This window comes from Perca fluviatilis, chromosome 7, assembly GCF_010015445.1.
Source record: "Perca fluviatilis chromosome 7, GENO_Pfluv_1.0, whole genome shotgun sequence".
Classification (NCBI taxonomy): domain Eukaryota; kingdom Metazoa; phylum Chordata; class Actinopteri; order Perciformes; family Percidae; genus Perca; species Perca fluviatilis.
In genome coordinates this window covers 33201788-33273876 of record NC_053118.1, presented here as the reverse complement: position 1 = coordinate 33273876, position 72089 = coordinate 33201788, and the positions used below count along the sequence as shown (strand labels likewise).

The following is a 72089-nucleotide window of genomic DNA, read 5'->3' as shown; positions in this document are numbered from 1 at the left end:
CTAGCAACATTAGGGGTGTCCCCGACTAAGGATTTACACATTCGAATCAGAATTGTCGAATCTTTCTATAGTCGACTGATAGTCGAATCATCTATGTGTGTGTGTGAATGGGTTGGGAGGGGCACGACACTAGTCAGCAGGAGGGTATTACACGTATTTTGCATCCACCGCATGCATAACCGTCTCTCTTTTGGGAACTGTGTATCCTGGCTCAAGTGTGCGCATTAATTCTTTAAAACCTTCACCGTCCACAACATTCACTGGCCTCATGTCGAAACAATAAACTCTGCAATTTTGTCCGTGATTTCTCTTTTCTTTTTCTCAGACAATGGCGGTCTCAAATCTAGCTTTCTTTGAGTTAGTTTTGGCGCAGCTCCGGTACTACTACTAGATGAACTGCCGTCGTCAGTCTGAAGTCCCAACATATGATATTGCTATTCGTAAATTAAAAGCGCCATTATATATGAAAGATTGAACCGTCTTTATTGGTAGTAAACTTAGGCTACCCGTTTTAAGTGGAAAGCCATGTTTGTTGTTGACGAGTGGTAGGACATGAGCTGTTGGCAGAACTTGCATATAACTTTTTTTGGATCATATTTTACCTTTTCAAAGTGCATCCACACTTTAGATTTTCTTTTTCCAGACATTGTTAAGTAACGTTAATCCCTGCCGCCAAGATGCTCCTCGTCTGTCACGGATCAGGGAAAGTGAAACTTAAATCTGTCACAAGGGTGGTTGGATTTACACACACACACACGTAAAAAAAAAATATTTATTGAACGCTTTTTTCTTTTCACCTTTTTTTTTTACAGCATTATCATAATTAAAGGCTGTATATAACTTAATATAACCGTACAAAACCAGTAGTTCTGTGTGAAATTAGACATTGAGCACCCCCATATTGCCAAAATGGTATGATCCTTGTTTCATAATAACACCCGCGAAGATTCGACTGTGTAATTGGTGGTCGAATCAGGCTCCGCATATCGATGCATCGAATCTTCGACTATTCGGGGTCACCCCTAAGCAACATATGACATAATGACAAGCATGAGTAAAGTTTCCCACCAAATCTATTGATGTTCACATTGGCACATGGTGCCCCAAAATCAGTGTTGGAAAGCAACGAAGTAAATTTACCCAAGTACTGTACTTAAGTACAAATTTGAGGTACTTGTACTTTACTTGTGTCTTTTCTTTTCATGCCACATTCTACTTCTACTCCGCTACATTTCAGAGAGAAATATGGTACTATGGTATTTTACTCCACTACATTAATTTGACAGCTTTAGTTACTAGTTACTTTACAAATTAAGATGTTTGCACACAAAACAAAAAATACAGTCTAGTACTCAGCAATATTACAGCCTACAAGTCCAGCTGCTTTTTGATGCTTTTTTGATGCTGTTTGTAAAGCTTTGTTTTGGCACTTAAAATGCTTTTTTTGTTTCCAGTTTCTAAAATGTGAAGATATTTCTGCATTGAGTACTTTTACTTTTAATACTTTAAGTACTGATGATATTTACATACTTTTACTTAAGTAACATTTTCAATGCAGGACTTTTACTTGTAACAGAGTATTTTTACAGTGTGGTATTAGTACTTTTACTTAAGTAAAAGGATCTGAATACTTCTTCCACCACTGCCCAAAATGAGAAGATACTCACCAAAGATCCAACTTATCCAGTACCAGGTGTGTGATGCTGGAACTTGCTCCGCTATCAATAAATGTGGGTGAACGGGCAAAGTCGATGTACTGAAGTCTCAAACTTTTGATATGGGTGACTTGTAAGTTCACTAAAGCCATCCTGAGGACATTCTCATTGAATTTACCCCTGTGAAAGATGAGCTGATTGACTGTGATGAATTTTAAACCCTGGAAAATGTCTTCCTCTCTCATGTAGTACATGAACTCAAAGAGGTTGCGGAACTGGATGACGCTGAAGGTCTTGTTGGCAAGGTCACGTAGCATGTGGGGGAGAGCACTTGGCAGTTGATCTATGGCCATGTCAAAGCCCATCTGCTTTGTCTGGATGAATTCTAAACTTCCAGGCTCGTAGGAACTTAGATTGGAGGAACATTTGATAGCAAAAACTTGTAAGCCAATGTTCTTCAGGGGCTGAAAGTCTGTTTTCTTTAGTCCCATCACCATAGGGCCTCCCATAGACAGAACTTGCAGTTTGACAAATTTGGAGAAGCTATCAGCCAAAGTGGCATTTCTGTAAAGGTTATTAGACATGTAGAGCTGTTTGAGATTCAAAAGAGGTTTCAGGGCTGTGGCAGGAATTTCCTGTAGGGAGTTATTGAAGATGTCAAGATGTTCCAGGAGCAGGTTGTTTTTAAAGGCATCATTGTCAATGTGTGAAATGTTATTGTACAGCAGCTTTAGGATGCGAAGCTGAGGGAGGCGGAGGAAGTCGTCAGCACGAACAGCTTGAAGTTCATTGTAGGAGAGATCTATGTCTTCCAGTGTGGATGGAAAATGTCTCCAAGGGACACTGTCGAGCTGTTTTCCCACACAGTGTGCAGAGCGGCCAGAGTTGTAAATGCGACAGGGTCCTCCGTCAGTGTTGGCGGTGGTGGGCAAAGATGGAGTCGGGGATGTGAGTGCTCCAAGAAGAAGAGCACTGAAATTAATCCATTTCCAAATCATTGTGACCGTCTTGTAGAGAAACAAGAAAAGGAGAGATTAAACATTGGTATTTTATTCATTGATCTAATGAACACAGAACATTGACCCCAATGTTTTTTTGTAGCCGTGGTTTACTTTTTGTTTTTCACATAAACCTACATTATGCCTCTCTCCAGAGATGCAGGAGGTCCATTTGCTCAAGTACAAGTTTGAAATACTGATACTTTGTCTCCACACTTTTGTTTTGTGATAGTCTCCACTTTTCTTCCAGTACATTTAGTTTTCTTTCTTTCTCCCTTCTTTCTTTTTTGTTCTCTTTTCTTTTTCTTCCTTACCTTATCTTAAGTATCTTAGTAAATAAACTGGCATCTAATCCCTGGCATTCTTTTTTTTCCTGCAAAAACTAATTAATTAATATTCTTCATGTTCATTCTTTCAAAGAAACCCCAAAACGCAAAGAGAATTCAAAATGATAGAGGCATGATGTCATATCTTAATCTGTACCTCTACAAGATCTTTGATACATTTTCCATCATATCACATTAAATCATAATCGTGCATCTGCAGAAAGAAAAAACATTTAGTTTTTTCTGCAGGTTAAGTGAACCTTGCAAGACACACAACAGGCAACAGGCTGCACACATCGCTCTACCTACAGCTACATCATATCGCGGTCCCAGGCAGCAATTCTGCAGTGAAAAAGAGAGACTAGTCCATATTGAATAGACATTTTCATTGGTCCCTATTGTCCTCTTTTTATACAGCAGCACTCACATTATACACTGCACAGTACTTACCTTCCTAAGACTCCTTTCCTGCCACGCAGACTCTTTCAAATTCCCTTTCCTAAAGCTTTATTTATACTGTTCCGGCCCTGACATGGAGGAGCAATCAAGCTTTATAACCCCCTTTAACAAACACTGTTGGTTTTATGTAGTCCAGAAGTGACGTGACTTGAATAAACATTTATGTATGTGCGGATACGGGTGGTGTAGAAATAAATTGTGTCCCTATTTATTTTAAGTACTCTGTGACTCTTGGACAACCATCAGAATAAACCAGAGTTCAGTACATTTAATTTTGGTTTGCTTCAGAACGGGAACTAAATTAAAATCCCTTTACAGAGGCTGCAGAAACAACGACATTGAGGTAAACGTGGTGAATGTTGTTTTTAGCTTTTCCAGAGTTGATGAATCACAAAAGATTGATTGTACTGTATTATTTCGTAACATTTATCATATGATAAACCCCACATTAGATATATATCTGTTTCAGGAATTTTCCGCCATGTGAGCAATACGGAATGAGATTATTTTTATCATGTTAAATTCCAGGTGTATTCTTCCCCCAACAGGTGTTTTTGATATTCAGCAGTTCACTCCTCGTTCCTCTCAGATCAACGCTTATCTGAATGACTCATTGTAAACACAAGACAGCAAATGAAAGATTTTATTATTTGAATGAATTTACCACGTGTTTACTGTGATGAGGAAACACTCCGGTTATCTAATCTGGTCAACAGCGGACGGCCGTTCCAGGAAATTGGCGGCAGATTATATGAACATCAATAATATAGATTATTATAGAACAAAAGGCACTGTTTTAAAATGATGTTGTAATATCACTTTGCAATAACAAAGCTTTGGGAATCGATACAATTTGGTCACAGACTATTTCAAATGCATTCACGTTTGAGTCTTTTGCACATAACAAAAACATTTACATGTTTTTAGCATGTCAGTGGCAGTTTTTAAATGCTAAAGGACATTTCCAAGAGGCTCGTGAGTTTTGCAGCAATTTCCACCTATGCCAAATTAACTGAAAAAACATGATTTCTCAGAAACAAAGAACTTGTGGCTGTAACCAGGGGCGTTGGACTTGGGGGAAAAAGAGGACTGAGTACTCAGGGTGAGGAGGGCCCAAAAATATAGAATGAATAGCTGTGGATGTGGGGAGGGGCCCATAGAAAATGCCTTTCTTCAGGGCCCAAAACTTTTTGCTACACCCCTGGCTGTAACAATCCTATAGGATGGTGACATGTTCAAGGAGAGTTCCGTGTTTCCAACACATTGAGTAACATTGAGGATATCACAAGTCTTTTCCGCTAGACATGGGTCATAGTAGTCACAGTCTATGTCTTTGTGATCTAGTACCAAACTGGGGACTATATATTTCTTGCAAGTCTGTTTGACTATTATATCTCCCATTAGCCACCCTTCAACCATGGGTCAGTGCTTCAAGCTCTGAAAACATTAAACTCAGGCAAACACCATCCATTCTTTCTTTTCTCTGTTTACAAAGCATCTGATCTCTACTCAAGTGAACAAAATAAAGGCTGCCTTAGGTGAATTCCTCGGTTTTACAAGGCAAAGGAGGTCAACCAAAGCTGTGGGTTCCTAACCTACGATGTCAAGAGTTTTAAACTCATGATTCCAGTTGGTTTAACTTGCCTGGCAGGAGTTTCTGTATGGTGTAAATGTAGATGTTTATGCAGTTTCCTATTCTTTGCCGAATATGCCAGGCCATTCTTTATTTAATTCTCAGATTCACTGTAGCTTCAGAGGTGAGGTGTATTTCAATCACTTCACCGTTGTAACACATTGAAGTTTGCAGGTTTTAAGATATCTAGGTCATGCAATCCAAAACATCTACACCACTCATTGGGAATACACACAAGACATATGGCCCCTTTCATGGTCAATATTTTGCTAATGCAGGTTGGCCCATTGCCAGGTTCATATAGTACGAGCTGAATGGACAGCTGGAAAATCTCCCAAGAGCACGACAGGAGGGAAAATATTTGTTTTCTCTGCACCATAGAGATAGCTTTCACAAATCCAGTCATGTTTAAGATCTACAGACTGACACTGCCTGGAAACAATGGCATTGTTCATCTGTGGACCCAGTTGAATAGGTGTTGCAACACAAGGATGCAAATGAATACTTAATCTTCCTGAGTCAGTGTTGTGGTAAGAAAGAATAACTAACACAACTGGAAATGTTTCAGTGCGATGGCAAATCTCATTGTTTAAAAGGTACAGTGCTTGTCCTCTATAATAAACTCAATGACAGACGAACCATGAAAAGTGACAACTTGTAAAGATGTTGTGAAAGAACAATCTTCAATCTCTCAAAAAAAATCATTAATGTGGCAAGCCATTCCCTAGAGAAAACAGCAAGCTGTATTTGGACTCAAGTTAGATAGTCTTATTAAAAATAAAGGATCAAAATGAATGCAGAAGAACCAGAGATAAGCCTTTTTATTCAATTCATTCTGATTCCTTGTCAAAACCTGGCAGCCATCTTACCCACAATGTACTCTGAACAAAATTCAGGATCCAGTATCTGGTGTTAGGGTTTGGGGTTAATCTCTCGCTCTCTCTCTCTCTCTCTCTCTCTCTCTCTCTCTCTCTCTCTCTCTCTCTCTCCTGAGCAAATGCTTACATTCCATGGCTTCTGGCACTTTTGTTAAGTAAAGATATTGCACCAGGCTTTTAAGAAAATTTAAAATAGCAGCCAAACAGTGGAATTGCAACTCCCAACCCTTCACGTGATGCCGCCTGGCCCAAAAATGACTTTTTCCCATAGACATGGCAAAAGAGATGTCTGTAAGTCAGTGGCTACATTTTTTTGAGTGTCCACAACCCCCTGCAAAATGATTCGTTTCACTATCAGAGGTGGATCCATTGGGGACGATGACATTTGGAAAGTCTAGAAGAGCTGCACAATTAAATTATTTTGTCTAGTGCTAAACTGGAAGAAACCGGCTCGGCCCCCGGAGGTCTCAACTGCGCCTGCTGTTTGGGCCACACATTACGGAAGCACCGCGGAAATCTAGGACATTTTTGGCTCCATGATGGCTTAAAGCAACTCTAATAGAAAGGAAAAAGGCTCTGCCTCAAACGCTGTATCAGTTCTTATTCTACATCCATGAGTTGGGTGGGTTACAATAGTAGTCGTTATTGTAGCCTTGAGCCGCTAGTCTCAAGCAGAGATGAGGAGGTCTGGTGAGCTAGCTCCTTTATGACATCAGACCTCCAGATTTTTATTTTTAAACTTGTAGTATTCAGCCCCAACCAATGCTGAATCAAGTGACATCACTATAGACAATTGAACAGACTTCACGCAGCCATGTAAAATTGGAGTACAACTTTAAGTGAATTTAAAGTTCAAAACTTTTACATTCATCTTGAAGTGTAATTGTGATGTCTGACTTAAATTAACTGTAAAAAACTCTAAAATAAATAATAATTATCCTGTCTAATTAAACTTGTGTTCTAATAAAGCAAAGTTGTACTCTAGTAATGTATTGTGGTACTGTGCGGTCCATAGCAACCCAATGCAACGTACATGCTGCACTTAGTAGTCCTGTACTAAAATAGCAACAAGGCTATGAAAGAAACACTAAATGGCTCACTCATTGATCAAACTACGATATCTCTTTATTATGCCATGAACGGCGTCATCCAATGTGCTCAATATCTCTATTACTGTGTGATATTTACCCAACAGTCAATAGTCGGTGGCAAACAGCTCTTTCATTGACATGTGCTGGCAGCACTGTGCCCACTGCCTCTTTACGACTATACATTCATCTGGCAGCAGACTGGTTTCACTGATAAGTCTTTACTCTGTTTAATGACGATAATGATTTTTGATGACGCTCCATGTTTATGTGCTAGGCACAAACACACTTGTACTTGAACATTTTGCTCCCAGGTCGTCATCCTCATCGTCCACAGCGACAGACACTCAACATGTTTATGTGCTGGGGTTGTTTATGTCATACATGAAGTGATCGTTTTATTTCCAAAACCATTTTCCCACTAGCACCTGGTTGTATTTAACCACACAGGATACACAGGATATGGCCATCTCTGAGATTTATGCTGCCACCCCCTTAGGATGCAATGAGTTTACATTCTGCTGCTCAAAGCATTTATGTTACTCAATTTACAAAAAAAAAAACAGCAGCTGCTTTTTCTTCCCCCATTACTCTGGATAAACAGCAGGGCATTCTGTCAACTATTATTTAGTAGATTCAATTAAAAATGTCCACAGCAACAGAGACAGGTGTCTAAAAACTGGACAAATGAAACCAAGACTATCTGCATGTAGATGCTACAATGGAAATGTGAAAAACAAATGAAGGAAGTGACATTTTAAACCTGCACCATGCATTGTTTTAATTCAAAATGTGTCAGCAATGTCCATGCATCATTTAACTGTAGGTGATGGGAACAGAGAGGGCAGTAAGTGACAAGTCGAAACCCAAAGGTGAAATATAATCATTTCTTGAGCATGCTGTCAAAAACATTGTCCCATCGTTGGAGCTACCAAAAGAAACAATTGATGTCACAGCACCAGTCTTTGATACATTATAGATCTTTGTTACAGCCGATACTTTGATTCGTCATAGCACAAAAAAAACGCAGGTATGAATAATAACATATTTGCTATTAGTCACAATAGACATTACTTCCTTTTCACTTCAGTTACTACTGACATTGTAGTCTCGCTTTGCCAGACCTTCCTCTACAGCGCTGCGGAGGAAGGTCTGGCTAGTCCACACAGCATTCTGGGATGGAAGAAAAATGTTCTCTGGTTTATTGGCATTTCTTTACACCAATCACAATCATCTTGGGCGGCACTAAGCGCTGTACGGAGCAACGGCGCCTCTGCAAAATAGCCTCGGGAAGGAACGTGTTTTGGTGGAACGTGTAGGTTGAAAAGTACGGTTAAACTAAACTAAGTACTAAGTAAAAACTTAGATAGGAAAGATACTCCGGGCATAGATCTGAGAAAAGGGATTCACTGGACTTCTGCTCTTTCTAAAATAACCTCTAAAATGGTTTTATCCTACCAAAAGACCTGGGTATTTACATTTATCGTGGCAGCGCCGTCTAGTGGCTGTAGTAATTATGACGGTAGCAAAGGAGGTAGGAAGGTGACGGAGTATAAGAGTTCCAAGGTGGATGGAGAAAGGTTGGGGTGGTGCATGTGTGCAAAATTAGCTTATTTGCCTTTGGAGCTTCACAGATGCCAACAATTAAACAGGCTGATTGCCTGAGGAGACGGGTGTCTTAAAAGATAAGACTATGTTAGTTTACCTCTTTATTATTATCAACAAATCTCATTATAAGACCAAAACCAACAATTTATACAAAATCCCCAGTGGGGAAATTACAATTTACACTCGTTGTTATTACACACTACACAGGCCCGAAATACACACACACATTCTCAGGTCTTTTTACATGCACAAATGGAGAGATGTCAGAGTGAGTGAGTGGGCTGCAACTGCTGGACAGAGCAGCTGGGGGGGTTTCGGTGCCTTGCTCAAGAGCACCTTGGTGAACTGGCATCTCTTCAGCTACCAGTCCACACTCCATACTTCAGTCCGTACGGGCACTTGAACCAGCGACCTTCCGGTTCTCACCTCAACTCCCTACAGACAGGTGATAAGAGTGTCCGTTTTTTATGACATTTGGTCATCAAATAAAAGATAGAAAATGTGACCTCGGAGGGATTACTAATTATTGCGATGTATTCTGCTGGGAACAAGAATGTCTGTGCCACATTTCCTGGCAATCTATCCATTATTTGTCAAGATATTTGACATACAGAGGAAAGTCGTCAACCGTTACTGACCAGGAACACCCAACATTTCTGCTATGTGATTGATTGGCATTTTTACAGGATTGCAGGAACTACAGAAACCGGATCTTTTTCGTTTCCTTTTTCAGCGTCCATGAATTATTTATTGCTGTCGGGTAGTAAAGACCATTTCACACAATATATAAAAAAGTGTATATTGGAAATAGTTACTAATCCTTCCTTTAAGTCTGTGTGTGTGTGTGTGGGGGGGGGGACTAAATAACTAAATAACTAGCTGAAAATGTGTGAAATCAGGAATCAACACATCCTCTCAAAACCTCTACACTTCCATTATTCCATTTCCTCTTCTTGTCAGACATGTGGACTGGTCTGGGAAGTGAAACTGTCCTCGGGTTATTTTGGCTGGAGCATCACAGCCTAAGTAATAACCAGAGTCATCAGCCAAGAGGCGAGGCCCGTAACTCACAGTCCAAAATACAAACACTAAAATCCCAGTGTGTTGTTAATCTCAAAACACTTAGAAACGATACTATAAAAATGCCGGGATAAAAAAACATTTATCTCTATAAGACTGACTCTGTTTGCACAGTGCCAGTGCTTTACCGTCGCTCAATATAAAAACCTTCATAGCCTTTAGTCATGTCATCATGAACACAGGCATGGCCTAAAATTGATGGTCATACAAGTTATGAATACAGCAGATTTAAACTGTGACAAACATGACTTGAATCATTTGTATATTAAGGGTGAAAAAAATCTTGAACTCACCTTGAAATACCGAGCGGTCAGATTGGACTTCTTCGCCAGTTTGACTTTTTCACAGCACATTTTAACCTGTGCTGCCGTGTGTTAGATGCTCAGTGAGAAGTGAGTCAACGCTGGACGAGTTAGCCTGTGGCAACTCTGTCTGGGCTGGAATTTCTCTCGCTCTGCCTCTCTCCCTCTCCTTCTCTCTTTAATCTGTGTGTGGGTGTGTGTGTGTGTGTGTGTCTGTGTGTGTGTGTGTGTGTGCGTGTGTGTGTGCGTGAGTGCGTTCATACACACATGCGTGCATGCACATGTATATGTGCTATATATTGCTCAGGAATGCGCCAGGGGAGTATTTCTTCTAGCTCAGAAGCTCAAAAAAAAAAAAATACTTCTACACTACTACTACTTATGAGCTGTTGTTGACACTGTTGTATGGACTGGATGTTCTGCCTTCAACCCAATAAAATGCAATGAATGGAATTTAATTTGTGCTGCTCAAAATATGAACAATTAATGTTACTAAGATCAACAGTGACATGTCTGACAAGTAGGGGAAACATGGATAATAGATGGAAAACAGTTGTGGATGGAGAAAGGAAAGGAAAAGAACAGAAATAAATAATTGACAATGATATCCAGTGTTGCCGCCTGTTTATGTTCATTTCTTTCATTTTTAAACCTTCAATCCTAACTGTCCTCTTAACATTTGGGGTTTGAGGATTTCCCTACATATAAAAGTCTGCAGCTATTCTTCAAAAGATATCACTGTAACTAGGAATCTTTTGGAACGACTTACAAAGAAGGTCTGTTGTTTAAATCCTGTGTTGCAATAGCTGAAAGAATACGCGTTGTTTTGGAAACATGGCAGTGACTCAAGTGAACATAACCTGTTTGCTTAACCTGTACCTAAACTTACCTTAACCCAGAACATTCTTTGAGCAGTTTCCATGATGTTGGCATTTCTCTGGCAGAGAGCATTTCCAATAAAAATGCACTCATTTGGTATGGTGTGATTTACTTTTTCTTTATCTTCATCTGTGTTTCTGCCAGTACAATCGCTGAGCAGATTGACTTGTGAACTTCCTTGTTTATCAGTGTGTTAAGCCCCCAATGTCTCCTTCCAGGCAGCGCTGCCTGGAAGGCACTCGGATTAGGCAATGGTTATGGTTAGTATTAGGGTTAGGGTTAAGGTTAGGGTTAGGTGCCTTGAAGTCAACAGTCGCAGCACTGCCTGGAAGGAGAAGTTGGGGGCTTAAAACACCATCGAGCAACTTCTTCGCTGGAAGTGTGTGTGTGTGTGTGTGTGTGTGTGTGGGGCGGGTGGGTGTGTGTGTGTGTCTGATCCGGATGATTGATATTCAATGGCTGCTTCTGCGAATTTTAATATATGTATGAATAGAGTTGATTGGCAGAAATGTGTTGGGATACAGCGAGCTTGCAGAGTGAGATAGAGACTCATACTCAGGGTCTTTGCTAAGATCCCCTCTTTGTTCTTGTGTAGAAAGCTCAGGAATTGATTGACTTGTGCAACAGGCTGCTTTTTCCTTCCTCAAGTTTGTTTTCATCTCACTCTTGGAAAGTAAAAAATAAGCATATTTCACAAAATGTTAAACTACCTAGAAAAATTGGTTATTTCAGCACTAGACATGTTTCCATCCAATTGTCAATTGAATTTTAAGCGAACTTTTAAAATGTCACAAAAAAAGAAAAGAAAATGTGAATTAGAAGCATTTCCATCCATGGTTTAGGTTAGAAACAACAGTTGTAGCATAACAATTGGTGCTTCTTGTTCATTTCAAAAATAGAATTAAGAGGTATAGCATCAGTCCCACTAAATACTCTTCACAAAGCTATAAATTGATTTCTCAGCTATAAAACATACATCATTCTGAGAGTGCTGGTTTTGACATTTTCCCGTCCTATAATGGCTGGTTAGTGTTACATCATCTCTTACTATTGGAGGAGGTTGACACAATGTGCTGATTGGTGGTGTTGATTGCCGGTTCTGGACACTAAATAAAATTCACGGAGGAGGAGGCTACAGAAACAACATGGCTGCAACAACATGGAAGCAGCCAAAAACACTGGAGTCAGCCTAAGATTTAAAGAATAACCAGTGGAGACTAGATTTATGACTCATGTAAGAGGATTTTAAATACCGAAGAGGTTGTGTTGTGTAAAATTTTACATATTCGTGTCAATACACCGAATATTGGCCAGCAGATGGTGATGCAACCTGCTTGTCTTTGACAGAAACCTCCAACTGAATGTCAACCATTTTGTGATCCGTGTGCAGATTTCCACAATATTCTGCTTGTGTGAAGTCTACATGCACCTTCTTATCACATCTTTAATTTGAATATGACATAACTATAATATGAAACTAAACGCCTTAGAAACCATTAAATGTCAAAAGCCCTTAATTAACCAAATTAATGTACACATTAATTTGAAACATTTGACAAATCCATTAATTGTTAATTTAAGGTGTACTGTAATTAGGCTTGGGATTTGGTTAACATCCAAAATACTTTCATGATATGTTAATGGTTGATTCAGTATTTAAGTATCTAATTGGTTTTAGGGGCTGTATGTGGGTATTAGCGGGATGGATTAATGGATCAAATTATCGATTGTGATGTAATAAAGGTTGTTGGAAGGGTTTTCTGCATGCATTAATTGGTTTCTAAAATATAGAATGCCCTTGAATACATAACATTAAAAGTACCTTTTTATTTTGTAGAAATCAATGAAGCCCTTTAATGGGTTGATCCCCCTTTTAAAAGCCCCTAACCTGTATCATGATACCTCAATATACTTCAAAACTGTAATTATCCTCTTAAAATCCCAAGAAATACCTTGATAACAATATTAAAAATGGGTAAATATTGAAATTTAAAGGTAAATTAAGGGATTAAGTTCCATAATGCTTTTAAATGATCACAGTAAATCCTTTTTTTATACTTGTATTTTATTAATATTCAACGCACATGTTCAGGGAAACACATGTCAATATGGGTTTGTTACATGAATATCTATAGATATCTGTTGTTTTAAAAATACATGTTATGAGATGGCATTAGACCGGCATGGCACCAATATAAATCTCTTTAATAATAATAGAGTTTGGCATGTTACTTCGAAAATTAGATATATCAAGACACAGAATCGTGGGCACACGTCATCATGTACAGTACTTGAACTAAAAAAAAACCCAGAGCAAACAAGACAGCAACCCCGCTACACTCAACGTCAGTTCGTTTACAGCAGATAGCGTGATACATTAAATTGGTTTCCTGAAGGCAAATCAAGAGCTTGCTTTGAAGGAGATTAGCCTTTCACGGACTCGCTGACGATGACGGATGTGAGTGAGTGATAACTGAATTTTGATAAAGCGGCTGTGTGAATATCCATATCAAAGCAAGGACTTGAACATAACGGAGATTTGAAGACGGCAATTATTGGTAAATGCTATAAATGCTATAAATCTTAATTCCACGCGTTGGCTGGAAAAGTGTTGATATTGAAGCAAAGCCTTGTGGAGTTGAGGATGACGACTGCGTACTGTGGAGAACGATGAAAGCCTGATTCCACCTATTCTATGTGTCCCAAATCCAAACTATAACATAGACATGCTCCTTTGTACAACATGCATCTGCCAAATGAATACATATACATGTGAATGTATTTGGAAAAGAGTCACCTCTATCCTGAAAGTTTGGTTAAGTTTAGGCAACTAAAACTATTTGGTTAAGGTTGAGGAAAGATCACAGCCTTAGTGTGGTTAGGGTTAGGGTTAGGGGGGACCCGTGTCAGTGCATTTAAAAAAAAACCACACTGATGGTAGACGATGGGATGTGAAGCATGGTCTCCCATCTTAAAGTCCCACGCTTTGTACACCATCCACCAACTACCAAATACAACCATTTTATCTTATCTATATTGCAGGAGTTCCATTATCATGCTACTTCTACCTTTGGTAATATAAATATAAAGTAGGTTGTTTTTAGCGTTTGAACAAATGCTGTCATATTTCTGTTCTCTACAGGTATATAGTATGTACTAGGGACATAGTATGGACTTGGGACACGGTGAATAACCTTATGATACCAGCTTGTTGCATAATTACCATTATTGGTTAGCATAGGCCTCTCCTAAGCCGTGTTTCCATTCAATTCTCAACCGAATTTTAAGCAAATCTTTGAAACGTCGCAAAAAAGACATGCAAATTAGGTATGTTTCTATCAACTGGTTTGGAGTAAATAAACCTTGCTGCAGCTTAGTTTGGTCAGAAGTTGGCGCTTTAAGCTAGTAGAGTAGAAGAAGTAGAGGTTGCTAACCGGAAATAAAACAAGTCGCCTTGGCCATCTTACCCATCACCGAGAGAAAAATGGAGGTCTCTGGGAATTTGGTTCAATTGGGCAAGTTTTAATTGTTCTTTCATTTCAGCTAGTATTGGTATTGTTAATGCTGTCCAGAGACAAAGACTAATTAATTCAATGATTCTAATGCACGCAGCATTACGCGGATACCAGAAACAGGTCAGAACGTATTCGGCAAAGGCATTTCCATATCCAATTAAGAGCTTCAACTCTTTTTCCACCTCAAGCAAGCAATAGCTTTTTTTGTATATAATATTCCGCAATTGAAAAAGTTCTATCGAATTTTGCAGTTTCCATACAGCTTTTCAAAATGCAGATAAAAATACATGAATGGAAATTGTGGCTTGTGATAACAGTTTTGGGAGATATATCACAACGACACATACACAGCAGTCATAGTGACAGTATAAAGAAGGTTATACAGGAAACTGCCTTGAGCACATCTGTGAATGTTGAGTACGCTTCCTGCCAGAGGTCTCTGGCATCATCACAACAGCCTCTACTAAATGTTTACCAGCACTTGGCCAGTGGGTGGTGTTCATTTCCCACACTGGTGGCAATACAAAGACAATAAATATGCATGTTAGACCTGCAGTTGGTTTGTGTTTGTGAGTTTGGTTGAACGGATGGCCAGTTTTGTACATGTGCACAGTTTGTCTGGGACAAAATATTATGCCAGGTAAGGAGCGAGGGAATTTGCAAATGAACATAAGAAGACGCGTCAAGGGGGGGGATGCGTTGGCTCAACATAGCTTTGTTTTTTTTCATTTTTTTCTTTTCTTGGCACAGTCAGTATCCAGAGTCAGTGCAATGCAGAAAGCAAGCAGCTCGAAGAGCAGCAACACACAACCAAGCAGAATGAGAAGCACAACACTACCTCAAGATTTTTCACAGCTGGGGACATGCTCGATGCTCGTATCCCTGACGGTGTGAAATAAATTCTTTAATACTTTGCATGACGAGCCGGCTCCATTGTCAAATTAGCTATTAATGACATCTCTGCCACTGTGAAATCCTCAGCACGGCCTATGTAACACTACTGAATGATAATTCTCAAAGCTCTGGAGAACATGCTAATCCGCTGAATAATTCATCACCGCACAAAGCATACTTCTTCTGGCATTTTAGAGCTATTGAACTCCAGCAAAATTCACAACACTTGTTTCTCTTTACATTCAGCTTTAATCTGCCTTTTTGGTCTTAATAAAGTGTAGTATTTAAAGAGAGGTTAAAGGACGATCCTGCAGATATAGCGTGATGTTAACGCCACTGCTGGTTGTGGTTGCTGATGACTGCTCTCGCCGCTGGTTGTGGTTGCTGCTGACCATCAGTGAAGCATACAGTATTACTGGAATCTGTCAAGCCTTTTGTTTCACAGCATAGAGATACAAGTATGACAAACACAAACCATTTTCTTGTCTATTTGCACCGATGTCCCTGGGAAGAGAGGCAAAGCCGTCAATGGTTATATATCACGTTCTAACTATGGTATAATTACCCAAACAATCAGGAAAAAGTGTAACATACATAGGCAGCAATGGTAGAAATCAGCATCTGCAGAGCAATAAAATACAGAACACACTTCACGGATCTAAGTACAAGCCTTTTTTTCTCCAAGCAAACTATAAAATGCAAGCCTAATATGCAGTTCCATTTAGCTTCATCTGCCCTTATGATAATGTAAGTGTGTGTTTATTGAAATTGCTATAGCGCAACACCTTGTTCACATCTTTACGCATTGTTGGGTTAACAGAAATTGGATGTCATTTGCAGAAAATTAGCTCCTCTTTGTCACTTTGTGTTTCCGAAAAGCTTATGGACACTTGGGATTTTGGACCAAGAACATGCCGACAACATACTCGGTATTAGCAAAAAGTCAGTGCTGTTTCACATAACTTTTACCCACCGTCTCTGCACAATAAAAGACCAAACTGAAACCCAGATTTTAAAGCAACACTGTGTAACTTTTCCCGCTTTGGTCCCCCTACAGGTTGGATGCAAGTTTGCCAGATCGGGTAGTGGATCCGTAGTTCGAATGAACTGGACAATGTAATGTAATGGACAATTCTGCTTCCAACCTGTAGGGGGACCGAAGCGGGAAAAGTTATATAGTGTTGCTTTAAACCTTCACGTTGATTGTTAGAGATGGGTTTAATTATTTTATGGTTTATGTTTGAGGCTCCTTTGTTGAAAGATTCTGAGGGGTTTGCTCCTTAGTGTTTAACCTTCTGAGGTCAATGAATGCATGGCGAGTCCATGGAAATGTTTATTCAATGTCTCATTTAATATTTAAGCAATAATACAGCGCAGAAATGTGGTTTACATATTTCCAGAATCAGCAGAATCTTTCCTTTTGCGTTCTTTTATTGGGTATTTAATGGAGGACTTAAGTTTCCGTCGGCTTTGGTAAGCTCAATTCAAGCAACAAAAGAATTGTTCATTTAAAGTACAAAAAAAAGGGAACTTCAACTTTTCAGCTTTAGGGCCAAATGATCTCTTTATACATTGCACTAGGACAACTTGAGGCTCAACTATCCAGAAAGCTGAATTTGTTCTGAACATTTTGATGTGAAACACATGGGCATCAAGTCATATGCAAATACCCTTAAAAGGTGAATTTAAGGAGATATGTCAAAATTGAGAAAATGCCCTTAGACCTCAGAGGGTTAAGTGTTTTGTTTCTGATGCTCTGGAGAGGAAAGACGATGGCATTTAAAGAGAAAAACACGGACAAAGCTGTGAACAAGGCGTAATGACGATGTCTGATACCATCTGATAAAAAGTTGCAAGAAACTGCCTCGTCTGAGGAGGAGGTGCTGAGACACAGTGATGTTCGAGAATGAGCTCTTGCCCATCCGCCTACTTCCTGTCAAAAAGCTGACACTTCCTCCCAGCGATGTTGTTAGACTCAGCGGCACTAATTATAGCGCCAAGTCCAACCGAGTATTCTGCCTCGACTGCAAAATTGTGCTTAGGAGTTTGTCCCAGAAGTGTTAAGGCTTTTTAAATCTCAATACCAGACATTTCTAAGTACTGATGAGTACTAATGAGCTATAGCAATAAGGTTTAACAACATGAATGATTCAATGTAAGAGCGGTATTAAAGGTTTATATATTCACAAATAAGCACAGTCAAGTCAATTTGAAAATAAGTAGAGAAATGGTAAAAAGAATTGGCCTGGTATTGGTGTTTTTTTTGCCCAACTCATACGATATGTTTTGAGTCAGAGAGGATAGTTTCGCAAAGCACCTAATTACGGTTGATCGAACTCGCAAGTCAATTCATGGACAGTAATTAGTCTTAATGTTAATGAAAGCATGTTTTGAGTTCTGATCTCTTTAAGACAGCTGCAGATATGTTGCAAAAAATACAGAATTAATCCCTCGTTCACATTTTTTTGGGATTCTTTCTCTAAAAAAGCTGAATTTCCACTGTCCAACCCAACCATTTACTTTAATGCTCTGCGAACCTAACCTCCTAACAGAGGCTCCTTGTCTTTCCTGTCATTGGGAGCCAGTAAGGATGAGGGGTTAGCATTAGCGGTAGCTGCAGTTAATGGAGCCACAGGGTAGCCATGGCGAGCAGGATCGACGGCCCCAAGGTGGAGGCCAGGGAGGCGGCCAGGAGCCTGCCGTCGTTCACCAGCCTGAAGGAGATTACCTCCACTTTAAATCCGTCCTCGGTGGCTATGCAGCGGAAGACGCCTTCCTTCAGGGGCGTGTCAATAGCCGGCCCCAGGACGCAGAAGTCTCCGGAGAAGAGGCAGGGATAGTTCTTGACACAGTTGTCTTTCACCCAGCGGTAGGAGGCGTGGAAGGAGCGCACGGGGCAAGGGAGAAAAATGGAGGTGTTGGACTGCACCAGCACTTCTCTGGGGGAAGTGCTACGCTGCTTTAAAGCTGAGGGACAAAGAAATAAAGATTTTTCACACCAAAATTAATCCTTTCATATTGGAACTGTAAATGTTGATTGTACTTTCGATCGTCTGTTTTTTTTTACTCTAAAATAGAATGATAAAGAGTGAAGATGATTAAGCATTTTATATGAAACTTTGTAGTTTTTGTATAATTCCTTTGCTCCAAGATATCAGTTCAAGTTTAAAACACATTGGTTTTTTTTAAGTATTATTTTCTGGGGGGAATAGATATAACTTGCTTTTCTACTGTACAGCCAGGACATGTGGCATCAGTGACACAACTGGAAATGAATGCAATGTTAAAATCTGATCACTTGAGGAGCTAGCCGTCCCTACAGAGGGGAGTAATTGTCATGATTAGTTGAGGTTATGACTGGGTTTTGAGCTTTAAAACAGGGCAAGCTATGATGTAAAACAACAAATCCCTTCCTGCAGATTTCCAGACTCTGCTCAATTATATGATAATCATCTTTTTACTGTAGCTGCTCAGAAAAGATCCTATTTTGGTTTAATTAAGATACACAGAGAGTGGGAGAGAGCAGATAAGGGCTCACCAGCAGCTTCCCCACAAACCGAGGAGTTTGAACGGTCCAGATTCTGAATGAGTGTCCTGTTGGAAAATAGAGAGAGAAAATTAGCAGAATTAAATAGTTCCACAAATGGCTTATGAGCCTTCACATCAACCTACTGTTACTCTGCAAATTAAAACATGCGGAGACAAATCATTCAACATTGTCAGGGGAGAAAGGAGTCAGAGGCTTATTACTGTACAACACATGATTGATTTTCATATTTTCTCAAAAACATTGGAAAGGCACAAGATCCATTCAAGCCAAAGCAATTTATTAACCAAGAGAAACACAGTATTGGCTCACTGTGCATTTTTGGTGAGCGTTATGTTTTCCTCTAAACTGCAGTTTCTTGATAGTTAAAGCAAGTTTCATGACAACCATGGCCAATGATTGTTAGGTTTCGGCATTAGCTCAGGCAGTACTAACACAGTGTTTTTAAAATCTGTAAAAAGAACCCTCTCCTCTCTTGTCTTCTCATGCAAAAACAAACAATAAAATTCAACAGTGACTGCTCACTTTTTGAACGGCTCTAATTACGGAAGTGATTTTCACCGTTCAATTGCTCCATTGAAATTTCAGAAAACGCTTATATAAAGAGTTTTAAGCCTGGAGCCAAGCCAGACCCACATCAAGTTGTTGGGTCTGGGAACTCACCATTGACGGAGCTCAATCCGAGAGGCGGGATAAACGGTTGTCTTTCAAATTCCCTCTGCATGCAATAGGATAGCGCTACAACCAGGCAGAGCAACGAAGAAGGAAGAGAAGCTAGTTGATAGATTAAACTTTAAACTTTTGCCATATCCAGTTGGCAAAACTCCGAACACATCTTCCTTTTTTAAGAATGATTTCTGTGCCGTTCTTTGTTCTTTTCTCAAAGAAAAGCTTAACTCCAAGTCTTCCAGAAGACCGCTGTTCCCAGCAGCAGTAGCAGTCATAAGCCCGCCCACTGATTCTATACACGATGTGATTGGCCTGACCAGAGTTTGGTTTTTCCAGCTGCAAGTCAACGGAGAGTGCCTAGACCCACTTGGCTGCAAATAAAATTTGCTGCCGCTAGGGTGCGTCTAGATTTCTAGGCTAAAGCCAACCAGCTATGGGATGAATCGTGACCATAAACCATTTGATTTGGCACGAAAGAACATTTCGCGGTTGCAGTAAACATTTCCACGGTAACAGCATGCTCCACCAATCAGAGATGTCCGTGTTACACTTACAGCATTGTGGGTAACGTGGTATTTCTCCATGACTTCGCAAATTACATTTTTTTTAAAACAAGGTTGATTTCAAACAGACTTGTGGCTTCTGCAGGAGCATAAACCATTGTTTAACAATCTCGTAGCTCGCAGTCAGTCTAACCTGGATGGTTTAGACATTATGGCTAATAATCAAAATCCTTACGGAGAAAATAAATGGGAATTTCACTTCTGGAACCACACTGTTGAGCTCTATAGGTCTGCACGATGACATATCAAATCATACCCTGTGGTGACGTTGTATCCAGGCGGGATTGGGATACACTTCCTCCTGGCCCTGTCCCAGCCGCAGTACGGATCCCGGGAAAGGATACACTCCCTGCACGTGTCGCCATAGCGACTGCAGTCAGCTAGTGGCAGCCGCTGGACCTCCATCGCTGTACCAACGTACAGGTGTCCCTAAGGAGGAAAAGATACAATAGACTGTCACCAGTATTACTGGAATGAATCAGCCAGTTTTGCCACTGCTAACATGACCTATTTTCTGACAAAATAATTACTAGCTGTAGCAGAGCCTTTGAAACAGCTTTCAAACCAATATGGGACAGTAAAACCCTCAACTTAAACCCTAAATGAGGAATTTCTATACATGTGACATGGCTGGTGACATGGCCGGAAGATATTTAATATTTTATAAAGGCTCTTATAACCCCAAATTGAAGCTTAAACAGCCTCATTCATCCAATAATAAATATATTCAAAAATTTGAATAATAAACAGACAATTCATTATCATGAGAAATGTTTTACTCAGCAAGAAATGTCAAATATTTTTCTGATTCTTTCCTCCGTCTTTCTGTTAGATCCCTTTTGTTTTCTCCCAATCCTTTATTTATTTTTAAAATATCAATTTTCATGGGTTTACATTTCTGCAAATTGCCTTAAGTGAAAATCCACCGTCCAAAGTTAAAATGATGCACAGTAGATTATGGTGGCCCGTAGTAACTATCTTACCATCTTACCCTTAATGAAAGCAATGAACTCTGAATAAACATTAAAAATGTACATCACATTTCATTTAATTAATGGTTTAAGCACTGAAATATCCCCCCATACCACACAGTGTACCATTATTCCTCATACCTTTTGGGAGTCGATGGCCATGTTGAGAACGGGGCCCTCATTGTGAAACAGAGAGTACTGAGATATGATGAAGACCCCCTCGCTACTGTGAAGAACTTTGAGAACTTTGCCTTGGTCTGTAGAAATAAAGAAGAAGACATTGTAAATGGAGTGGAGGGATGGATCACAGGTCTGCAGTCTTCTAAACTCATGTCATACGAAAATGCGTGCATTCTAGTTTTCTATGGTTTTGTTGCATTTGTTGTGATGTTCAAAGTATTTTATGAACATGTGGGTTTTACTTGGAGAGCTTCCACTCTTAAAATGCCAAAGGCAAAATGGCAGACCAGAGTTATCGGGATCTTTTCAACAAGCATTTGTGAAGTCGGAGCTGCTCTGAAAGGACAAATAGTGTAACTGTAACTGTTTAACCACGAGCCAAAACCACAGTGCTGGCTACAGTAATGTTATAGAGGAAGTCTGTGTCTTGGGCGGCTGATGGTAGGGTGAAGTTAAGAAGTTGAGCTCTGTAGAACTCCTTGAAAACATTCAGCACTGGAAGTAAAGTAACTTTTAGACACTGGGTACATTTTGGATTAATCATATCCAAACATCTATGCCAAGTTTCTTTCCTGACTGAAACGATGGAGTATTCAATGTCCGAGAACTTTTATTCTTTCCTCCAGCTGGGATGTTTTCCACAGCAGCAGCAGATGACTGATCTGACATACCAAACTGATTGAAAAAGAGATTTCTCGCCGCTGTTGGAATTGTTGGGTTTCTGTAAAAAAAAGTGTGGTCTAGACCTACTGTATCTGCAAAATATCTTGTCATGAATTGACACTAAAATTAAATTTTAAGTTAATTCATAAACTAAGGTGAATCATTTTAACCACTAATGCAAATTGAAGTCTGGATTGCAAACTAAGCAAAGCAGGCAACTAACCCGGGCCCCAAAACTCCAGGGGCCTCGAAGGTCTCAGGCTTACTGCATGTCAACTGGTTTGTTCTAGTTTAATAAAAAATGTGCTTGGGAATACAGTATGCACCACTAGAGCGCAATATCAGCTGACATGATGTAGGCCTGAAGGTAGGTATCGCTTTATTAGGGCCCGAAGTCAAAATCTAGCCTCAAGACCCTCATTATCACAGTTTTGTGCTTATGTGTTGCTAATTTCTAAATTGATTTATGTTTAATTAAATTACCACCCAGCAGACCTCAGGCCAGGTAGGGTTAGGGTTAGCACAGAAAAAACTGTAGAAGCACAGAGTTTGGACAGGAAACACTGCGAGGGTCGTCAGCCGATTAAACTCACTTGTGTCCTAAGGCTATAAAAGCTGCCCATGTGTTCACTCTGTCTCTCCCTTCCTACTGCTAACATCCGCCCTGCATTTCTTGCATGGACTCTCTCCTTGTTCGCAATCCCCTAGCCAATTTGTAACAAGTAGAAACAGGCCAACATTTCTCACTAATTGGACATTGTGTGGAAAAACTGCTGTGGGCGTGTGATACCTGCATCAATTCTATTCAGAAATCTGTTCTGTTTCTGTGGCTGACATACAGTAAAAGGGCAACCTGTTTCTCAAAGGTGTGTGATCAGTAAGGGCAGTAGGGTCTTTACTGCAGATAGACCTAGGGTGGATACTCCATAATTACCAATAGGCGCACAAAACAATACATGTCGTAACGGCAGCCCACGAGCACACACATTTGATTCTTTCTTATATCATGTCAATGGTTATTTATAATTTTTAGCCCGCCCAAAACTCAAAATAACAGGAGATAAATAGGTTCCCACGGGCTTCATTTCAATATAGGCCGCTGCCATTTTTTTAAACTGGACATGACGAAGTACACAGAAAATCTGCAAACTAAATCAAGCTAAAGGTAGTTAGCTAGCTTTGGTTGACAAGGTGTTAACAAACGCTGAACAAGACATTTTAGGTGACCAAAATGGGCCAATTAACTTTGATGAAGTGAATACATAGTGATATATATATATTTTGATGTCCACAGTGCCATGGTTAGCATTGCTAAGCCTCTGTCCTGATTGACAGGTTGGCCTGTAGCCTCGCCGTAAAGTATCCCCTGCTTTATCATCTATTTTAAAAGTAATGGGCGAATAAACTCATTATGAAAATGTTAACTGAGGTAATACTGGTAAATCAAGCAAGAAGTAGGGTCCTTTTCTCATAGACCTCTATTGAAACTGACTTGTTTTTGCAGCCAGTGGAGTCGCCCCCTGCTGGAAATTAGATAGAATTCAGGTTTAAGACACTTCCACATTGGCTTCACTTTTGAGACCGGGAAGCTCCATCCATTATTTTTTACAGTCTATGCTTGCATGCAGCTTGATTTTGAAAATGGAGGAGTCATTATTGTACCTCTGAGTCATCACTCTGTTTTGTGCACTCGGCTAGTACTGTCACGGCCACGGCAGTGCTCCTGTCTCGTCCTGTCCTGTTACTGTGGCCCTTACTCAGCCAACCAACACACCTGCTTACAATCAGCTCTCCCGTCTCACCTCACACCTGTCTACAGTGAGCTCATCAAGCCACAGTGTCTCAACCCCAGCTTTCCTTCCACTCATCGCCAGATTGTTGTTCTAGTCTCAGTGGTAGCTACGCCCATGCCTTGTGAATTTGTTACCTCGTCTAAAGCTTGTTTGTTTGCTGTGCTCCAGGAATCCTGTTTGCCAACTCAATCAACTCTGCTGCCATGCTGACCAGCCACTCTCCACTCCCCTCCCTCCTCTCCTTCCTCCCATTCTCCAGCCTTTCACTCACCTTGGTTATCTTCTGTTTTAGTAACTCCTGCAATGATGCAAGGAAGCAGATAAAGAATAACATATAGTCTTTATCTGCTTCCTTGTGTGTGTTCTTTGTTTGGGTCCACTTGCCAACAACTCCTGACATTTACACTACCAGACAGAAATGTGCTGCATCACTCTTGCAGACTGTTTACAGTCTCATGCTCTGAGAGTTTGGGGATATTTCATTAGACTGAAAGCCAGTGAAATTCTTCTACCCTTACTATTTGCATTATCTAACTCGTTGCTTCCAGCAGACTGCAACTTCCTCTCCAAATAATGACTTGACAGATTTAAAAGCTCCCTGCAGAAAGACATTCTAACATGTTTTGGCAGTAGCTCAGTGTGTAGGGAGTTGGGTTGGTAACCGGAGGGTCGGTGGTTAAAGTCCCCATATGGACCAAAGTATGGTGGTGGACTAGCTAGAGCACTACCAAGGTGCTCTTGAGCAAGGCACCAAACCCCAAACTGCTCGGGGTGTCCCCTAACTCTGACATCTCTCCATTAGTGCACCTGTCTCTCTTAATTATGCTGTTATAGTTTTAGACTGCCGGGGGACTTCCTTTGACACACTGAGCTTCTCTCTCCTCTCTCTTTCCATCTGTGTGCACCCATGTCCCAGAAATGCTCGTTACTAACCTAGCTCTGGGTAGCTTATTCCCCGGAGTCCTTATGCTTATATTTCGCCCAGCATGTTTCCTTGGATTAGGGTGGCACCTAAATCATGGTTGCAGCTGTCGCCGTGGTCTTGCTGCGCGCCCTGCTATGCCCTGTTACACTATGCCACACTCTGCAGTGCCCTTCTACGCCCTGCTACTTCCTGTACTGCCCTGCAGTGCCCTGCTATGCCATGAACTACTACAACTACTATTTCTAGTCACTGTTCCATTATCTTTATTGTGACTATTATTGCCACTGTTCATCACACCCCCAACCGGCACCGTCAGACACCGCCTACCAAGAGCCTGGGTCTGTCCGAGGTTTCTCCCTAAAAGGAAGTTTTTCTCACCACCGAGGTTTCTCCCTAAAAGGAAGTTTTTCCTTGCCACTGTCACACTAAATGCTTGCTGTTGGGGGAGTTACTGGAATTGTTGGGTCTTCGTATATTATAGAGTGTGGTCTAGACCTACTCTATTTGTAAAGAGTCTTGAGATAACTCTTGTTATGATTTGATACTATAAATAAAATTGAATTGTATAGCAATTGAGCATGTGTAATGTGTATTCTGACAACAGAGTGAAAACATTGTAGTTTCCCTTGCGGGATTAATAAAGTATAAATTATTATTTTTAGTCTTTTGTCACATCTAATATTATTCTACCTTCCCCACTGTGAAAAAATTAGAGTGATACTGTTTTTGTCTTACATGTTCATTTCTTGAATGCTCCCTCCTTCCATGGTCCACTTTTGCATTTGTCATTAGGCAGGCTCTTGCTGTCACTAAGACTTCTTTTGGCCTGAAACTGTCAACTCTCTTTATTATAAACTTCAAATCTTATTTTTTTCTCTGTAGTCAAAGATAAATATTTCTCATTTTATCCATTTTATTGTCATATGATTCTTTAATCCTGCCTACAGCTATTTTCAGCTCTTTCATCAAAACAGTGTTTCAGCACTGGCATACTGAGGGGGAAAAGGGGTCCGTGTACTTTTTCGTTCATTCGATTTTCAGTTCATAAACAGGTATTAAAAAACAAAAAACGAATGGTTATTTGATTTTTGTTTTAAAACACGACATTTGAAATTGAAATACAATGCGTTTTTTCGTTTTCATTGTCGAAATGGGATGGGAGAAATTTAAAATATGCTGTGATTTTCATTTTCTATTTTATATAACAAAAATAAAATCACTCGAAAACAGAAACGAAAAAAGGCTTGTTTTTTCATATTCAGAGACCGGATGTTGTCATTTCCAAGGCAACAGCGCCAGCCTAGCCTACCAGTGTTCAGCCCAGGCCAAAATTACGTTGGAAACCTAGCTATACTCTTGATAATCCTTGGGGGGAATTTTATTTCATAATGTCACATGTATTTATTACCCTCTCTCCCTGCCTCCCTGTCTCTACCCACCGCAGACAACTTCGTCCGAAGAGAGTCGAACCAGCGGAGCAAATAGACTTTCGGTTCACGGCTGTAACGTAACCGTTACGCCACCGTTAACAATCCCAGCAAACGTTCTGTTGCTGCCGTTAAGCTTGCTGATCTGGCAGAGAGTCACCGGGGGTTCGGGATCAGATCATAGGGATCAGACCTCCGGTGCTGGGTCTAATATTCTAATATTAGCTGCTGCTGCAGCTAGCTAGCAGGTAGCCACCAGCCCTGTGACCTCGGTCCTCGCGGTTCGCTCCCCGGGACTGACTCTGCAGAACTGGGGTTACCCGCTCTATGATCAATGAGCAATGATCAAGGATTACCAAATGTCTCTCTCATATTGCTCCTCATAACCACTGAAAAACTAAAAATCTAACCCAAAGTACAATTGTTATGGGCGTTAGCTGACATTAAGGGTTTCTGCTTCATTAAGGGAAATTGTAAGGAAAAAGCGCGTAGTGGTTAACCATTAAGCTTTTTCACGTTAAGCGATTTTTGATCACTGTTTATAAACAGTGATCAAAAAATCTAACCCAAAGTCGTTATGGACGTTATCTGACTGATAACTGACTGATATTTGATTGATCATTGTTTAGGTACATTAAAGTTAAGCTTTTTTCACGTTAAGCGTTTTAGAATGTCCCTGCTGCTGCTGAGGGAATCTGTAGCCTAACTTCCGTTTTTGCCCCCTTCACATAAATATACATATGGCTATGAAATAGATCATGAAATACAGGCTTTAGTCATAATAGTTCAATAGCCTAAATACATGTATGTTTTACTATGTATTTCGAGGGACTTTTATTTATTCCATCTATTTATATGCACGTTATATTTAAAGGAAGTTTGGTTATCTCACAGACTCAGACTAAAAGCAGCAGCAAGCCTGCCTGACATCAGTGCATCATAGCATATCACTATCTGCAAATAAAATAAAATATGAATAAATCACGAGCGTGGCAGATTCCCAGCTCAGCTAGAGCGGGTAACGCAGCTCTGCAGACGGACCAGAGTCTGTCAGCACTGGGGGGCGAACCACGGGGACCGAGGTCACAGGGCTGGTGGCTATCTGCTAGCTATCTGCAGCAGCAGCTAATATTAGAATAGACCCAGCACCGGAGGTCTGATCCCCATGATCTGATCCCGAACCGCCGGTGACTCTCTGCCAGATCAGCAACAGAACGTTTGGGATTGTTAACGGTGGCGTAACGGTAACGTTACAGCCGTGAACTGAAAGTCTGTTTCCTCAGCTGGTTCGACTCTCTTGGGGCGAAGTTGTCTGCGGTGGGGACAGAGACAAGAGCGTAAGCAGGGAGGCAGAGAGAGAGGAATAAATAAATGTGGCATTATGAAATAAAATCCCCCCCCAAGCATTATCAAGAGCACAGGTTTCCAAAGTAATTTTAACCTGGGCTGAAAGCAACACTGGTAGGCTAGGCTGGCGCTGTTGCCTTGGAAATGACAACATCCGGTCTCTGAATATGAAAAAACAAACATTTTTTCATTTCTATTTCCGAGTGATTTTATTTTTGTTATATGAAATAGAAAATGAAAATCGCAGCATATTTTTAATTTCTCCCATCCCCTTTTGACCATGAAAAGGAAAAAAATGCCTTGTATTTCGATTTCAATTGTTGTATTTTAAAACGAAAATCAAATAACCATTCGTTTTTTGTTTTTTAAGTCTGATTATGAAATGAAAATCGAATGAACGAAAAAGTACACGGACCAAAAGGGTAACTGAGTGATTGTTTGTTTGATTGATTGATTGGTTTTATTTAAGAATATAGAAGACTGAAACAAAGAATCCAAGGGATAACATGTACAGTGTAAACACGTATTTCCAACATGGTCCCTGACGTCATAGACAATGCTGAACTCTGGCAACTGCTGAGTTGTTTTTTGGTTTTATTTATCCAGGGAGAGTCTGCTGAGTGCACATTCTTGTACAGTTAACACCTTCCCTAGTCAATTTTTCAACCTGATCTCACAGAATTCCGTGAAATGAACACGGCCCCTTAACTCAAAATCTGTGGCAGTTTCACGGAATCGCAAAAAAATACCGTGATGGGCCCACGGAATAATTCCGTGAAATGAACACGGCCCCTTAAGTTAAGGAAAAGGTCGTGGGTGGGCTTATGTTTCCATGACATGCGGGACATCAACGGGAAGGTTGGGTTTACGAAAAGAAGAATTGGATGGTTGGGTTTAGGAAAACAATAATGGGATGCGGGACAACAACAGGTTGGGTTGAGGAAAAGAAGAATGGGATGGTTACGGTTGGGTTTAGGAAACGTGACACGCGGGACACAATCCCTGGTCTCCTGGGTGAAAGTCCTGTGTTTGACCCATACACCACCCCAACCAACCTCCCTACGCCGATTTGCGGGCTTTCATACTCGCTCCTAATGCTACGTCATCTTCTCGTTGACTTTACATTGGTATTGTTTTCCGTGGTGGCCACACGGAAATTTTCACACATTCCGTGCCACCACCACGTAATGCAGTGTTAACAGTTCGTGATCATTTCACGGAATTCTGTGGGACCAGGTTGAAATTTTTAGTTGCCCACACTTATTCTCTCAAAGCATTATTCCAGCTGGCCTAAAGATTCAAACTCGCCTTATTTTGTCAACAAGGTCTGTTTCCCTTCTCTCTAAAGGTGCACATTAACTCAACCCAAACTAATTTTTTTCCCAGCCGGGCTCCACCTTGGTCCGCCTCTCTAACCTTTAAGCTACTGCCACCTCGAATGTCACACTGTGAAAAGAAAATAGCTTCTGATCTCAAACATAAAGTCAACTTGAAACAAGTGTATGGCACTGACATTTCTTCCATCCCTGAGGGGAGCTTTCTGCGGTATCATTTTCATGTCTTGAAAAGTCCAAGCAGCTTTATCACTTCTGGTGGTCAATCTGTTTCTGAAGGAAAGCTTTTACTACTAAGAAGACCCACAAGAAAAGACTTAAAATACCAACCATTAACTCAGATTTCAAACCCCAGAATGATTGGAGGAGGGCATTTATCAGAGAAACTAATATTCTACAAAATAATCAATGCTGTTTATAGAAATCAGGTAATAATCATTTAAATAATCAAAGAACTACGTTTTTTTGTTTGACTTAAAATGAACTAAACCACTGCACCACGTTGAGTCTGTTATGCATAGGGTGACCAAACGTCCTCTTTTGCCTGAGGTCTGTACTACGAAGCAGGATTTGACGTTAACGAGCTAATTTAAGGCTCAACCCAGGATTTTCTGTACTACGAAGGTGGATCAGTTGTTATCGGGTTCAATCGCCGTGGTAACTCATGCTGAACACCTAACCTGCTCGGGAGCAGGTTAAAGTGATGGTTCGGAGTAATTCACCCTAGGGTCCTTTGCACCATGACCTCAACCCAAACACCCCCCCACAAGCTTTTTTCACCTGGGTCTAACATTGGGAGAGTTAGCTAGAGTAGCGTTATCAGCTGAATAGCTTAGCGCAGGGGCTAATGGACCCACGTTTGTATCTCGTAAGTTACCCCACTAATAATGCCCGAAATGATACCAAACGTCTACAAGTAGTACAAATAGGTTATGTACTAATAAAACGATGGATTGGAAAGTTTGTAACTACACCAGAAGTTTATGAACACTTGTCTGCTCTCTTCTGCTCTCTGTTGCTGCTGCTGCTACCTGCAGTTAGACGAGTGCTTAGGGCCGTCTACAAATTACTACACCGAAAAGCGATACAACAAAAATATTTATTCATTTAATGATTAAATAAGGTAATGTCTCCAAACTTACCTCAATTATTACTTGTCTCCTGCTAGTTATACTACAGCACTTACTTAAAAAAAAGAGTTAAATTAAAAAATATTTTTGTTGCATCTCTTTTCGGTGTTGTAATTTGTAGACAGCCCTAAGCACTCGTCTTACAGCAGCAACAACAGCAGAGAGCAGAAGCCAGCAGGCAAGTGTTATTTACATAAACTTCTGGTGTACTTACAAACTTTCCAATCCATCGTTTTATGAGTACATAACCTATTTGTACTACTTGTAGACGTTTGGTATCATTCGAACGATATTGAGTGGTGTATTACTGAGATACAAACGAGGGTCCATTAGCCCCTGCGCTAAGCTATTCAGCGGCTAACGCTACTCTACGCTAACGCTCACAATGTTCGACCCAGGTGAAAAAAGCTTCTGGGGGGGGTGTTTGGCTCGAGGTCATGGTGCAAAGGACCCTAGGGTGAATTAATCCGAACCATCACTTTAAGTTGGAGATCAGAGATCAACCGGTGTAAAAGCACCGCCTACTGACCAATCGATACTCGATTGATAACGGCGTCACCGTTCTTATAGAAGATCAGGCGGAGCTCGGTGCACTGAGCGAGAGAGAGAGGGAGAGAGAGAGAGGGGTGCGCATATAAAAGTTAAAACATTTAGAGACCGACAACCCCTTTAACATTCCCTGATGGGTATTTTTATGAAATATATATATATATTTTAATGGGAGGGAATTACATATTGGCTATTTGTCGGCTTCTTGAGCCGTGTGTCGCCAATGCGCACATCAGTTTGAATTATGTTTTTATATATTTTATTTGCTCTCACGATCGCTTCCCACTGCCAGGGTTGCAGCTGCAGTAACAGGCTAAAGCAACGACAGTTTATGGAAAGCACAAGTGTAATTCTGTTCAGATCTTGGTCCTGACTGATGGGGAAGTGATATTGATAAGAGTAATTTACGCATCTACAGCGGGTTTTTTTTGCCAGCTTTCCTTCCTGTTTTAGGAAGCAGCGACTGTATTGCGTTTTCCCTGTAAAACCGAGTCTGTGTTCTTCATATTTATGTAGAATTATAGTTTGCTCTTCTTGTTTAAAATATGCGGCATCTGGTAGATGTTTGCGATTGGTCGTGGTGCGCAAACACCGCCTCTTTTATGTGAACGCGTCTCTAGATTGGACAAACCTGGGTTGATTGAACTTGTTGATAACCACCTTCGTGACACCGGTTATCCGGGACCGCAGTTGTTAGAGTTAGTGAAGCCGGATTACTGAAAGAAATCCAGGGCATGTTGATCTTGCTTCGTAGTACAGGCCTCTGGACATGTCCACTTTTTACCTACTGTCCGGGGTGTCCGGGGATGTTTTATAAATTCATGAAAATGTCCGGTTTTCACTGTTTTTCATGGGACAACACAATGCTACGGTAATTTGTTGTGTGAAGTAATTCCCGAGAGGCTGCCTTGTGGGCGGCTCTGCGACGCGCACATACACAGGGACCAGAGAAGACAGCGGAGCAGCGTTGCACACAAAATGCTGAAGCGTCTCCTGCTAAAGATTTCCCACCTTGGTCAGAAAACACAGGGGAGACACTTTGTTTCTCTCACTATGACTCTAGAGTCGTACTTGCTCGCCGTCACTCTCACTTCTCGCTCGCTCTATCACCCACTCCCCACACACACACTCATGCCGGCTCGACGCACACACCAGCGCACAAGTATAAAAATCAGGCCACTTACGTAGGCTACGGTGAAAGCTCTGCGTGGATCCTGCGCACAATCATAAAACAAGACTAGTGCAGCTAGTGCAGTTTCACAGTTTCAAAAATGTCCCACGTACCCTCCCGGTCGGGACCGGACAAGTGGGTCGCGGAGTGCACCGTGTGCAAAGCTGGTACATATGTTTCAGTGTCTTTATTATTTATCTTATTACATTGAAAAGGTTTTAAGAGATATTTTGTTGAAGCTGGATTTTCTAACACAGAAGAGGTCATATTTAGAACATTATTTTGTTCTATTATTGAGAGCTATTATTTTGCTACAGGTTGTTACAGATTTTATTTTATTTTATTATTTATTAAGTTATTTTTGCAACATTGAGGCATAATAAAGCATGTTCATTAACCTCTGAGAAGCCTGTCTGGATTTTCTCGAGGCCAGGCCGAGTGTCCTCTTTTTGGAAATCAAAATATGGTCACCCTAGTTATGCATATGAAAGTGGTTTTGAATATCGTTTTTTGTTTTCAAGCTGACAGATAATTAAGTAACTGGCTATTATACGCATACATTCTGCTGAATTGTTTGCACTATGGAGATCAAAAGACAGAGAAAATAACTGTCACATCCTGCAGCGTTTTGTCAGCCTGCATTTTACAGGGTAAGTCCCACAAGACTAGTTAGAAAGGATTTAAAACACAGAGTATACGGCATGCTATTTAGTTAATTAGGACTCTGCATGGCATCGCCCTGTCAGTTTGTTTTAGGCCAACATTTTAAAGTGAATTCCTTTAGCCTCCGAATATCATCATTCCTTTGCCAGACAAAGGTGACTAGAATGAACAAGATCTGTGGGAAAATTAGATGAGTAATGTTCTCTACTTTTATAACAACCCCCATCAAGGACCCCGGGAGCATGGCACCCACAGTCTAGTCACTCTACTTGAGCTTAAGTGTTGAGCGGCTGAAGAGTGTGTGCTTTGATCAGCTGAATATGTAGCAAAGATGATACAAATCTAGAGACCAATATGCGGAAACACAAAGAGATGCATGGAAAACAAGAGGGTGGAGCTATGAAGGAAGTATGTGATTCAGGTCTTTCATGTGGAACTAATGTCTATTGTGTACTGTTGGTTGACCCTCTGGTGTGCTTTGCGTTCTCACTATAAACAAACCCAGATTCCAACCCAGGTTGTTTGGTTTGCATCAGAGTTCGAATTACAGCATTCTCACTAGGCTAAATGAACCGAACCATCTAGAAACATGCACCAGCAACCCAGTCTCACGGCAGTAACGTGAAATGGTCACGTAAATGATTTGATTCATGTACACAAACACGTTTTTTTTCGTGATGGTTAGCACGTTTTTTAAACTAAAGTATTCAATGGGAAGCATCTTTTGTGATCACAGCACGATTTTCAATGAGAAGATGACGTAGTATTAAGAGCGATTATGGTAGCGAGTAGTATGAAAGCCCGAAAATCCGCATAGGGAGGCTGGTTGGGGTGGTGAATGGGTCAAACAACTTTCACCCAGGAGACTGGGGATCGTGTCCCACGTGTCACGTTTCCTGAACCCAACCGTTGCTTTCTTCTTTTGCTAAACGCAACCGTCCCGTTCTTCTTTTCCTAAACCCAACCGTGCCATTGTTGTGCCGCGTGTTACGTTTCCTAAACCCAATTGTCCCGTTCTTCTTTTCCTAAACCCAACCCATCCCGCTGTATACAGCTATGCAATTGTTGGTATTATAAAAAACATTCTGACCATCACGAAAAAAAAACGTGCTGACCATCATGAAAAAAACGAGATAAACGTGTTCGTGTATACAATTCAAATTACGTGACCATTTCACGAACTGCCGTGAGACTGTGTCGGCGCCAGAGTTAATTTAAAACGCACTAAATACATGAGGTGTGAATTCAGGCTTTAACTGTTCTTCATCAGAGGAAGCCCTATTGAGGTTAGTCTGGATCAACGGAAGTACTTTTCCAGGATAAAGCCCCGCATCCGGCGTGTAGCACCAGGCTTTGCTCCTCGGAAACTAATTTCTTCCCGAGACTATTTTGCAGAGCCACCGTCGCTGCATCGGGAACTTGGTGCCGCCCAAGACGATTGTGATTGGTTTAAAGAAATGCAATCAACCCAGAGCATTTTCTCCTATCCCAGAATGTATCTGTGGTGTAGTCAGACCTTACTCCACAGCTCTGTAGAGATAGGTCTGGCAATGCTAGACTACATTGAGGGTGAACTCATCCCCTTTGAAGATATTTATCGTTTAAATACTCTATTTTTGCCCCCCAGGCTACCACACTAATATCAGCCATAGCTTTTCTTTGCACAATGGGTTTTTTGTCTGTGAGCTCATCTTTGTGAAGGATATTGGATTTTCCATCACCAGGGAAGAATAATATCCCAGTGCTACTCAAAATGCATGCACTTCGGTTTCACTGTCACTGGTTGAGAGGTGGACCCTGGCTCGCCACTTCTCCTCTTCTGATTGGTTTAAACTGCTCTAATGCAACTATCCATCATGAACAGCTGTCTGTCCGTTCCACTCACTAAATATTGGATTATTTCAAGGGGGGGGCTTCTCTCCATCATTCGTAGAGACATAAGGACATGTTTGGAATTAATGACGCAGATTGATGAGCTTGACTTGTTACAATCCTGTAAATATTAAAGGTCCCATGGCATGAAAATGTCACTTCATGAGGTTTTTTTTAACATTAATATGAGTTCCCCCAGCCTGCCTATGGTCCCCCAGTGGCTAGAAATGGTAAATCAAGCCCTAGGTATCCTGCTCTGCCTTTGAGAAAATGAAAGCTCAGATGGACCAAACTGTAATCTTTCCTTTATGAAGTCATAAGGGGAAAGGTTACCTCCCCTTTCTCTGCTTTGCCCGCCCAGAGAATTTGGCCCGCCCATGAGAAAGAGACATCATGGCTTGCAAACAAGCAAAGCATGGCAGTTGGTCAAGGCCACACCCCCACCCTCCACCTTGCCCCCCATCTCTCCTCCTCAATAGCATTTAAAGCTACAGACACAGAAATGGCACATTCTAAGGAAAGCTCATTGTGGGACTGGCTCTAGTGGCTGTAATTCTGTACCAAGGCTGATCTTCGGGAAAGAGACTTCAGATACAGTATTAGGGGACCACTAAGGTCTATATAAAAGCATCCAAAAAGCAGCATGTCATAGGACCTTTAATAGCTGGTGCCCTGTAGTGAAGGTAATGCACTATTTAACAGGTGAAAAAAGTAATATGATCAAACTGGAATTCAAAAAAGATCAGGGGTGACTAAGACGTGTCGGTTTCTTTTATTAAATCACAATTAAATCACAAATCACAACCATTAAATCACAAGAGCAGAAATATTCAGGAGTGCTGGCCAACAAACACGTCCTCATACCTAAACAACAGAACAGATAGCCGGCCAAAGACTCGTCACCAGCAAGGGCCAGCAGGCGCACATTTCGAAACGGTCGCTGTTTTAAACCCATGGTTAACGTGAATGTATTCAAAACTACTTGGTTAGGTTTAGGAACATATCATGGTTTGGGGTAAATTAAGTGTTTGTTACATTTGTAAGTTAAGTATGTTACGTAAGTTAACTACGTAAATTAGGTCTGTTTATTTTGAACGTTTGACTATTTGAACTCAACACCCAAACAAAAACACCCCTCATGTCAGTGCCTCTTTTTTTTGCTGTCCCTCACGCTCCCACTGCCTTTCACTTTATACATCCATGGCCTTTCCCCTGTCCTGTGCATGAGCACAAATGTGGCTGTTGCTCTTTGGCTGGATAGTATTGTGGTTCGCTCAGAGCCACTTTGTTTTTTTTTTGTACAGAAAGGACAGCTAGCGGACCGTGAAGAGATTTTGCATTAGAACTGCACACTCCACCTTTAAAATAAGTCAGTGTTGACGTATGGTTTCACATTGGACATGAACAGCGGTCTCCTGGGTTAAAGGCCTGTTTGTTTGACCTGTCCATCCCTCCAAACTTACTCCTTTGCTCCCGTCATAATTACTACGGCCAGCCGCCTGTGTAGCTCTCCTGGTAGAGCGCGCGCCCATACAGAGACTCAGTCCTCGACACAGTGCCGAGGTCAGAACCAAACCTGCGGCCGTTTGTTGCATGTCACTCCCCCTTTCTCTCCCTGTTCATGTTTATACTGTCCTATCCAATTAAAGCCTAAAATGCCAAAAAAAAACAATATATGTGGATGAAGGTCTGGTTGCATTTCATTTCAATTTAAGTTGAATCAGGGAGATTTTGTAGTGATTTTCATATGTATATATATAGATATATATATATATATCTATATATAATTACTACGGCCACCAGAGGTTGCCGCCTAACAACAAACATAAATATGGGTTGTAATAAGATACTTTCACAGATGACCTACACAGCTGTTTTTGGGGGGAGATCTGTGGTTCTTTCACATGTTTTTGAAAATTGAAATAAAAAAAAATTTAAAATAAAACATTCAGTGAGTGTGGAAGAGAAGATCTCCAGTACAACCTGTGGCCTCAGATACCTGTTTCAACTCATGCTGCTCTATTTTCTTTTTAGGCCACCACAGAGACCCGTGGCTGTTCATAGCTCTCCATCCTCTCCATCCTCTCCTCCTTATTACTGACACAGTTCGTAAAGCCCACAGCGAGAGGCCAGCCTGTCTTCTTTAACACTATGTTGATTTTTATCAGCTATATATATAGAACCAACCCAGAACTGCCTGATGAATGACAAGCACATATCCACTGCAAAGAGCGAGAAATTGTGCTCAAAAGATGACACTTGCTCATCTTTCGATGAACTTGGTGAGACGTTCATGCACGCATATGCGTATGACTTGTGATGGTTGCCATAGTAATCTCCCTGAGGCACAAGGCAATTTTTGGAGTAACTGCTATGGGCAACAGCAGCTCCTCAGCATTTCTGCTTTAATCAAATAGAAACAGTTGTGCAAGGGCCAAGTATCCTTTGAATAGATTATGAACACAATATTATATTTTGACCATGTCAATTTTCCACGTTTTCTACTATTTAGTGCTTAGATTAAGAATTCAAGCACATCTTTCAGCTGTATATTTTAAAGGGATTAATTAAATGCCTGTGATGTTTTTTTATTATATTATTTATTGTTGCTGAACTGAACTGGTACAACCTTGGGTTGTATGACTCTCTTGCCCTGATGAATAAGAACAAATGCTGTTGTTAATTTGCAGAGAACAATATGTTCCCTCTCTCTATTCACTCTTAATAACCAACCAACAGAAACAAAGCAGGTGCAGGCATATGAGTGAGATAATATACAGAAAAATGGGTCCTGCTCTAAGGATTTTTTTAACAACCTTAGTCTTATTTCTTTCAGTTTTGGCCATCATGTCTTTTGTTTGTTATATCTGCAGCAGGCAGCTGTTTTAAGCAAAAATGCACTGATAAACAATTGTATACTACCTGCTCAGCACCAAACAGCAGACAAGCAAAGTAAGCGACTAGCTGAGGATGAAAATTAAACATCTGTGAGCTTAAGAGACAGATTTGTTTTTACTGAGACTTTGAGGACCAATGTTGGAGACTTTAGGCTTTTTGGTGGAGACCAAATCAAAGCTAAAATATGACAAAAAAATTACAAACAAAACTCGAGTAGCATATGATAATGTTGCTCACCGTCTCCTGAATATTTTATTATGCTATTGTTATGACTGTGGTCATGTTGTGTATGTTAAAACCATAGTTTGAGTAACGTTTTAAGGCAACAATATGTCATGGCTGTATGTCTGGCAGCTTGTTTAAGAGTTAATCTGCCCTCTAGTGGCCATAAAATGATTACCGCATCTTTAACATGGACCTTTCCCTTCCTTGCTCAGGTAAGAGTGAGTGAAGGTTGATATATAGTTGTGTGTTAAGGGGTTTTGGCATACTGTAGCTATAGACCCTACACACGTAGCCACCATAGGCTACACTGTAGCTAATGTGCACTGCTCAGAAATGTAACTAAAGATCAGCGGCTACAGCGTTGCCACGTGAAGATGAAAAGAACTATGATTGGTTAGCTTGGGCTGCTTTTATTTGCCACACAAATGTCTTATGCCAGTAGAGATTGTTAAAAAATGAAGGATTAACAAGCAAGTTAAAAAGAGCTCAAAGCCGTGGGGAAGAATTTCTTGATGTGAAAATGGAATCTGACCCGACTGCATCTGGTCGCAACAGATGGCCGCCCACCAAGAGCCAGGTTCTGTCTGAGGTTTATGCCGGCTAAAAAGGACGTTTTTCCTTGCTGCTGTCGCACCAAATGCTTGCTCTTGTGGAAATTGTTGGGTCTAAATAATAGTATGAATATGAACAGCATCTTATGGCCCTTATTTGACTCTTCAGTCCTTGGTTGAACCGAAAGTTTTTCTGTCCCTCCTCGGTGAAGGCTGTCTTAAAGCTGTTGCCTCCTTGGTGGGAGGGACTAAGATGCGAGGAAGGGAGGCAAGTGCTTGAGGAGGCAATTTAAGGGCTATGCGATGCACCGCTAGACCTACGCTATCTGTGAAGTTTTGAGAGATAACGTCTGCTATGATTTGACACTATGAATAAAATTGAAAATTTTATTAAAGCACAAAACGGAAAGAGGGCACCATTTCTTCAGAACAAACAGCGGAAGCTTAACATACGGACATATACATGCACACACACCTGTTCCAAGGTACAGGACGCTGTAGTGCTCATCATTGACCGCCAGGACGATGTCTGCCACAGCGTGTGTGATTTGGTCATCTGTGGGCAGGTCCAGTGGAGCCACACCGACAGGCCGGATCACATCCTCAATTTCTGGATGATATCTGATCACCCCGAGGTTTTTGATGTCGTTGTGACCTCCTGCTGTCGAGTTTTTGCGGACACACTAAGAGGAGAAGTGATGTAATCGATTCAGACAAGGCTGGGCTCTTGAATAAACATAATGCCCTTGGACGAAAGAGTTTGAAATTGCTTTTCTTTTAACTCATGCCTTTCAAAAAGAGCACTTCAATCTTTTTCACCTCTGAAATAAAAGGCTGACTCATGCAATTGTAGTTCTATCTCAATGCTGTTTTTCCCAGATTAGTGTGACAAAAAAAGAAAGGAAATAAAAGTCTTGTTCTTACCATCCCAGGGCGACTGCCAATGAATGGACTGCTGTAGCCCTTCAGTTTGGATGTGGAGAAAGCCTGGTCAATATCTTCAATGGAGTAGGCACAGATCACTGTTCTACCCCTGAACAAAGGCACAGAAAAGAGTAATTACATCCATAGTAAAAGCAAGGTAAGTGATTATGAGGGCCATGCAAGGACACAGCTAGAAATTCACAGCCGACACGGGACCCTAAAACAGTAAATCTATAGTCTATAATCCCTGGCTTGTTGTCCGCGAGTGGGCCCCTGAAAGCGAACCAATGTCTATTTGTTATTCTTGCCACCAGTTGAATAAGTCTAACTTTAATGACAAGTTAAATTAAAAATAATGTATTTGTCTCCTTTTTAAAAGAAGACTCTGAACTGCAAATTAAATTAGTTTTAAGCTAACTCTGATGTAATATTCAAACTGCAACATTCATGCTCAGTTTTGTATATTGCCTTTTTACAAATGGATCAAAAAAGAATGTGATTTGTCAAGGCAGAGGGCAATTAATGTCAGTCCTTCCTGCAGTCCCATGGTTCTCTTTTTGTCTTTTCAGTGAAGCCACATGTGGCATCTTCACTACTCCAAATATAAGAAAAATACAAAAATTTGAATCTGCCAAAATCAGTTACCGTTGTATGAAACAATATATGTGAGGTTGTACCATGACTTCCATATGAAAACTTGTGACTTGTATTTTGCAATTAAAAATGTATGAATAATGCATGTGACAGGACAAACTAATAAGTATTTCCTTTGGTAAACAATTACAAACATTTGTTCAGCAACGTCTTGCAGACAATGATACCACGTGTTGTTGTATTACTAGATGTATGACTGATTTCGCTAAAACAAGACTTACACACTTTGTGAACAATAATTTGGCATATTTTTATTCCCGCGGAAAACTGTTCTAACAGTCACATGAAATGGAAACTGGCACTGACAAGGTACTTTTTCAAAATCCGATATAATGAGAAAGTTGAGTGTGTGGGTGTGTGTATTGTGTCTCTGTGTGTGTGTGTGTGTGTGTGTGTGTGTGTGTGTGTGTGTGTGTGTGTGTGTGTGTGTGTGTGTGTGTGTGTGTGTGTGCGTGCGTGTGTCAGTAGGTGCTGCTGTTATGTGGTGTGTACTGCTGTGTGGGTGGAGTGGAGTGTCAGTTACGGTTATTCTTTAGCTTTATTTGTTGTTATCAGTTTGTTATATGGTAAATATATGCATGCTCTGAAAGACCAAACAGAGTTTCTGAATACAAGTAAATATTAAGTCAGATTACAAAAGTCAATATTGAACCATTATGTTTGCAGTCTGCTCTGATTGATCAGCGTTTCCAAGTCTTCCGCATCTGCACTCTCTGCACTGTCATGGCAGCTGGGGAATGACTGTAACGGCACTGTAGCGGCACGTTGTACCTTTATAAATTATTGTTGTGACATCACAACTCTACAGAAATCCTGACGGCTCATTTAAAGGCACAGTTCTCTGAATACAGGCTGTGTGCATTTCTCTGAGCATTGAGAGTGTTGATATTTTTACAATATTTATATAGCACCTCGACCTGCCTTATAATCAAAATTACTGTTTAAAATATGGGACCTTTAATAATGACATGATAATGACAGCATGTGATGCTGGTCTTATTTCAGCATCAGGTTATATCTGCAGTCACATATACATTTTTTTTTAAATTAGCCTAGTAGCTACCAACGCTACTTTTGCCGCTGAATGTGCTCTAATGTCAATCAATTCTTCTGAATAAGTCATTTACAAATTAAATTAAATTAAATTAAATGTTTTTGGGTAAATGTAAGGCTACCTGGACTTGTCGCACTTAATGCTTGCTCTTGGGGGAATTACTGGAACTGTTGGGTCTTCGTAAATTATAGAGTGTGGTCTAGACCTACTCTATCTGTAAAGTGTCTTGAGATAACTCTTGAGATAATAAAATTGAATTAAACTGAATTAAATTAATCAACATTGACAAACTGTTCATGTACCATGTTCGCTGTACAACCCTGATCCATAATAAGCCTGGTTTTAACAACCAAACAAACTGAGATAAAAGTATGAAGAACTTTATCACCCATGAATCATGTTAAGACCCTTTTGGGAAAATGCCTAAACCTCAAATAGAAGCATATGAAACATATTGAGCTGGAATTGAGCTTCTCTGGACTGCACGCAGGCAGCTCGCGCCATGGCTGTCCCTTTTAAATGTTTCTCTTTGTTTCAATCTCTATTTCGAGCCTGCCTCCAGACAGACTAGCCTCTGCAACCTATGTTTACCGTAACACCCTTCTCTGTGTTGTTTCACAGAATATTTTAGCATAATTCCAGCTTCATGCAAAACAGCAAAGCTTCATTTTTTTGTTTTACATCCCCACATTCCTGAAAGAGCATACAAACATGCAATTTACAGTGTAATTTCCCGTAAGCCAATGAAACTGTGGAGGTAGTCAAAGTGTTTATATGTTCCAGCTCACCATGCGTTGGAAAACAGGCCATACAGGACTCCAGCCCTCTTGTCCTGCGCTGTCAGAACCACCGCCTGCTTCATGTTGTTGTACTGCTGCTGAGTGTTTCCTGCGCCGCACATGACCCGGGCCTTCATGAATGTGGTCCATGAGTCTGCCAGCAGGGCTTTGATGCCGCCTTCGTCCACCTGGAAATAATATAAAAGGACGGTCACAACAAAGCCATACTAGGGCGGCCAGGTTGCCAAATTGATTTTGAATTTTACTTTGTGTCCCCTGCCAGGATGTGACACTGACCCCTTACCACAGGATACCAGGAGCCCCTTTCCCTCCCACATAGGAATGCATTTTGTAATATGTTGCTTGTTGTATGTCTGAGCATTCAGTACACAGATGTGTGTAACTTAGCTCAATAAAATCCACCTACCTAAGGGTCTGGCATTGATCAATGAAAATGGCCCAACTCCAGGGGCAGCACCAAGCATGCATTTGAAAATCTCACTGCATGCAATCGGATAACACTACGACCAATCAGAACAATACACAGGGTGATGTATCCCAGAGCCCCATTCGCTTAGCTACCAGCGGAGCTAACTGGTAGATTAAACTGTCGTTATCTGTTTAGCTCGCCTCTGGCCCGCCTATATCAGATATGTGATTGGTGCAGCTCGGCTACAAGGGCATAGTTAATGAGCATCATTAATCAATGCCAGAGTGACTCGCTGATCAAATTCAAATTGCGCTCTCGTGAGAACTCTGAATTTCCAGGGTAACGTCAATGCACAGAAAGGAAAACAAAGTTCTGGTTAGAGAGCAAAGATCTATGTGACAACAACATGTTGGAATATTCCTTTAATTAGCAGATGAAGAAACTCAAAATATCTAAGATAGATAATCATCACACACAACTTACTTTTCTGCTATTATCATTAATGTATGTTTTGTTTTGGGTGTCTTTATCTGAGGTTCATTTTCAAGATTAACTTCAAAAGGTGACTCATGAATCACACAGGGCAGCAGCTGTTTCCCATTGGACGGCTGACTGGGAAACACTTGCTTTGACATCACTGATTGGGAAGTGTTAAGAAGTGCAACATGCTTTCAAGTTTCTACCCAGAGCAAACGCAACGCAGTTCTAAATTGTACAGAACTTTTCTAATTTACTGTACAGTATGTAAAACAGGAAACGGGTTTAGAAAATGTAGAACGCAAATTAACTCTAAATGACAGCACATCGCCTTGTGCTATGTTGCGTTTTCACTGAGCACATTTGGGATTTGTTCCAACTTTAAAACATTCAATCCTTTAGTTCATTTTTATTAGCAATTCATTTAAAACCAGTGGTTTTCTTTCAAAACGCCGTACTCATGCAAAATCTCCAGGCCTCTAAATAATTGATCAAATTAAACGGTTTGAGAAAAGCACTCTTTGATTGCCTGCATGGTTCACAACTCAGATACACACAACGTGAAAAGAGATTGCAAGAGTAGAAAAAAAAGGTTGGGTGTATGGACCTGGATTCATCCTTATTTCCCTTAGTCTATATTGAGGACTACATTTCCCCTAAGCGTCTTCGTTACTCGTTACTTGCAAAAAATGTTTTGTAAAAGGGGACTTTAACTTCTACCAAAGTCGTTTTCTGGTAACATACTTGTACTTTTAAGTATTGCTTCCAAGTACTTTATACAAGACTGCTGTGGAGATAAGTCTGTCAATGCAAGAATACATTTCCCAGAACACAGACATAAAAGTGGTGCGAGACAAGTTAGCTCATTTGATAGAGCAGGCGCACATATATCGAGGTTTACTCCTCGACGCAGCGGCCGTGGGTTCGACTCCGACCTGCGGCCCTTTGCTGCATGTCATTCCCCCCCTCTCTCTCCCCTTTCATGTCTTCATCTGTCCTGTGGAAATAAAGGTCTAAAAATGGCCCAAAAATTTAAAAGAGGGATTTTTACCGTACAGACTCGGCCAATGCGTGCCCTGTAAGGCTCCTCGTCCACTCTGGCTGTCTTGTTGAGCTCGCTGAAGAAGAAGTAGATCTCCTCCTTGTACTTCAGTGTAGACGGCATTATGGCTGCACCGGCAAACTGCGGATCTGGTCATGAGATTTAAACGTGTCCGTTTAGATATCGTCACTTTGTTTCCAATTTACCTTCAAGACGTATCGTGGGTCAAGCAATATCATCCCCTACCACCTTTTCATGCTAGCGTAGTGTTGTAAAACAAATAGAACATTGTTAGAATTCTCACATTGATTCTGCTACTCCCAGCTACACCCTGTAACGTCCTGCAGTGCCCTGCTACGCCATGAACTACTACAACTACTATTACTAGTCATAGTTCCGTTATCTTTATTGTGATTATTGCCAGTATTCATCACACCCCCAACCGGCACCGTCAGACACCGCCTACCAAAGCATGGGTCTGTCCGAGGTTTCTCCCTAAAAGGGAGTTTTTTCCTCGCCACCGTCGCACTAAATGCTTACTCTTGTGGGAATTACTGGAATTGTTGTGTCTTTGTAAATTATAGTGTGGTCTAGACCTACTCTATCTGTAAAGTGTCTTGAGATAACTTTTGTTATGATTTGATACTATAAATAAAATTGAATTGAAAATTGAATTGAATTGAGTGTAAATGGCTGCTTCCAGTAGATATGTTTCTGGTTCCCTTTTCTATGGCTGAAAATAACGTGACCCGAACCACAAACACACTGACAGGGAATACACCTACATGTTATTTCTCCCATGGGAATGACAGCGGGGTGATTTACAGTTCCACCCACCATCTCTAAACTCATTAGTCTAAACCTGCACGGTTTCTGCGTGACTCCCCATCCTCCTACTCACTCAGCAGCCAAACGTTCTCCGTCTTCAGGAGCTTCTGGGGTCCAAACGTACGGCGGATCGAGCCGACGTGACCTGCCACCGACGACATAGCAGAATACAGACTCCCATCTGAAACGACGAGGAGAAAAAAAAAAGAGAACAGAGGAGAAACAGTGGGTTATAAAGAGAGAAAAAAAAAGGTACAGAAGGAGAGGAAGAGAGATTGGAGTTACACAGAAGGGGGTTGACTGAAGCAGGAGAAGAGGAAGATACAGAGAGAGAAGATTAAACACAGAGAGGGAGAGTGAAGACAGAAAAAAAAGAAGGCCCAGGAGACCGAAGACAGAAAAACAAGGGAGGGGAGAAGGCAAAGAAAAGCAAGAGCAAAGAAGACATCAAGGCAGAATAGCTGAGTGCACTGATGAGCAGCCACAAATCACCATATTCTCTCAGAGCTCTGTCTCCATAGCGATGCAGAGGGAGAGCGTTTGAAACCGTAGGAGTAACATCTTAATTAGGACTGATCGTTATTAGAACGCTGTTCAACTCAAGCAAAGGGGTTCGGCTCGTTGCTTCAACAATCGATCTCCATCTGGAAGAGCGTCCTGCCGCGCACACTAACCTCTCACTAATATCTGCGAAGTCTATACAAACAAAAGTCTATACAAATTAATCCATCCGCATTAGATGGTTTAACAAACAGATAGTTTGTCCATCCCTCATCATGCTCTGTAAACACTGGAAGATGGTTTTAATTCCAAACATCTCTATTTAGTTAATGTCCATATCACACAATTAGGAGTTCCATTCCCTGTGGAGAGAAGTCCGATGTAGTTACGTTAAACTGATGAATCACGCCTCTAACAATTGCTTTTTATCCAGTTGAGCTAGGATTTAGCTCTAGCTTTAGTATACAAGGTATCAGATTCAGATTACTCTACAACGGGCAATTCCTTTCGCCGTATGTCCTTCTTTTCGGCCAGATGTCCGTTACCTTCTGCTTTCTTTGTGTTGGTATTTTTGTTGGTATGTTGGTACTTTGTTGATTTCTGAGGACTATGGTTAACTGCTCCTCAGATCTCTGCAGAGTAAATCCAGACAGCTAGCTAGACTATCTGTCCAATCTGAGTTTTCTGTTGCACAACTAAAACAACTTTTGAACGTACACGTGTTCCAATAAAACAAGTTCCTTCCCGAGGCTATTTGGCAGAGGCACCGTGGCTCTGTCTGGCACTTGGCACCGCCCAAGACGATTGTGATTGGTTTAAAGAAATGCCAATAAACCAGAGCACGTTTTTCTCCCATCCCGGAATGCTGTGTGGACTAGACAGACCCCCCTCCGCAGCGCTGTGGAGGAAGGTCTGGCAATGTGAAACTGAAAGTGCACAGATCAATGGGTTGTGTTTGGTAGCCAGATGTAGATGTAGGAATAAAGGAATTTGCATTGTGATTTGTTTTCCGTGCAGACATATAACAGTGCCAGCCTGACGGCATTACAAGTCAATTATTAATTATTTAGTTTTCACCACATTCAGGTCACTTCTTCATGTCATACACCCTTTCCTGCCGTCACTGTATGACGAGGCAAACCAACTGTGGCTACTTTGAATGAGAGCTGTAATGCTGATATTAATGATATAATAAAAATCTTGAAATGATTGAGCAACGATTCATCTGATGTACCAGACAGTCAGTAGTCTGTGGATGTTAAAATGTGGCCAAATATTGAGTTTGCTGATATATATGTACCTCAACTGGGGAGTAATGGAAGTAAACCAAACCTGCAGGGCAAATACATACAGACATACCTACATACATATGGCTGGTCCTTTTTTAAAGAATGTGTCAATCTGATGAAAATCACTCGGGCTTCACAGGATATTCTGGTCATGAGCATGAAATGTTTTTTAGATTTTACACAGCTATACCATGCTTCTTGTCACTTTAGCATCCAGGAAGTCTGTCAAACTAGCGTCTGAATTCTATCTGAATCTGTTTGTGCAGTCAGTTGTACAACTGCTCTATTTTAGCAGTGTTTTACATGTTTTTTTTTTCCCTCGTGAATGCACAACGGCAGATGGCTGACTCTTGTGTGCTTGGCACTCAGGGTGGTGTAATCCCCTGGTGATGTTAACACTCGACAAATTACATACATGATCTGCTAAGGCACAGGAATGCAATAACTAAAAACCATAAAAAATATCTATGTCTCTTTGTGTTAGTTAGTTTTTGGGGGGTTGTTGGGGGTGGGGCGTAAGAAGACTGGGGGAGATTTTCTATATCCGAATCACGGGTCTAAGTATAGATAGAGGGTGTTGTATACTTAACTATATATCTTTGAACGTTACAGTTATGGCTGAAAATGAAAACAGAAATAAACAAGTTTGCTGATTTCACATTTCTGCAATTCAAATCAAGTGCAAGTTGTCTACCCAGAAGTGAATTTTGCAGTACCACTCCGTCACAGTGATTCAGTCAATACTCTACAAATTATAAAGAAGAAATTTGTGATTCGGGCCTTATTATATAAAACTTAGTAACACTTAAAACTTGGTTTGTCCAGTTCTCTTGAAAATCGACTTTCCCCATGAGAGATTAATAAAGTTCTTCCTTTTCTTCTCTATGCAGTCCTTCCAGAAAAATGCTGAGTTTTTTTGTGATTGTTGCGGGCAAAAATCCTTGATTATGCGGCACGTTTTCTTAAAAAATGCGATGGAATATGCAGGATATTTATGCGATGAAATTGCGGGAACTTGCAAAAATTGCGGTTTGAAAAAAAACAACAAAAAAAACTGATTTCCCCAACACCCTGCTTTTCGTTCACGTTGCATAATTACATCACTTCATAACGTTCCCATGGCAACAGGGGAAAATGGCTGCTCTTGTGTGAAGTAAACGCATTTTTCAACTTTCTGCTAAGATTATATATGTGACTTTTTTGCAACGAAAATGCGGGGATTATGAAATCATGCAAGCCCTGCATATTTTGTGCGGAAATCGGCAATTTATGCGGCGAAAGTGCGGCGTATTTGAAAAAATGAGACCTCCGCATAAATATGCTGACTTTGGCTGACTATGCATTGAATTATGCGACCGCATAATTGCGTTTTCCTGGAGGGACTGAGTCTATGCAGCTAAATAGCAAGGCTCTGACACTGATAGATAAGGATCTTGATTCGACTGTGTAGTGAATAGCATCACTCACTCAATAGCCTTAACCTAAGTGAGGGTTCTTTCGTTGTAATATTGATAAAAAAGCTACTCACAGAGATGAATGTTGTGTTGTACAAAATGACAACACAAATAAAAGCTCCACCAACATTGCCTCTAAACCCAGGAAAAAGAAACATATTTAATAACATAACAATAATTTTGTTTCTCATTGCACATATTGACCAATTAGCGTGGAGCATTGTTTTAAGTAATAGGCAACATATTAGATCTTGTTTAGGGTACATAAGGTACTTACTGTATGTTACAGCCAAGAACCAAGAAATTTTCTTACGCACCAATTTTGTAATGGATTGGCTCTTTAAAATAGTACTTTCTATAAAAGCATCTCCTCATTTTCATGTTATGAATAGAGACTGATAATAAGAGACAGATCATTCCTGGGAGCCAGGGAGGTGTCGCTCTGCTGCTCCCGACTCAAATGAGCAAAGTTAATACAAAGAGTTGAAGACGGCTTTGTTCCAAAATAAGATATCAGAAATTTTGACATGTTTGGAAAAATAAAAATAAAAAGGTCTGACTATAGAAATGGAAATGGAATCTTAGAAAATTAACTAAACCACTCCATTCTTTAACCAATTTCAATTACCTAATTCATTACTTACTATTACTTATTTTGGCCTGGTCATACCAGCATTTTACGATGACAAACTCTGACACCAAATTCAATTAATTGAAGTTGAATAATCACAATTGGATGCTTTCATTTTGTCCAGTGAGCTCAACTTTTGTGAATTTTAAAATGCAAATCACTCTCCAAAAACAGAAGAAGCTATCGAGTTGTCTATTATGCATCATTTTAAAATATGGCTTTGTATGGCTTTTGCGGCCAGATGTGATCAATACATTCACCAAACTAAAAATACATTGTTTGTAATTGCCTTCCAAAAAAGACCTGTATACAGTAAGTGTTATCTGATCGGTTGTTAGTGCCTCCAAAAATCACTGTTACCAAAATGATTCACATGTCTGTTTTCTAAAATGACACTGATATGGTTATGGTTTGATTAGGTTTAGCCTAAAAAACAACTTAGTTAGGAGAGATTGGGGTTAGGGTTGGAAGTACATTCACGTTGTGGCGATTGATGGGTATATGATGTTTTTTAGTGTGCTTTGTTTGAGCTTGGTGAGATAGCAAACCACCTAGCTAGCTACTAGCTAGCTAGCTATCAGTTATTGTGGCCACAATAGCTTCCAGGATTGTGGTACTATATTCGCGACAACTTGAAAGGTAATTGCATGGTCACTTGCTGATGTGACCAAAATCCTGTCCGTTCTGAATTCAAGAGGGATCGCCTATCTGGTTCATCATCCAATCAAAAAAAGCTTTAAAATACCAGTCCTTTACTTTTGTCCACACATGAGCCAATTGCTTTAACTAAGGTCACCTGTCATCTGCCTCCAGCTGCTGGTTCATCAGCATTCCGATTTTTACCCTGCTTGTCTCGGTCTCGGATAAAGAGGACTTGGGATTGTATTTCAAGACCGGTCAAGACTACAATTACAGCTGCGGGGATATCATTAAAATATACTCCTTTAACTGTATTCTATTTATCGATGTGTGTATGTTATGTGTTAGATAAATAGTGCTGTAGATGTCTGGTTCAATGTTTCTGTTGTGGATTATGTGTCAATATGCCTGTACTGTACAACAAATTGCCTCACATTAAAGTTTTCTAAGTCTAAGTCTAATTACATTGCCTGCGTATCGTCTGATTATGTGTTAACATCATTATTTTGACTGGATGTAAAACTTCCTGCTTTAAATGCAACCAATAACTTGACTTTGAAATGTGTTACTGTTAACCCCCGTTTCCCCACCCCCCTTAACTCACACTCCCAAAGTGAATGTAGGTGAAGCTCTGGCTGTCTGCCAAATCGTTGGTAATAAAATTTTATTTATTAATAATACACTCTGGTCTTGGTAATGACTTGGTCTCGGTTTAGGTGGTCTTGACTACAACACTGCAGTGAGTAACTATATACATATATAAAACTATAACTATATATGTTTTGGCAAGGTTTTATTCTTTTGTTTCCTAGTGAGCCATGAACTCCTGCAAGCAGATGTATAATTTCCTTTTTGCGTTTGTTACCTGCAGGCAAGCTGATGGACTTTTGGGAAGGGTAGGGTGGTGAGATGTCAGACGCTGATGCTATCTGCCCGTTGCCCTGGACGTCAGTCAGCACAGTCTCATTTACCTGCCAAGAGAGGAAGGAGACCTTTGAGCCTGGAGGAAGTCTAGTATTTAAAAGCTGTTCATTACGGACATGCATCATTATGCATTATACATCTAACACAAGACCCAATACTCAGAGTTATCTGTTTGTCACCACAGCTTACACTTTAACTTATTCAGTGGAGGTACATATTCATTACTGAGAGAAAACATCCTTCATTTAACCAGCACAAGAAATAAATGAGCAAATACATAAATGCTAATTTCAATCAATCTTGTGACTGATTAGACTAGAGGTTTAGCAGCCACAGCAGCAACCAATAAAATGACGTGGGACGTTTGCAGTGACTGCAAAATAATTTGCAGTATAAAAGAATTCAAGGATTTTGTCTGAAGAAACTCTTACCAGCATCCAGCACCTGGGGCTTCCAGCATTAGTTCCACATATTATCATTGTGTCGTTTACTTTCTGAATGACGGTGATGAAATTATCACACTCCAGCTGTGAAAGAAAGAGACAGTGAAGGAGAGGTAGGCAAAGGAGCAGTAATGGAAGGAAAGGAAAAAATGAAGAAAGATGGAATTAGGGATTGAAAAGACAGGTAAATGGAATGTAGAAATAAAAAAATACTGTAAACAGATGAAGAGAGGAAGGTGGAATGGAGGGATAAAGAAACAAAGAAAAAGGACACAACACATCACAGATGAAGAGAGAAAAAGCGGATTGTTCAGAGAGAGAGAGAGAGATTTAAGAAAAATCGGAGGCGATCCATGCTTTGGACATTTTTGGCAGACAGCACACAGGAGGCTTAGCCCTGCAGTACAGCACTGCTATACTCCATGTTCATCACTTATTCATTAAATGCAGAAAATGGACTGCTATCTCAAAGGCATTACTGGATGGAGTATGAAAAGGAATACTTAGTACAACCTTAAGGGGTAAATTCAGATTTAAGTCGCAGCAGTGCTCATGTTGAGTTGTAGTCCAACTTTTGGATAAGGATAGCAAGAACTGGAGATGGAGGAAGTACACCACCAAGTCCAAAAAGCCGGGCTAGAGCTTGTGTAAGTGTGTGTAGGTGGATGTGTAGGCGAGTGTGTGGGCTGGGTAATTTCTGTGAGTGCAGACATTTTACTTATGTTCTTGAAAGAAATAAATTTAGTTTGGGCTTGTTTGCATGTAAGTGATTTTACGTGGCCCATGCACACTAAAATCTAGGACTGAGGTAGTAACATTGGAATTTGTTTTAAATAATCTTAGGGTTAGGTTTAGAGACGTATCTGTCAGAATAACAGACGTTATGTGTTGTTGTGATGTCAACCTCAAACCAATGTCCTCTTCAGTAGCTTCATTTGTGATCAAACTAAAGCTGGTTTCAAATTATTGTGATGCGTAATGCTTTGATGCAATACTGCCAATACTTGCCAAGAAGCTCTGGACACTGTTAAAGGAACACGCCGACTTATTGGGAATTTAGCTTATTCACCGTAACCCCCAGAGTAAGACAAGTCGATATACATACCCTTCTCATCTCCGTGCATGCTGTAAAGCTGTCTGACAGCTCCAGCATTAGCTTAGCCTAGCACAGATCCTGCAGGTAACTGGTTCCAACTAGCCTACTGCTCCAAATTGTGACAAAATAACTTGTCAAATGTTCCTATTTACATGTTGTGATTTGTAGAGTCACAGCGTGTACAAAAAACAACGTAACATGAGACACAGCCATCTTCTATCCGTAAACAAACCGGGAACTATATTCTCAGACAGGCTTGCTGCGAGCATATCACTCCGCCCAAGTATTATATTCTTCCACCTGAGAATATAGTTCCCGGTTTGTTTACGGTTAGAAGATGGCTGTGTCTCATGTTACGTTGTTTTTTGTACACGCTGTGACTCTACAAATCACATCACAATCGAACATTGGGCGAGTTAGCTAGAGTAGCGTTAGCCGCTGAATAGCTTAGCGCGGGGCTAATGGACCCACGTTTGTATCTCTTAAATGACCCCACTAATAATGCCCGAAATGATACCAAAGGTCTACCCTATTACATATAGGCTATGCACTCATAAAACGATGGATTGGAAAGTTTGTAAGTACACCAGAAGTTTATGTAAATAACACTTGCCTGCTGGCTTCTGCTCTCTGCTGTTGTTGTTGCTGCTGTGAGACGAGTGCTTAGGGACATCTACAAATTACAACACCGAAAAGAGATGCAACAAAAATATTTTTTAATTTAACTTCTTTTTTAAAGTAAGTGCTGTAATATAACTAGCAGGAGACAAGTAATAATTGAGGTAAGTTTGGAGACATTACCTTATTTAATCATTAAATTAATACATATTTTTGTGTATCTCTTTTCGGTGTAGTAATTTCATACGACCTGCAAGCACTTCGTCTAACTGCAGGTAGCAGCAGCAGCAACAGAGAGCAGAAGAGAGCAGGCAAGTGTTCATAAACTTCTGGTGTACTTACAAACTTTCCAATCCATCGTTTTATGAAAGCATAACCTATATATACTAGTGTAGACCTTTGGTATCATTTCGGGCATTATTAGTGGGGTCATTTAAAGCGCCCATATTATGCTCATTTTCAGGTTCATAACTGTATTTTAAGGTTGTACCAGAATAGGTTTACATGGTTTCATTTTCTAAAAACACCATATTTTTGTTGTACTGCACAGCTCTCTCTCACTGCTGCAGATCCTCTTTTCATCTGGTTTCTGTTTTAGCTACAGAGTGAGACCTCTTTTCATCTTCTTCTTCACTACTATCTTTGATTGCACTCGCACATGCTCAGTAGCTCAGATGTAGAGCATGTCAGCTAGCTAACTCTAGAGACAGTAAAAGAAAGCCTGTTTCTCCAACTTTGGTCAGTTACAAGGCAGGATTAGCTGGGAGACTTCTAAATGAGGGCGCACATGTAAGTAGTTCTTTTGTAGATTATGGTGAACTTGTGTGTGTTGTAGCAGTGCTTTGCTATTGAGAACGACGTAGCATGCTAGCGTTAGCATGCTAACCGTTAGCTACGAGCTAACGGTTGTGGTTAGCCAGCTCATTTTGAACAGCTCACTAGGAGACTGAAGGCAGGACACATTCAGAAACCGTATCTCACTCAAAACAGCATGGATGGATTTTTTTCAAAGTTTGTATGTGTGTGGAAGCACCAGAGACACAAAAGAACACCCCAAATCCCAGAAAAAGTGATTTTTTCATAATATGGGCACTTTAAGAGATACAAACGTGGGTCCATTAGCCCCGCGCTAAGCTACTCAGCGGCTAACGCTACTCTACGCTAACTCGCCCAGTGTTAGACCCAGGTGAAAAAAGCTTCTGGAGGGGTGTTTGGCTCGAGGTCATGGTGCAAAGGACCCTAGGGTGAATTACTCCAAACCATCACTTTAAGGGACTTGTAGAGTTAAAAAGGACTTGTAAAGAACTTTCAGGGTTATAGTAAGGTTGAAGATTAGCTTTAATTTAGGGTAACACTTTGTTCTTGTTATTCTCAACCCAATCTCCGAACCCACCGTCTCTCGGTCTGACGACGACTTAGCCTCTGAGGAAGACTTGCTCTTCCGTGGGCCGATCATTGTTTACAGTCAAACATTTTGGCTAATCCCTACAAACAAATACACATTGATAAATCGATAAAAGATTGGTCAGTACTACGGAAACCAGAACACTATCAATACCAAAATCCGGTCCCGTTGTCTACAGAGTCAACACTTATATGCTGATATCTGTTTAGAGAGATTATGTTCAACCTGCACCAAATTTGCCTCAGTGGTCGTTGGGCTCAGCTTTCGAAGAATTTGTGTGCTTTGGACAAACTGAAGCTGAGGCAGACTTGGAGATTCGGTCAGTCAAATGATGTGCGCTACCTACTTTTAACTCCATCTGACTCCAGGGGTAATTGTTGTCCACAAACCTTGTGGCTGTCTATCACTGAAGGATGTCGCATCCTGCCTTTCATTCCCCCTGCCCAGCACCATTGGCTTTATTGGGAAAGATTTACTGTGTCACTCAGTACATTCTCATTTTCCACCATCTGCCACTGCCAGGCTCTCGGGAAGCTTTAGCTCTGTGCAGGGAAGACAGTCCCCTGTTTGTTTTGTGCAATAACTCAAGTAACACTTTGGGGTATACTCACAACCATGATGGGTTTTAGCTCCCATTAGATATGGGAGGAAATTGAAATGGTAGAATTCTAAGATTCCTTAACAGAGAATACAATTTGTCTGTTAAAATTGGGATATCCCTCATTTGTTAAACGTGACTGCAGATTACAGGCCTGGTAGACATTGCTGGATTGGAAACTGAAGGGTTTCGAGTAGGCTCTAGCCTCTGATACAGCTACTCTAAAACAGATAGGAAAAGAATTGGCAGCTTTCAAAGCACTGATGTTACTAATAGATCAACAGCGCTTTTAAGCAAGGTGTCACTTCTTTTCTGTTGGCAGCACTCAAACTAAAGCAATCATTCATTGAAATTCAAACACAAATTTCCCGACATGTCATTGCGAGGTAATAATGCTAACCCTTAGACAACTGTTACTGTATTTTAAGATGGTGTCCCATTCATTTCAAAAAGATTTGCTCACCACACGCATAATGCGGACATTTTGAAGGATTTCATGTTTTTTAAGACCATAGAACATGAGCATAACAGACATGCTCCAGCTGTTCTGGTATTAAAATAACAAAAAAAAATAACTGATGAATCTTTGAGATTTTTAAAATATTATTTTCCCTAATGGCTAGAGTCATCTTGGCAGTGATTGTGATGTTTAGAAAAATGCATTCATCATTTTACATCCATTCTTTCTGTATCGATTGTATACAGGAAAATTTATATTTTTTCTGTTTCTGTGGGCTTCCCCTGATATACATCAAAACAGATGTGGACAGCAACAGCAGCATGGACAATGGAAACATTCAGGCACTTGGTTGTGCATATACCCTTAGGGCAATACAGATGATGAAAGTGCCCTTAATAACATTATGGCTAAATATTATAATTTGGCTTTAAGGATATAGGAAGGTGAAAATAATTATCTTTTTAGCTATTGAGCAAATGCAGAATTTGACCCTGAGAATTAATGGAAAATTCTTTTTGAATGATCTTTCTAATTTCTTGTTATTATAACACGGTGTCAAAATAAATGTGGACATTATTAATTGATGTAAAATGGTTTAAAAAATGGTCTTGGTCTTTAAAGTGCAACGGATAAATACCAAGTCTTTCAGACATTTTCGTCCTTGGCACCTTTTGAAATTCTTTATTTTCTGACAAGCAGCATAACACGCAGCCCTTTATCCTTATTCCTAAGATTATTCCTGAGCCTCGAAGCATTTTACATTAAGTCGAACTCCCCACGCTCTTAGGCTTATTTCAGGTTGAATATTGTATTAATCTCTTGGTATTCGCTGAATCTCTTGACACTATGCATTGCAATTATCAACAGCTCACTCATTTGTTTGTTTTTTTGTCTCCTGTGTAATTTATCTAATCTGTATAAATTACCATTGTTTATGTATTTATTTGTCTTTATTGCATGTCTTTACTGTGTTTATTTGAATTATTTGGTCTCTTGCATCCAAGCATGAACCATGAAACATGAACCTAAATAACTTAACTAAACATTGTAGCACTAACCTCACTGTAGTGCAACTGCAGATGATAAATAGATAGAACTTTACTGTCATTGTATGCGATACAACGAAATTCTGTTGGAGCAATCCTCTCCAAATAGCAGCATAGAGTAAAAAAATAAAGATATACACATATATACACATCCATATACATACATGCATACGTACGCACGTACATACATGAAGATGATGATGAGAATTTGATGAGATTGATGATGATACACTGGTGGAGAAGGAGAGTGCTTTGCAGAAATCATGGAGTTGTTTCTACCTCGAGTGGCGCAGCCTTTGCCTTGCAGGTATCAATTGCAGTCTGGTCAGATGCCGCTGGGATCTGTGGGAGGAAGGGCTGTTTAGTTTGTGCCATGTTCTTTCACCCTGCCCTGTTTCAGCAAGAAAAGTGTGACCTTGCTGCAGCAGCTAAAACACAATCCTCACAGAAAACATCTCCTTTCTTAGCTGACAGCACTCTGTCATGTTCACTGATTGAAAATTGTTATTTTTCTACTGTTATGCTCCGCTGAACATACATGCACTGGAAATAACTCCTGACAAAATGCCACCTAAATGTGTGTGTAAAATAAAACACAACATTAAAAATCAGTCCTTCTATGCCAAACGTATCACCAAACGCCTTTTCGTTTCCACTGGGGAAAACCCAACACTAAGCCCACAATCATTCCAAAAAATAGGGCAGAGTCATATTTGGATAAAAAAATATCCAGCTTACAGTCTCTTACATTTTTCAGGCTAGTGAGGGCTGACACTGCAGCACAGACCCTGTGTAATCTTGAGCCTATGTGGACATTATTAGCTTGGTGAATGATGTTTTCTTTCCTCACATGGAGATATATTGTGTAGCTTCATGAATGTATGCATAACCCAACTTCCTCTGCCCTCGGCTGCTGATCTGGGTCAGCAGCAGGCCGGCCCTCTTACCTCTCGCTGGCCTCTCTGGCTCAGTGTTGCCCTCACAGCAGGTGGGCAACTCTGTTGTCATCCAGTGTGGCAAACCGCGTACCCTAAACCTGGAAGCAGGGCTAAACAGCTAGTCTGGGTCTCGCCAAAGTTCAGAAATACATCAACATCTCACTAATCAACGCTTTCTCATTAATGGGTTTGTATGATATCATACAAAAAGTTATGCACAACAATTTGTATGTTATCCTACAGTTAAATTTAGCTGCAAAAAAGGTAACTGTGAACGTGGTACAGTGCACTGCGAGGTGATGCCCCTTTCAGCGACCGTTGCAGTTGAGTTTAGCCAGCAAATGGTAACTACGATGCGCCGACGAGAGTTAAGTTTAGGCACCAAAATGACTAGCTAATATTAGAAATATATTATATATTGTTTGGATAAAAACACTGGTCCCCTAGCCTGGTTGACACCAGACCCTTCTCAGTTGTAACTGAGAATGGGTCTGGGCAAGGTTCATTTACAGCTCATTTTCCAAAGGGGCGTCACCTACGGACGCCTCTGGGCGTAATTGGATAGTCCTTCAACCAATCAGACCAACGATCCAGGTGAAGTAGCCGCTACCGCGGCATCAACGGGTTGCTGCGCCATGTTGACTGTAAACAAAAAGCAGCTTGCCGTCGCTGCGCTGTCTTTGTGTAGAGCCCGCCTCAATGGTTGTGAAGTGTGCCACAATTTGGAAAAATTGGAAATGGGCTTGAATGGGCTAAAGGCCAGACTGACTTGCAGACCAAATCTCAAATTTGCTGAAAGTTCGGCAGGCTTTTCCCAGGCTACCGGTCCCCTTAAGTAGGGAACGCGGAAGCACACCCGTTTCCCGACACTAACTCCCATTTCCTGGATGAAAGTCTTGTGTTTTCCCCTTAACTTCTCCCAGGACACACTCTGCTCCCCCGCTTGAAAGCCCTGTGTTTTAGGACCCAACCATCCACCCCGACCTTCTCCCTGCGCAGACCTGATCGGCCTAATACAACAGCAGTCCATGTGGTTCATACATTGATAAATACGTGGAATTACCAATGTACGAATGACAGTGCATTACTTTTCGTACCTATATGTACGAATGGTTCATGAGAACAGCCTGCACTGATTTGATTTGATCTATTGAGTAAAATAAAAACCATGACAACAATAATACATTCGGAGATGTCAATCAAGGGCACAGTCTCAACCTTTAGATCCCTGCTGCCTATTTTACCAACCAGCTAAAGTTTTATGTAGGAACAGCACTTTCAACATTGGTTGGTTGCCAAAGTGGGTTTTGAAGGGGATTGACTTAAAGACAGTAGATAACATTTGAACTGGTGGTTGGCAACAGATATTTTATAACTACTCTAGTTGGCAGCAGAAGGGTTGCCCATAACAAAAGACGGTCTATAGCTGAGAGATCTATTAGGGTACAACACAGCAAAATCAGCTAACGGTAAAGTGTACCTGCAGGTTGCGGACCCCTCTGTTAGTGAACGTCAACACATAGATCATCGCCTGGCCGCCCACATACAGCGTGTCGCTCCCTTCCTGGTGGTACATGCTGATGTAGTTCTCAGGTTTGTTGAAGTGGAACCTGGAGGTCTCTGTGGATCATAACAGAGTGTATTAGAGAGATGAGCTGGCAGACAAGAGCTTTGCTTGAGTACATTGTTGTTTTAATTGTTAAAATGTATGTTCATGTTGTGCAATGAAAATGTGCCCGATGGTGATGAAGTTCAATTCATATAAGTTAACTGAACTCACAGCAATTTATTCTAAAAACAGAACTATAATCAATGAAGACATGAACCATTTCCGATTTTGAATAACATAGAATTACTTCTGCCGTTACAAATTATTATACAACTAAGTAAATAATCAAGAAGGAAGAGGAGGAGGAGGAGGAGGAGGAAGAAAATATACTGTATTTTTCCAATCCCAGTTAAAAAGCAATTTCCAAATGACAGGGAATCAATCAAATCAACAGCTAAATCAAAGGAACAAGGTACTGTAATAAAACCAAATTCATAAAGTAGAGCTCAAAGACAATAACAGAAGGTCAATGCATCCTGCTTCCTGAGTTTCAGGAAGTTATTTGAAAAGACAATCCATGATTTGGCCGGCCTAAGCTCCTCAGGCAGTTCGAACAAAAGTCTAGGAGCACTAATGGCAAAGAGCCAAACCTCTGGATTTTAATCTACATTTAATCTGCCGCCAGCTTGAGTACTCCTCGATATGAACTGGTTTGATGTACCAAAACACTCAATCCGACATTAGCGCCCTTTGTGATTTTAGATTAAACATGGAGCCTTTACAGAAACGTGGTTTGGGTGTTAGAGGAAAAGGTCATTTGGTGGAACCATAAATATCACTGAAATAATCATGTGGGCAAATACCATCGCAGATGCTTGGATGAATTACTCTCAGGACACCTCCAGACATCTCAGAAGGACAATTTGGCATTTCTGATTCACACATCCAATCAGACTTACACTTACCTACGCTGCAACTGTGCCTGCATTTAAAAAATAGATTACAATCACTGCTACTATTTAAAAGATGTACATGGAGTTACACAAAAAACTGCCATGTCTAATAATTAATGCTATGTAATTTAAAGATTGGTTTATAAAATATCAAAGTTTTTAATCCTTTAATAAGGCTCTCTGCTCCAGGAGAACATTTCTCTATTTATTTTGTAAAGAGACATTTCAGAATAATCCAGTCTGAAGAGCGTAAAAGCTAACTTAAAAACCAGCCACCTGTTCAAGCTTCTGACAATAACACACTTTTCTTTTTTTTGCAATACTATACGAAATCTGTAGCAGAAAATAATCTTTTATTTCCCTTTCATCTTCAACAAAACAATTGGAAAAAAAATACATAAGGAGTTCAAAACTTAATTCCAAACTAATGATGCATTTTGTCTGAATATATACAGATACACTAATAATGATGATGTGAATATACAGTCATAGTTACATGGCATATTCACTGATTTACTTCTAATCTTTGAAACAAAAACGACATCCAGCCCGACAGCAAAGCCAGGATGAAGTGGTGGTGATCACTGATACAGGTTGCTAAACAACCAAGTAAGTTACTATGGAAACAGTGGCCTCTCTGATTGTCGGGAATCTAATTGATGATGCTTGTACTTAGGAAGTAAATAATCAACAAGGAAGGCCAAAGTGGCTGATGGTAGGCAAGAACAGACATTTCACTGTCTGACAGTCTTGAGAGGAACTCTGTAGCTGGCAAAGCACACCAACAATCTGTTGAATTCATTTGCCTCTGTTGATTCAGTCCGGCATCAACAACAAAAAAAAGTTTATCTTCTGTGAGACAGACATACATTAAAGGGATAATTCACCGATTTAGCATTCGGCTTTGTATCAGTAGAAACCCGATAGTATTTCTGAATGACCGTGCTTCCCTCCCTCATGTCCCCCTGAGACGAGAGATCTCTGCATTTGGGGCCTGGAAAAAATCTTCCGATGATGTAAAATGACGATTTTTGCGTCATCGGAAGATTTTTGGGCCAGAGGCAAGGACTACAGCCAGTAGTGGGATCTACTTCCGCATGTTTTCAACACGCCCACAGGGGGTTGGACTGCCGAGTCTGGCCGAGGTATTCCGAATGAAAACGACTGTCAGCCATCTTGAAGCTTCGCTAAACAGGCTCTCGGTTTTCAGCAGAAAACATTTACAACAATTATCTGCATTCAAACTACCGGAGGTGTGTACCACCGGGATACATTGGTACAGATCGGAGAATATGGAGGAAACGTTATTACAGACGCAATACTTGACACACTACGTGAGCTTCGCCTGCACGGAGACCAGCGGTGTCGCTCAATGCCGCTAGCCGGCTAGGGGACATCCTCATCGGTTAGGTGGAAAGCTAACGCTAGCTGTCCACCTGTCCCATCCATCCTGCTTGCAAGTGTCTGCTCATTAAACAACAAGCTGGATTACATCCTCCTTCAACGAAACTCCCAACGTGAGTTCAGTGACTGCTGTGTTTTTGTTGTTGTGGAAACATGCCTGAACAACAGTGTACCGGCACTGGGACTATCCAGCTACCAGGCTGCTCTCGCCGGCCCGTGGAGGTGGGCGGTGTTAAACGGACTGGTGTAGAAATAAAATCCAACTAGCTACTGCTAACTGCTGGTGGAGCTTGTGACTGTAAAATGCCGACCATTCGACATTCCACGCTAATTCACGGCTGTGTTTATACTCTGTGTTTAGCTACACCAATGCTAGTATGCGTCGGACTGTCCAGCTACCAGGCCTGCTAGCCCTCCGAGCTAGAGATGCTCTGTCGCCAGGTAAAAGAGGTGGGCTGTGTTAACACCGAGTGGTGCAGAAATGTGGTGATTTGTATCCATTTAACTGCTAACTGCTGGTGGAGTTTGTGACTGTTAAATGCCGACCATTCTACATTGCACGCTAATTCACGGCTGTGTTCATGCTCGGTGTTTACAGCCCACCAAGCGCTAATGCTAGTATGTGTTAGCTGAACTTTACGGAGCCTATAAAGTGTGTGTACTAAATGTAGCCTGTTTTGTATGTCGCTTTTATATAATGTCGTTTTTATATATGTTAAATGTGTAACACCACTTGAGTCACGATGAAACGTTGTTTCGTGTATATGGTTGAAATGACAATAAAACACGCTTGAGTTGAGTTGAATGCCTCTGTCTGTCTGTCAAGCGGTAGGCGTGGCTTCGGAGTGGACTCAAAGCAACGAAGCAGGTGCATTCTGGGATTTGGTGTTTTTCATCCATATAAGACCAAAACATATTTTCTGGCTTTTCTCGGCCTAGAAGGCACCAATTTCAATTTTTTTCTCACATTTCTACTACATAAGTGACCCAATTTAAAGATATATTCAGCTTTCCAGCGGTGAAATATTCCTTTAAGCTAAAAGAAAGTCAAAATCAAAAGCTGAATAGAAAGCAGTGGCTGTTAAAGGGGAACTATGCAGGGTTTTTTTTAGCTTAATTTACCTTAACTGAACAGCTTCGGAGCCATTGGAACGGTTATATGACTTTTTTTGATTTGAATGGTGGTCGTCTCGCTTCCCCCTAGCGCCTGTGAGCGGAAAAACCACCTTTCGGCCCCAGAGCGGTATCGCGTGATATCAGGTCTCGCGATGTAACGAATTGCTTCACGGCACTGCACACATAAGCCCATTCAGGAACCGGCTAGCTATAAGAACAAGGTAGCAATGGAGTTTTTCACACTATCGTTATGGCTGAGCTGGCAAAAAAGAAGCAGAAAGCTAGGAAAGCATTGTCGGAGGAACAGAGAAAGAGGAAACGGCAGACTGACCAAGCGAGGAGTCAGACACCAGTAAACATAGGAGCTGCCAAATATATTTATACAGAAGCTGTAGGGGGCGCTCTATAGAGAAACCTGCGAGCAAAAAGCGAAAACTGCATTGCGTCCCTTTAACATGTATACTGTCCAACTAGCTTTCACTGATCTACAGCTGGCAGTAGATCAGATAAAGGCAGCAAAGAAGAAAACTGCGACTAAGTAAACATGGATGTAAATAATGGGGGTTTCAACATTTTCAAAAAAGCAGCTTTGCACATGTTTTAGGAGGAAAGAATTGCATTTTTTTTTTTTTTTTTTACAAGTTTCAGTTACACCTCAAGGCACAAACAAAATAATCATAAACACAATGCATTTAGGTGAGCAACACTGAAGGCCCCGACCAGACACAGCGCAATGGTTTGCAGTTGAAGTTAATGACGTCGGGGATTCAGGGCCAGCCCGTCCTTACCCATAAAATGACCATATGGGTCGATTGTGCAAGCAGCTCATAACAACTGACAATTATGTTTCTTATTAAGCGGCAACCTTTTGTGGCTCTAGCAGTTATCGCGAGAGAACTGTCTTTTTGAAATTACCTGATTTTTACCTAGGATTTTTACAGACCTTTGTCTGTGATGCAATGACATCTGTGACGTCACGTTACGTCCTCATTTTAGTAGTTTTAGGTGACTCATTTTAAGCCAATCCCTAATGTTTTAATAACCCTAAGTATTTTTGTTCCCTAAACTTAGCTAGTTCCGTTTAAAACTGCCACTGTTACATTACATAAACATTCACATGTCTACAGTCACATTTTTTTCCCATGTGGCAGTAAATAAAACAGCCGTATGTGTCGTTTTGGGAGTCTTTGGATAATAATAATAATAATAATAATAATAATAATAATAATAATAATAATAATAATAATAATAATAATGATAATAATAATGATAATAATAATAATAATGTATACTTTATTAGGCCTAAATTAGACACACATGCTCAGTACCTATACATGCACTAATGGAGAGATGTCAGAGCTGCCCACGGAAAGGGGCCCCAAGCAGTTGATGTCGACCTATAATGTAATTTAGGTATGAGGATGAATTGCCTGGGCGTTATGTTGTCTGGACAGTGAAAAAATGCCAGGTGCTCAGCATCGCAAAAGCAGTGAGCTAACCCCCTCCCCCACCCATCATGATTGGACAAAGTGTTTGACTGCCAGAGATACTGTCCTGGTTCTCTAAACAACCACAAGCACACAGAAGCAACAGAACGTGTAGTCCTTTCAACAGTAAAGGGTTGCACATATACAACTGAAATGTCACCTTCTGAATGTAGTTTGAGCTGCTGACTTCATTCTCCCTATCCGTGAGCATGTGTTTCTTTTTTCTCAGACATTTAGTCATTGCTGCCGAGTAAAATCCTTGAATTTTTAGAAGGTCAGCTCTTCAGGAAACAAGAAAAACAGTCTTTTCTTTTTTAGCTGGTTTTTCCCAAAAAAGGCTTCATTAAACTCAACGGTTGTACAGTTTCCTTCCCCTCAGAGGAGTATGTAATCCTTGGATGAAATTAAAACATTTTCAAAGTCACGTTTAAAGAAACAAATTCCTAAAACTAAGAAATGTGTTAATTAAAGAAGAGTAAAAGGCAGAAAAGTTTTCACTTTACAAAAAAGTAAAATAGGTTTTGTTTAAGTTGTCCTGTTCTGGCATGGTATAACGCTGCTGTTTTATTTACATAAAATCTTTTACTGCAAAGTTGTTTTGTAGATGAACCTCAAGGTTCTCCATTATGAACTAGACAAGAAAATCTATCAGGATGATGGTTCAATAGGGCATTGAGGTGCTCAAGCCTCCAACTGAGAGAGAAGGTCAACAAAATGGCAAAATGTTCTGTTATTAAGGATGCAGCTGTGGATGTCCAATTAGTTTGAAGAGTTTAGCTTTTTTTCTCTTTCAGTCCTTCATTCACTCTCTTTGGCTCTTTCTTTGTTATTGACGCTAAAAGTCTCCTTTAGCGTCATATCTAAACACGCTTAATCTAAATGCGCTTGGTCGGGACTATTGGCGTCACTTTTGACGCAGTTAGTTTAAGGAAAAGGTCGTGGGTGGGCTTACGTTTCCATGACACACGAGAAGAACAAGATGGATTTAGGAAAAGAAGAACGGATGGTTGGGTTTAGTAAAACAAGAAAGCGACGGTTGGGTTTAGGAAACGTGACACGCGGGACACGATCCCCGGTCTCCTGGGTGAAAGTGTTGTTTGAGCCATCCACCTCCCCAACCAACCTCCCTATGCGGATTTTCGGCTTTTCATACTACTCGCTTCCGTAGTCGCTCTTAGTGCTACGTCATCTTCAAACCCAGTGTAGCTGCTGCTCTCCCTGGTGCGTTCTACAAACACGCTGAAGGGCGCTTTTTGCGTCGCTTCTGACGCTGACAGCCACTGCCCAAACGTCCGTATTTTACAAGTTCGGAGTGAGAACGGGTTGGATATGGAAAGGCTGAAGTTAGATAGATAGGCTAGTTGTGTTACATCTACAGACTGATCCTAACACTTTGGTCCATACACTCCGCTTTGCACACCATCGTGTCTGCAGTGACTAATTTTTAGCGGGATGACTGCTGCCAGCCAAAGAATAGAAGAAACCCTATACCAATGCACGTTTTCCTAAAGCAAAATGCTGTTCCAAGATTGGAGAGCTGCAGACAGAGCAGTGGTAAGCTAATGCTATTAGCTAAAGTTACTGTGTTGACCTGACATCAATAAGTTATTATAAGTTACACACAAAAGCATAGCAAGATAATGGCAACTTCTCCATCTTTCCATAATGTAGTCAGCGACTTATTATAAGCTGAGCCTGTCAGTGGCCAAACAGCACTTTAAGTGCATTGATTGCCGCTATTGCCCCATAGAATAACATTGTAGCTCATTTTGCGGCTACTGGTTACAGTGTTATCGCTCAATACTGGACCAATGGCAAAGAGTTTTGTTCACATTAGTCACTTAAACACAAATGCATGGGAAAATAGGGTTGAAAAATGCCAAAATTACCCTTTAAGACTGTTAGCATTGTTCTTATTCTTATTCTTTATTTATAAAGGACAACACAAATTAATCAACATTTCTTGTTGCCATTGTTAGCATTTTTAGCACCATTAATGTGGCCAGTCGCCATCATTTCAGCCCAGCAACCTCCATGTTTGCATGTGACGTCAGAGGGTGTGTGCAGGCAATCCCGGCCCAGACTCTGAAATGTTGTATATATAGCCTCTTTAATATTAATCAATACTAATTATTAACTGTTTTTCTATGGTATGTGCTTATTTCATGTCCAGATTAGTTTTTCTTTTCATATTGGCTACAGTATATCACTCAGTACAACTGGCTAGAACTAATGCACTCTAATATGACAGACCTGCCATAAATCCTACCTTAATTAATGTTAAAATCTGTGTAGGTATTAATTCAACTTAATAATAATTTAGATGGTGTTTATGGTGTTGATGAATTGTGCTGTGTTATAAAAATTATATGGATAGACTAATCTCTAAAACAGTTTAAACAAAAAACGGAAAATTGTATCTTTCATGAAGAAAGAATGAACTGTACTAAGCTCTTAGTTGTTTGTTTAGGAGGATGCACTTGGGATTTCTAATGACGTCTTGTTCCTACTGAGGTTTAATGCACTTATTGTAATGGCTTGGGGCAAAAGTGTCTGCCAAATGAAAGCAATATAATGCATTCTCCAGCCCCTACAAAAACGTCAGCCCTCACAGCATGTAGGTTACCCTTAACCCTTAAACTAAACCACATTTCAACCGAAATCTTAAAAGCAGGTTGTAGCCGTGACAAGTGCCTTGATATTGTCAGAACTAAACAAATGTCCTCATATAGTATATTCATGCAAACTGATGACCCTGTTCCATCTGAGGACCTCGGAGCTGTCCGCGGTGCTGAAACCGCGCCAGCTCTAAAACAACCCCATCTTCTTGTGACGGTTTAGCACTTGAGGCTCAAACTGCGCCTTTGATGGATTTCCTCTGACAGTTTTCTACCTGTGTGTGCGTGTGCGCCCGTGTATGCCCTAAATACAGGCATTTATAGCCAAGGTATAGCATACCCTGCAAATGCATTACAACGAGATTGATTGATATGACTTGCACGTCCGGGGCCGTCATCTTGTGCGTTTTGTACTGTTCATCCACGGGGAAGGGGAGGGATACAGATACAGATAACTTGACACACAGCCCCCATCTCTACTGATTGCTGAATACATTAGAGGAGTGTGTGAGGTGTAAAAAGGCGTGAGTAGAATAGATAACTAGGAATAGGCTTGGAATTTTCCATCCAATGCCGTCCCCTCCCTTTCTCCCTCTCTCCGTGTCTGTGTATTTGTAAATGTGCATAATGTATTTAGGCGGCTGCTACCCTAAAGCAACCCTCTTTTTCCCAGTGCCGGACTCAGCTGCTGCAGTGTGAAGCAGCTGCCGTGTCCCGCATTGCAGCTCCGCAAGGACGCGGGAGCTACAGTGACTGTGTCACCCTCCAAAGAGAGTCATAGTTCACAGTAACGGTGCTTTGTTGGCGGTGGCAAGCGGGCGTTCAAAGGCTACAGTTTGGCAGTGTGTTAAGGGCGAACAAGGGCCATGTTCCTCCAAAAGACGGGGGAGGGAGAGGTTGTTTTTTAAGTGCCTCTGGTGTTATTTTGCTCGGCGCGCCTGGAGGTGAAAATATGGAGGGACGGTCGCCAATTAGAGCCTAGTTCCTCCTAACTGATACAACCAGCAACGGTTCATTTAACAGACGAGCACACATGGAACTTATAGTGCACTGGGATAAAGCAAATAGTTGGTAAATCGACCAAAATAAAAGCCACAAGTTGCACAAATCAGATCCGAATCATATCATTCCTAAATCCACCTCGGAATTGAATGGAAACCAATGGCCGAGCTGAATCACTCTCAATTCAAATTCTGATCTCTAGTTAACATTAAGATAATACAGCAGAATTAGTTTTCCTCCAGATGTTCATCCTGTTATAGCCTGTGTACACGTTTGCTGGGGCCTGAATGTCGGAGCGTGTAATTGAGGCTACTACTCGGTCAGTGGGGGGAGGGCGGTGATTTTAGGAGATGAATCCAAAGGTAGCCACTCGATATGGATTTATTGGTGCTGTTAGTGCATCTTTCGCAAATGACAAAACAACCTGGGTTAATGAGAAGAACTGGATCATAACTGGCTTAACTCTCACTCCGTTCATTCATTAACTCATCCGTCCATCTCTGTATCCATTCACCCATTCATTAACCATTACAAACCACATAACAGATTAATAAAACATGCTTGGCGACCTAAATAATTGGTTGTGGTAAAACCAGACAACATCCAGAAAATACAGCACTGCCTACCGTGCAGAACAAATTTCAGCCGAGGTGACTTTCCGGTGATAATCGTGGCAAAAAGCGACAGCAGGATGAAATAATTCATCTTTCTTGAAGCTGTACCGTGTGGCCGATTTGTAAAATGATTCAACCGTACAATGCGTTCCACAAGATCCCTTTTTCTTCCTTGCAACTGCCTTTATGGTCCCTCCTTTCGATCTGCTGCGTCCCAGATCTGTGCCACCGACTGCTGGTGCCGGTCCTATCTTGTCCGTCTGCTTCGCCGGCAGTTCAGTTTGAAGAAGTCGGTGTATCAGGCTCCACCTCGGAAACAAAAGGCAGAGGGGGGAGTGAAGGCTTTCAGCACGGATGCAAGAATGAAAAGGATTGCAAAAAATTGCCTACAAACGCATCACTTTGGGTTTATAATTACAGGCGTAGGATTATTACGCGTCACACCTGTTGCTGATAGCGAGAGATGATTTACATCCACGAATCACAGATATTTAAAAAAATAAATAAAAATCATGTCATTCATCTTGTTTTGATTAACTGTATTTTCATTTGACATCTTTTTTTTTTACAATCAGCATTAGGCTACATCATTTTCTCATCTAGGTTCCAGCTTTTTGTAAATATTTTGTACATGTCAGTTTCGAATGCTACTGATATCAGGCCAAAAATGTAACAAAAGCAATTACACTTCATTGTGCATACAGCAGAATGACTACAGTTCCTAATTTCAAATGAATTCTGATATGATATATGAGCCTATATGATACGTTCTCAGGGCCATTTTGTGTTTGTACACAAGCCCTCACACCAACAGCCAATAATGCCATTGTCTCAGCAACTGAATCAATAGTGTCAATAGTGCCTGAGTGCCTGAATGGGAATGAATCAGCAGTTTGGCTCTGCTGCATTTGCATTTGTGAAATTGATTGACTCAAATTTGAAAAAAATGTAACCACTCTAAATGGTAAATGCCGGATAGTGAAAGAAACCAAAACAGATGCTTCTTACAGGGAAAGGTCAGCATGAGGCTATTGGAGAGATATTCCTGTCTTTCCTTGAATCAGAAAGCACTATATGTTTCACACAGCTTGGTCCTCAGTAGAAACAAACCTGTTTAACGCCCTTCAAATGCCTTAATCGTGTCTCAGTGTGGCCCTTTGAATCAACACCTTTGAGTTCAGTCAAGGATGTAACCCCCTTACTTTATGTAACTCTAAGGGGTTTCAATTTCAGCTGTTTTACTCATTAAAACACACTCATTACGTCACGCACATTTAACCCCAATTGTAGATGGTATTGAGGCTTTATTAAGGAGATTCTGTATCCTTGTTAATTGGGTGAATTTAAGCCTAGATGACTGGTACTTCAATTTGTGTTTAGTAGCCAGGAAAGTGTTTTACCATGATAGATAAATACGTGTATCTTCAAATGTGGAAGCTCAGCAAGACAGTTAATCCGTATTAGATTAGTCACAGCATTGACCTTCCTCCTCTCTTTTTATTAGCCTTGCTTACTGATTTAACATCAGTCTAACGTGATCCTGTATGATGAAAAAACCTCTGTGTTTAAACTTTCAAGTCTGTTGCACATATGACCTCACTCAGCAGTCATTTTGTATTATGCACAGTGCAATGCCGGAGTGAGAATATTTCAACCACTAGATGGAAGCAGAAGCAAGCTTGTCAATCTCTGTTTCATCACTCTAAGCTAATGATTTTGCCTCCTAAATAATTACAACAGCAGTCCTCTGTCTCCTTCCAAGCATACTGCACTGATTAGCTGTCGCTGATAGAAGGTTCTATGGTGAAAATCCACTGCGGTGCGCTATCCCTTTGAGGTTAAAATTCCAGGAGAAAGGACAGAAGGATGACTTCATTGACTAGTTTGCATTTTTGTTTTTGTTCATAATGGTTAAAGGCACAAGTCTTTTTTAAATTAACCTTTATTCATACGGATATTGAAATCTCTTGAAAAGCCATTGGATGGATTGCCATGGAATTCAATTCAATTTTATTTTATTTATAGTATCAAATCATAACAACAGTTATCTCAAGACAATTTACAGATAGAATAGGTGTAGACCACACTATAATTTACAAAGACCCAACAATTCCAGTAATTCATAATTTTTGATTTAGTAGATACCTTATAGTCAAAAGATAATTAAATCTGTTTTTGGTGATGCCCTGAGATTTTTCTCTAGTGTTACCAAAAGGTCAACATTTCAAATTGTTACATCTAGTATATATGGGACACCAGGACAAAGTACAAAAAAGAATCATCTTTACTATAACCTCACAGGATCAGCTGACAAACAAAGGCAGGATTAATGACTAAACTGCTGTTTTATTTCCTTCGTCAGTTGATTGGGCATGGCCAAAAACAATAACCTAGGGCACCTCTGGCTCAGGAGGTAGAGTCATCCACCGGTTGGTGGATCAATATACATGTCAAAGTGTCCTTAGGGAAAACACAGAACCCAAGATTGCTGGGTAACTGATGATATTACATATCTAAATGCCATTTATTGACAAGTAGTCTCACAGTATATAGACAGTCTACTAACCAGAGATGAACTAAATGCCCGAAAAACAATAACTTACCTGCCAAAATATCAATTAAATGCAAAAGAGTAAATAAAAAAAAATAATCGACCTAACTAGCTAACATCATGACTAGACTAAACAAACAAATCAATGGGTACCCACCCCAAAATTGCTACCATTATAATATTATTAATAAATTGTATTTTTTATGTAGATCTGAGCTACAGAGGTTAAACCTTTTTGAGGAAAGTAACACCATGCAGTGCCCTGGTGCCATGCTCAGGACTAAATTAACATTAATTTGCCCCACTAGTGGTAGACAGAGCTGGAGACTCGAGTTTGAGACTTGGACACACACAGTGACTTGAGACTCGACTTGAGACTCTCACTCAAAAAGCTTCAGACTCGACTTGGACTTCAGATGTGGGACTCGTAAAGAATCTTTTATTTTTTAGGAAACGTCTGATGAGCTGAATGCTATTTCCCTCCCTGCGTAACCTCTAACCTACCTATGTAAGACGTATTACGGAATGTATCTGCTGCGTGCAACCACACGTGAGAGAGGACAAAAAACATGTCGACCGCAGCGGCAGCTGCTGTGCCATTCATTGGAAGCTTTGGCTTTAAAAACTTAATAGAACAAAAAGAGCCTTTGAATGCAAAACATGCAGGGTTCTGGCTCAACCACATCTGATTTTAAACGGGCACCTTGAAAACACACCCTGTTAGGTTAGCTGTTTAGCTCAGCTAACGTTAGCTTGCTTCTCGCTTTAGCGACAACCTACAGGAGGCTAACTCCGACTGTCCTTCGCTATGTTATGAAAAGATGAATGAGCTTTTGTTTGTTTGCCAAACTTGTGGTATAGTCAATTTAAGTAATCATTTATGTCCTGCTGGCTGCCACCATGTTAATTATTAATCGTGGACTCTAGCTCAAAGACTTGAGACTTGACTTGGGGTCTAGCTCAAACACTTGTAAACATCTCTGGTGGTAGGTTAAGAACAGCACAATTGTCTTTTCATTATTCTTCCGTGATCCAACATTTTAGTTTTCTGGTAATAAACATTACTGTCATTGATCATATGAGAAATTAAAATGGTATTTCTTGTGCAAACAGGATTGTCTGACTGTTTGAAGCCCAGTTGTACAGTTACAGTACAGTACAGTTGTGCAAACATTTGTCACTGTAATTCATCTAGAAAGGTTTTTCCTCCTCTCTCTCATCTTTTCAAGGACCACCTACTCCTCGCTGAAGGGTTGTAGAGACTCCTTCGTCCAGTTCGGGGTCAACTCTATCTGAGTCAGAACCAGGGTAAAATGACAAGCTGAGACGGTGAGGGCTTCAGGAAGAAATATTTGAGAAATGTTCCAGACCACAATAATGATAAAGTTCTTAAGGATGAATACAGAAATACATCCGGTAGAGAGATGAATTTACTTTTTAGGAAGAAAAGTAGATCATGTTTGTAGTTGCTAGGGAAAAACACAACTCATAAATAATATTTATTACAAGGTATTTCCAAACAATAACCCAAGACCACAGGGCCAAGAGCTAAAAGAAAAATCTAGTCCTGCTTTTTACTTTTTATTCCATTTCCTCAGCTTTGCCACCCTTGCTGTTAGCTGCTTGTAATTGAGGTCATCTAGTCATTTAAGCCTACTCCCCTGACTCTCTGGATGAGAGTGTCAGCCAAATGCCTACAACGTGAATGTAAAATGCATCTCGTTTTGTAAGGAATGGCTCCTGTTTTAGCCGTAAATCCAGAGGAGGAGTCTGACACTAACATAAAAGCAGATGCGAAGAGACCATAATGTTTTCAGTGGTGTGTGCATGCCAGTCATGGGGGGAAGGGGGGGAGTGGCTTATAAACACCACTTTAATCTTCCCCTTTGGCTTTCTGTCCAATGGGAGCAAATAGTTGTATTAAAATAGATAATGTGACAGGCCAAGCTGGAGGATAGTACCCGCCAGATAGACCTATATACCAGATTGAGACATGCAGAGGTAATCCCAAAGGGTTTTAATCTCTGCTCATGCACGTGACTATTAGTTTCCTTTCTTTCTTCTTCTTTTTTTGGATTATTCTAGGTAACTGCATTAGACAGACAAAACGATTTCCTGTCCAGTGAATCCATTTTCCAAGCACTGCAAGTCTTTAAACTGTACTAAGGTGAAGCGAGGGTAATTCATAGGTATTCTGTTTTTAACGGGGAGGCGGCAGTGAAGGATATGCAGCAGGGGAGACAGTTACTGTCAGTATATAGTATGTCTAAAGAGAATCATTCGTATTTCAGCAGGGGTAAACGTGGCTCTGAGAAAACACAAGCCACAACGGTATTCCTCTGCACACATAATCCTTCGTCTTTCACAAGAAGACAAGCGCATTTGTGTGGATAACTGCCAGCTGTAGCTTTGTTGTCTTAATAAAGGGGCAACAAGGCCACTTTCTGTCCCCGACTGCAACACAGCATCCTCATAATGGACTCACAGTGCAGAGATTAAGTGCTTTGGTTATGCAAGACAATCTTCTCTTGCCAATTTCCAAACAATTGAGTCATTTCAGAAAAAGATCCACTGAGGGATTGGTTTTGAGATGATTGGATCAGTTTTATTTTTATTTTCTTGTGATGACGTTCCAAAATATTTTACATAAAAAAACACAATTCAAGGCAATCCACACACACACACACACACACACACACACACACACACACAAGGCAGGTTTAAACATAGGCATTTAATATAGTCATTTATGAACAAGATAGCATATAAAAC

General features: G+C 40.6%; 2 protein-coding genes across 3 annotated transcripts in view; both read right to left on the bottom strand.

Moving 5' to 3' along the window:
• The window catches only part of tlr18 (toll-like receptor 18), a 14788-nt gene extending 4641 nt beyond the window's left edge, over positions 1–10147 (bottom strand). Inside the window, exons 1-2 of one of the 2 annotated variants that reach the window (XM_039804734.1) lie at positions 10019–10147; positions 1668–2662 (exon numbers count right to left, since the gene is read on the bottom strand). In XM_039804734.1, the coding sequence (XP_039660668.1) occupies positions 1668–2662; positions 10019–10078 (1055 nt within the window). In that variant the 5' untranslated portion in view covers positions 10079–10147. Of the gene's footprint in view, positions 1–1667; positions 2663–3429; positions 3442–10018 lie in introns of those variants that run through there. The other variant, XM_039804735.1, reaches the window with a different exon arrangement.
• A 2812-nt stretch (positions 10148–12959) lies between these two features.
• si:ch211-113g11.6 (uncharacterized protein LOC559008 homolog) lies at positions 12960–67170 on the bottom strand. The gene is made up of 14 exons (XM_039806850.1): positions 66779–67170; positions 57504–57643; positions 55365–55427; positions 49851–49946; positions 49361–49466; positions 44055–44162; positions 43163–43302; positions 41214–41392; positions 38718–38826; positions 38269–38476; positions 21207–21322; positions 20351–20523; positions 18854–18909; positions 12960–18282 (listed from the first exon to the last, which is right to left on the bottom strand). Exons 1-14 carry the CDS (start codon positions 66855–66857, stop codon positions 17936–17938), a joined length of 1920 nt encoding a protein of 639 aa, XP_039662784.1. The 5' UTR covers positions 66858–67170; the 3' UTR covers positions 12960–17935.
• Between the last annotated feature and the right edge of the window lie 4919 nt (positions 67171–72089).

What these genes read in the sequence shown, in the direction of transcription:
- si:ch211-113g11.6 (XM_039806850.1), bottom strand. Translation starts at nt 66,857, where the DNA reads ATGAATTATTTCATCCTGCTGTCGCTTTTTGCCACGATTATCACCGGA. An exon ending in GGAGAACGTTTGGCTGCTGA is followed by an intron (nt 43,303 to 44,054) that starts GTGAGTAGGAGG and finishes TCTCATGACCAG; the next exon opens with ATCCGCAGTTTGCCGGTGCA. An exon ending in GGCCTGTTTTCCAACGCATG is followed by an intron (nt 38,827 to 41,213) that starts GTGAGCTGGAAC and finishes GCCTTTGTTCAG; the next exon opens with GGGTAGAACAGTGATCTGTG.